This window comes from Dendropsophus ebraccatus, chromosome 5, assembly GCF_027789765.1.
Source record: "Dendropsophus ebraccatus isolate aDenEbr1 chromosome 5, aDenEbr1.pat, whole genome shotgun sequence".
In the NCBI taxonomy this organism is placed as follows: Eukaryota; Metazoa; Chordata; class Amphibia; order Anura; family Hylidae; genus Dendropsophus; species Dendropsophus ebraccatus.
In genome coordinates, this window is record NC_091458.1 from 135,668,255 (window position 1) to 135,740,343 (window position 72,089).

Consider the following 72,089-nt stretch of genomic DNA (forward strand, 5'->3'; position numbering starts at 1 on the left):
ACAAGTTCAGTGAAAGTTCCATGAGAAAAAGTCTTATTGTTTCTTTCAAACTTTGGATGGAAAAGGATTTATTTTTCTTTCAAACTTTGGATGGATTAACTCATTCCTCTCAACGTTTAACGGATAGGAAAAAATGCAGTGTGAACCCAGCCTTTCAAAACACAGCCCGATTCCCGCCGATTTATCCGCAGCAACATGCCCTCCATGACCCAGCAAGGCTTCATTCTAATGGAGGCGGGTCCTGAGTGGTTGGGGTGTTGTGACATGGAGGGGCTGAGCCTTTGTGAAATTTGCTTCACAAATTTACAAGATATTTCATGAATTTGTAAAATACTGACTATTGTGACAGGAATACACGGACTCAGATAAGAGGTGAAGCTTTTATAGCACTGGGAGGCAGCTGCTTATGAACTGTACTGTACAATGATACCAGGTCGCGTCCTCCCCGCTAGACAAAGGGCGGGAGTCTGATCTCGCGATACATTGGTAGTGCTCTCCATCAGGAAGAATCACCCAGGCACACGATAACCTGCCACAACCTAACATGACTCGAGATGGCGCCGAGGATCCGCCCGCATATTGTTCATCCTGACTGTTTATTGGATGTGGAGTTGTCCGTCTAAATGCCGACTCGAGATTCGCTGCTGGGATTGGCTAAGCGGCGTCATGTAGTTGTCTCCGCCTTCTTACTGTTCTTTCGTGGCTGATTGGTCGGTGATCTGTCCATCTCGCTCGGGCTTTGGACACAGTCCCGGGATTGGGTGAGCCGGTTTAGCACGTAGGCGGACGCTGGGTCGTAGGAACAGTAGTGGATCCGGAGCCCAGGAAGGAAAATGGCGTACACCCAGGGAACAAAGAAGAAAGTGTGCTATTATTATGATGGTAAGGCGGACGCTGGGGACAGGTAGTGAATGGAGGGAAGCGCGCTGTGATGGGAGAGGAGGGAGCGAGCTCCGTGCAGAGGATTGGCGTGGGCGGCCGGAGCTAGTGATGTGCGGAGGGCACGCGTACCGGGAGGGAGTGCACGAGCCCGGCAAGGCTTGTCTGATACCGGTTATACAGGTTAGGCTGCTCTGCGCGGCAGTCCACGGTCCTGGGCACGGTGAGCCGGGCAGGAAGCGCCTCCGGCCTGGACGTATCCTAATATACCGGGAATGGATGGGACAATGGCCGAGCTAGATCAAAACTGGGGCAGATAGTGTCACGTGTGCCCATAGCAGCCTATCACAGCTCAGCTTCTATTTCTCAAACTGCTCTGGTGCAATGAAAGCTGGCTTCTGATTGGTTTCTGTATGAGTCAGTAGGTCTGGCTATGGGGAAGGCTCTGCTTGCATTGTTACACATAGGGGGCTCACCAGCTGTTGCAAAACTACAATTCCCATCATGCCTGGACAGCCAAAGCGTTAGGAGGGCCGTAGAGTCCAGCAGATCTGAGTGGTCCTCCGCACAGGATATGGGCCCTTGTTTTACCATCCCTAATGTGACGTCATATAATCTATGGCTGCTCGCAATGTCATTTGTTTTCTTTCCTGCACCCTCTAAGCCGTTTGTAATGAAATCCTTCATTTTATTAATGTTATTAGGCTGTAAGGTGCACTGGGGGCCGTACTACAGTCCTTGGTGCACCAGTCCACCCGATTGTCCGCCCCTCTCCATGAATATTTATCCTGCGCGCTACATTGATGAGTGGGCAGGTAGATTGGTGCCCCAAGGGGGGGGTAATACTGCGCCCATTGTACTGAAACGTCTGATTGACGTATATTTTATCAGTATTAATCAATAGGGCAGCTTCTGTCTATTGTTGCTTATGTTAATGAAGTATTTCCATCATGGGTAGTTATACTATCCACAGTGTCAACAGGATATGGCCTATCTAAGAGGTCTGCCCACAGGGGCCCCATGAGCTCAACAACGTGGACTCCCCAGAATCCCTGTTGTATGGGGCAGTAGTGCAAGTGCGGCACATCTCCATTCATTCTCTGTGGAGGGGTCCAATGCAGCTTTCTCCATCAGAAGAATGTGGAGAGCTTCAGCAGTTGGACCTCCTGGGATCTTAGTTATGCCCAATCTTTTGAATACCGCAGGGTAAGGAATAATTTCCCCAGATGGGAAAACCCCTATTTAGCATACCTCTAAATGCTGTTTAAGGCCCTGTTCACACTTCACACCACTGAATCTTGCTTTTAATCTCTTTTTAAGGGACGTCTCGCACGCCTCCACTTAGTGACTGTACCACCAGGCCCAGGCTAAAGCACTGGAGGCGGTCCGACCCACCCTTAGTGGGAGGAAACCCTAGCCCCTCTATGATAGGGTTCCATTGATTCTAATGGAGTCACGTCATGGAGGGGCTAGGGTTTCTTCCCACTAGGGGTGGGTTGCCCGCCTGCCTCCAGTGCTTCAGCCTGGGCCTGGTGGTAAAGTCACTTTAAAGGAGACCTGTCACCCCCCCGTGCCGGGGTGACAGACGCCCGACCCCCCGTTAGAGCCCCCTATACTCACATGATCCCCCCCGGGTCCCGCTTCATGAGCTGTTCGAGTCACTGAGATATGAGCTCCCGAAGCCCGGCGCGTGCACTGACAGCAGAGTCAGACGCCCAAGGAGAATTAATGGGAAGTCCGATGCTCCATCATTCTCAATGGGCATCGGACTCTCCTGTCAGCGCGCGCACCGGGCTCAGGAAGCGGGACCAGGTGGGATCACGTGAGTATAAGGCAGACATGTCCAAAGTCCGGCCGGAGGGCCATTTGCGGCCCGCGTTCCGAACTTTTACGGCCCCCCAGGTATCCAGCTTGCTATTATCTGCCTGTGTTATAAAGCATGTAGCATGTAAAATGGTCGGCCCTCGCACATGTTCACTTCATCAAATTTGGCACTCTTCGAAAAAAGTTTGGACATGCCTGGTATAAGGGGATCTAACGGGGGGGTCGGGAGCCTGTCACCCCGGCACGGGGGGTGACAGGTCCTCTTTAAAGAATTGACATGTCGTTAAGAGATTGAATGCAGGATTCGGCGCAGAGTTCGCAAAGGGTGTATCAGCACAGAAACTCAGCGCCGATTCCGTAGTGTGAACAAGGCCAAAACAGCTCAGGCAAAATGGCTGCCACAATAATGAACAAAAAAGTAAATTAACATTTAGAAAATAATCAGAAACAAAAAACAACTAGGCCATGCACTCCTTTTAACTCTTAAGGGCCCGTTCACACTGGGCAAAACAGGCGGAAATTCAGAGTGGAATTTGCACCACGGACTCTGCTCGGAATCCCTCCTATCTCAGTGTGATGTCTCGCTTTCTGCTCAAAGAATTGACATGTCTAGCGGCGCCTCCGCTCAAAGAATTGACATCACAATGAGACAGTGAGGCAGGCGGGATTACGAGCAGAGTTTGCGGTGCGAGTTCCACTTGGAATTTCCACCTGTTTTGCTCAGTGTGAACAGGCCCAAACCCGTCCGATTTTAGTAGGCCAGCCGACCATGTGTCTTTCTTAGTATTTCAAGCCAAAACCAGGAATTGGTCCAAATCATTCCAAGGGAATGTGTCATCTGAAAATAACAGATTTTCATTTTAAATGTATATTTTGTAAGAATTGTTTTTTGTTTTGTTTTTTTGTTTGTTTTTTTTTACATTTTTCATTATACTATACACAATAGCTGTTGCTCACAACTCCTCTTCCCCCTCCCTGTAGAACGACCTCTGTAAAGGTCTCTGAGCACTCCCAGAAGCCTTTCTCATTCTTCTGAATGGGCCGATTCTTGTCTATTGTGTCTATGGTCCATGGGGCGGGCGTGGTGTAATGCATATAACTAAATGGTGGTGAAATATCCCAGACAAGAGGGCAGCCCCCAAAATGATATGCAAACAACTACAACTAGGAAACAGAAACCGATTGTAAAGAAAGATGTTTCTGGACCTGGCTCTATGTGATGCGTTACCTTTAAATGAGTTATCTATGGATAAATAAATAACCTGGATTATTAAAGAATCTTGATTTACAAACCCCCACCTTTTTATTTTTTTTTTAAGTTTATTATGGTGTCTCCACTGGGTGCAGAATGCAGTCTACTTCTAGAGCGAAAAAAAATTAATTGGCATTTGAAGGTCCTAGAGACAGGCACACTTCCTTATTCCCCCTCTTGTTCCTGATTCTGTTTGGGACTCCTGTCAGTCAAGCAGGGATGGGAGGGGGAGCGAGGAAATGTTCCAGCTTGCAGCTATTCAGTCATTTCTGCAGCAGCCTTGGTGTCTCACATTCATTATCCCCTGATAGGCATTGGGATAAGGCTGCAGCTAGCTGCACATCTTTGCCTGTGGTCATGCCCTGCTGAGAGACTTCTACATCCTGTCAGTGTGTGATGTAGAAGTCCTGTTACTCCTGCAGAACAGTAATGGGAAGAGAGAGGTGATCGCTGCAGCCTTATCCCATTGTCTACCTGGGGATAATGGACAGGAGACGTGCTGCTGCAGAAGGTACTTCTCAGATTTACAGTACTGGATTGGAAATCTGAATAGACACACAGGATGCTGGTTTTATTGGCCATAGTGTGGTCTGAGTAGTTTAATATGCTCATTTGGAAAGGTTGCAGGTGCCTCTGTAAATGGTCCCTTATTAGGCTCTATTCGCAGGTTAAGGGGTCCTTTAAACATTTTATACTATGCAGGGAACATGCCCCACAAAGTCCTTCACACTCATAGGTCAATCTGACCCAGAAATGAATACAGGCCTTCAGTCCCAATAATCAGGTGAATAGAGGTAGTAGTCAGTGATCATAACCATGGAAGCTCACAGGTAGTGTGGAAGAAGTAATGAGCTATACCAGTCATATGCTCAAACAGGTTAACTCAACAATAATGGTGTCAAACAGAAGGTGCGACTACACTGGTCTTAAATAAGGTCCGCCCCATTATCCTGGCCGGATTCACTAAGAGGTGCATGCCTCTATGTAAACCCAGCCATGTGCTTTCAGCATGTGTAGATTTGTATCATGCAGGCAGGCGTCAACCATGATAAATGAGGTGTGGTAGGAGGGCACGGCTCCTCCCCACCTTTGCTCTGCCACCCTGCCCGTCCATTAGGAGAGGGGTTAATCTGCACCTTCCCCCTGTTGTATGCCACGGGCGCAGCAATGATAAATCCCCCTCATAATGTCTATACCATCCCACCATGGTGAGGCGACCTGAAAGCGTGTGGTTTAGAAGTATACCTCTTTCAATACAGTTTTTGTCTGTGTAGGTTCCACTCCTGGTTATGGCTTACAAATTGTGGATAGATAGACTTAAGAATGTTTAACAATAATTTTGAGGTCAGCTCAGAAAATGCCATATTTTTCGTTTACATCAGAAGATAGTTCACCTTTAGGAGGCAATCAGTAGATTAGACGAATCTGACCTGCTGATAGCCCCTTTAGTGCCTGGGGCGCTGAGGAGGAAGGTATGTATGTATTTAGTAGTATGGTAGACAACGGCAACTCACCAATGTAGAGCGGAATAAGATGCTTTATTGCAGGGAAAGAGCAGTGTACAAGCAAATGGTGCGTTCCACAGATTAGAGCGGTGGCGTTTCGCGCTTGCGCACTTCAACTGGCTCAGCTGTATGTATTTCTTTTCTCCTCGACGACGATCCTGTGCTGTTAGTCGGGGTAAACTCTGCTCCGGAGCATGGAATGATGCAGTGGCAGTGTTCCAGGGTGGAGTTTACCCCAATTAACAGCGAGGGAATGGTGCTGAGGAGGAAGGTAATACACACGTACCTTCCTCCTCAGTGTCCCAGGCGCTATAGAGTTGTCTAAACTGCTAATAGTTCCCCTTTAAAGCGTAACTGTCATATTTTTTTATTACAGAAATCAGTAGTATAAGCGATTTTAAGAAACTCTGTAATAGGTTTTATCAGCCAAAAAAGCCTCCTTCTGTACTCAAGAAGCAATCTCCCAGCCTCCCCCCCTGACTTCTTATCTGTGCATTATCAGGCAAACACGTCTTCATTACAGAGAAGCCAGTGAAGACGGGCTCTGCTCTCTCCATTCTATCCTTATGGAGGGGGAGGGGCTGAGGGAGATGAGGGAGCAGGAAGAGGTGACATGAAGGTCAGCTGTTTGTAGACTCTCTGGGCACCTAAGACGCTGGATTCTGGGGTCAGAAAGGTCAGTGCTTATCTATGAACTTACTGAGAGAAGATTGCAGGGTGTTGTGCTGTGCAGGACTGCTCCGTGCTCAGTCACTCCTAACAGCCCCTCCCCTCTCCATAGCCACATAATGGACACAGAAATCCTGCTGCTTCTGATGTGAGGGGGGAGGCTGGGAGATTGCTTTTTCAGTCCAGAAGGAAACTCTTTTGGTTTATGAAACTTATTACAGAGTTTCTTAAAATCGCTTGTACTGTTGATATTTAATGTTTTCAGAAAAATGACCCTGAAATGACAGTTATGCTTTAAATTCAAACAATTTTTAACAATTTGTTTGCAAGATAATTGGCCTGTGAAAGGCCCTTTAGAAAGAGGACCAGTGTGCTCAGGATGTCCCAATGCCAGCAGCAGGTGTTGGGAGGAAAGAAGGATCAGACCTTTGGATTTCAGTATGCCCACTCCATTTTTGTCAAGCAGGATAAGCTGCTCCCTTAGTAAACACGTGACTGGAGGAAAAGATATCCATTTCCATTCCATCTACACTTTTCAAGGGGTTGGTTACTTTATAATTTTCATTGTACAGTATTAGTAAGTGTATTTGCTGCCCTTACTGACTATAGCTACATAGAGATGAGCAAATTGCTCATCTAAACAAAGCGATTCGCTCCGCTTATCACACCGCCTTTCAGTGCTGCTCCGCTCCCTGCCGCTCCACCCCAGGTGCCAGGGAAAAGCTGGATTTAATCCCGGGAAACTGGGAGAAGATTCCCAGGACATGATCCGGCTTTTCTTGGCATCCTGGTAGGAGTGGCAGGGAGCGGAGCAGCCCTGAAAGGCTAGCTGCTTGCTGATCAAACAAAGCACTAGCGCTGGTATCGGATCCTCAACCTCCAGGCTGTGCCCTCCTGCTATGTATGCTGGTGATCCCGGCCATAAGATGGGTAAGCATGGGACCACGCTCCTCCCTCAGCGTTCTCCGCTGAGCTTGTATATGCCTATGGAGGATGCTGAGGGAGGGTCACATGCTGCTCCATACTCAGCCACATTATGGACGGGATTGCCAGTAAGCATGTAGAGCAGGGTCGCCTGATATCACCCATAAAGGGCATGCAGGGAGGAAGTGCATAACCTTACCAATACTGTACACTAAGCAATTTTACTATAAAGTCTCCAACCCCTTTAACATTAAGAATAGCTCTGCAGCCATCTTATCGTGCTTAATCATTCTGTTTAACCATGTGTTTAATATAGTGTGTAAACAAATTTCATGACCTGTCTTTTTCTTTTTTCTTTTTTGATATAGGAGATGTTGGCAACTATTACTATGGGCAGGGACATCCCATGAAGCCTCACCGAATTCGCATGACACACAATCTGCTATTGAATTATGGACTGTATCGCAAAATGGAAATCTATGTAAGATTACAGTATAAACGTTAAGGGGATTAGATGGTGACATCTCTATAACATCAAGTATGGGATATTTAAAGGGAACCTGTCACCCCCCCGTGCCGGGGTGACAGGCTCCCGACCCCCCGCTACAGCCCCCTATACTCACCTGATCCCGACGGGTCCCGCTTCTGGATCCGGTCGGGTCATGGAGATCTCAGCCGCTGCAGCCCGGCGCACGCGCTGAGAGATGAGTCCAACGCTCATAGAGAATGACGGCGCGTTGGACTCATCTCTCAGCGCGTGCGCCGGGCTGTAGTGGCTGAGATCTCAGTGACCCGACCGGATCCAAAAGTGGGAGCCGTCGAGATCAGGTGAGTATAGGGGGCTGTAGCAGAGGGTCGGGAGCCTGTCACCCCGTCACGGGGGGTGATAGGTTCCCTTTAAACGGGTTATCCAGCGCTACAAAACCATGGCCACTTTTCCCCCTCTCTTGTCCAGATTGGGTGGGGTTTCAAACTCTGTTCCATTTATGTAAATGAAGCTTAATTGCAAACCACACCTGAACTGGAGACAAGAGGAGAAAAGTGGCCATGTTTTTGTAGCGCTGGATGACCCCTTTAATAGTGTCTGCATGAGCTTTCTAAATGTAGGCATTCAGTTGAGTGCAATAGAGTCCTTTAATATAGTATGTTGAACCAGTACACACAGTCTAGTATAAATCTGAACAGTGGTTGGCTTTGTGAATAACTGCTTAGTGGCTGCAACAGGATTCCTGTATTCCGTATTTAAAGGGGTTGTCACTGGAGGAGCAATTCCTTTCAGAATATAGTTAAGACTGGTAGGTGGTTGCCACCAGTCTGGCCTTCAGCACCACTTACAAATGGATGAATTACAGCTGACATACTAACGTAGGGTATGTGCACACTACGGAATAGGCAAGGAATTTCAAGTGGAGTCCGCACTGTTGATTCTGCTTGAAGTTGTGCCTATCCCATTGCTTCAATGGGCTTTGTCAAGCACAATCTGCCCAAAGAATTGACATGTCAATTTGGGCAGATCACGCTTGAGAAATCCTATTGAATCAATGAGACAGGCTGAACTTCAAGCGGAATCCACAGTGCTGATTCCACTTAAAATTTTTTGCCTAATCAGTAGTGTGTACATTCACCTAAAGCAAATCTAAGTCTTTGCTGTTGTATTAGTGAGTTTTCCATAATGGTTAAATGCACTGTTTATACCGCTTCATTACAAACACTGCAGGGTCTTTGATACCTTATATTGCCCTCTTGCCACTTTGCACTTTTACTTGTTTATATTAGATTGTGTGTAATATACTAATATACAAACTGTATTCCTACTCAGAATCTCTATTTATACTCTATCAAGATTATTGCCTTGTTTAGGCTCATTATCTGAGTTTTTGGTGTTTTTAATAGAGATAAAAAATGATGAACTGCACTTACTTTCCTGGCTCCTGCTCCACCAATGGTATCTCACTGCTCCATCCCAGCTATGTAGCCACTTATGGGTTCTGGGGTCATGGCGTTCCCAGCCCCCTTAGCCAATCGGGGTCTGCAGCTGTACAACCCTAGTACCAAGGCGGGAAAGGAGCAGTGAGGTATGGGAGGCAGTGTGGAAGCCAGGGAGGTAAGTGCAGTTTAAAGCAAATGCACAATCAGGACTACAGATGGGCTGGTGCACAAGAAGAAAATGGAGCAGGAACCTAGCAGTGCTTTGAAAAAAAGCAGCATGCAACCAGCTTCCCCCGCACCTGTGCCTATAAGGTACTGAAAAAAAATTCTGTTGTCGCTTTAATTTCAATCACTCCATCCCAGGCCATATATAAAAAAAAAATATATAATAAACAGGTCCTCTGATTGGACAACCTCTTTAGTGTAAGCACTAATACAATACATTGCTAATTACTGTAACAGTGTATATACTTTTGTGTCCGACTAGTAAGCTCTTTCTCTGTACATTAGAGAGCCTGTGGTATTTTACTAGACAACAAGGCAGGCAAACTAAACTAAAAATGAATTTTAAAACATAACTTTCTGTGTAGAGAACAAGTTACTAGTATTTTTTCTTCTACATCAGAGACCTCACAAGGCGAATGCAGAAGAGATGACAAAATATCACAGTGACGATTACATCAAATTCCTTCGTTCTATCAGGCCAGATAACATGTCAGAATACAGCAAGCAGATGCAGAGGTGTAAGTTCTTATCCTGAGCCCCCAAAGTAAACTAGATCTTTTTAGACTGTCTTCAAACGTTTTTTTTTCTCTTCTCTACAGTTAACGTTGGGGAGGACTGTCCAGTGTTCGATGGGCTGTTTGAATTCTGCCAGTTGTCAACAGGAGGCTCCGTAGGTAAGTATTTTAAAGAGAATCTGTCATCACCTTTCTGTACCTTACCATCTGACCATCAGCAGTAGGATTATAGCTGGCCTATAGTACTAAAAAAAACTACTCATGAAATTCCGTGAACCTTGTCCAATGCCCATTTATCTCCCCACCACCACTATTTGCATGCCGGCTAAGCAGGTTGTGTTCGCGGTCCGGGGAAGGTGGTCGTTGGGGCACAGAGTTGGGGAGCTTCGGCGGTTCTGTAATACACTGGGCGGAGGGGTGATCTTGCTGTGGGTGTGCAACATGGGATCCCTCTTTTCTCTGCTCGCCCTATGACTGCACCCCTGGAGAGGTCCACCACCTACTCCCATTGGACAGGAAACAGGATACAGGAAATCCCTGGATCTTTTAAAGAAGTAAATTTCCCTCCTCTCGTCAGTTTTCTGTTTCCTGTCCCCATGGGAGCAGGAGCTGGAAGGGCTTCTTTCTCCCTTCCCTACCCTGGATAAAGAAGGTGACTGGGGGTTACCGGGTAATACCTTACCGGCTTCCTGGCGGCATCAGACTCCGATGGTGGAGCAGCCCCCCCCCCGACACCTCCGGAAGACTGGTCCCGGGGGCTTCCCTGGCTCTCCTCGGTACGGCTGATGCTCTGGGTGCTTCGGCTGCTCTCTTCTACGAGTGGCTGCCTGGTCCCTCTTTTTCACGGATTCCATGAATCAGTGGAAAACACTGATCCCACATACTTCTATTTAGGGGATCCTTGTTGCAATCTGCCTCCACACTAGGACATATCCCATTTTTCGCAGAGAGGATCATGATATTGTGGCATATTGTCTGAATAGGATTTAATGTGCCGTAAAAGTGTCTTTGCTCACGGATCCACAGTCAGACCGTTTCACAGCCCTACATTTGTAACATTTCCAATCTGCTTGAAACTATAACTGTCTGGTTTTGAACTTGGCAACCAATCACAGCTTGGCTTTGTTATATGGAAAATTAGTTAATTACTTAATCTGGACCTACAGTGGAGCTTCCAGTCATCTATAGCCAAAGTAATAATCAACATAGGTCATTGTGTTATAAAAGAGAATTTTTTATTTATTTATTTTTTTACATTGAGATTTTTTTTCTTGGCAGCAAGTTCTGTGAAGTTAAACAAGCAGCAAACAGATATTGCTGTAAACTGGGCAGGTGGACTACATCACGCTAAGAAGTCTGAAGCCTCAGGATTTTGTTATGTCAATGATATCGTCCTTGCTATTTTGGAACTATTAAAGTATGTATGAGTTGTATTGTTTGCTTGATATAGACTGGTGGTCATTTGTTGTAGGGTTTTTTTCCCCTCCATGCTGACCTTTTTATTGCTGTTTACCTAATACAGATATCATCAGCGGGTACTGTACATCGATATTGATATTCACCATGGGGACGGTGTGGAAGAAGCCTTTTATACCACTGACAGAGTAATGACTGTTTCTTTCCATAAGTATGGAGAGTATTTTCCAGGCACTGGGGACTTAAGGGTAAGTATGTTAGCATGTAAGCTTTGTGTTTAAAACATTAGTCTTAAAAGCTATGGACACCTTTTCAGACACTTTATATTGCAATGTATGTATTCTGTAAAACTTTTCATGTCTACCATTGGGTTGGGAAATGTCTTAGAAATTTTACCTTTATAATTGTTATAATTAAACCTGATACAAGATTGCAAGTGTCTTAATGTAATCCGACACCCCAGGTATGCCAGGAAGATAACATTGGCTAAGGAGCAGTGTCGCAACTCTTGGCACTGGAGCTCTGATCCTGACAACCCTTTAGATGGTGCGGGTCAGTGCGACTGCAGCATCTAACAAGGTGAAATAGGGAGGGGATCCCTTTATGTCATTGGCATCCTAGGGTGAAAGGATATGCAAAATAGCTCTGACATGTGTTTCATTCCATCTACGAATGTCAGAACATAGACTGGGGTTAGATGTCAAGCATCTCTAATAAAGAAAAGACTTCCCAAAATTCCCAGTGGAGCAGGAATGGACTTAAAGCCTCAACACATCTTTTATGACACTCTCCTCATGGAGAACTAGTATTCCTTTGATCCCCAACAATAGACCTTTCACTAGCCAGCCAACACCCTGCTTTGCACTGAAGAGGGGCAACAACCCTGAAACAGCTGTCTACAGATAGGTATTCTTTACTTCAAAAGTAAAGAATACCTATCTTTACTTTTGAAGTGATGCTTGGAGTGTATCCCCAGTCAATATTCAGACTTGACTTGAAGGGACACCACTAAATGGTGGGAGAAGCTATTTTGCATATATTCCCAGAATTCATATATATATATATATATGTGTATAACTCACACAGTGGATACAATAAAAGATAAACAAAACAACTCACTGAAATAAGCCATTTTTTGTTAATCTTACCATCGTAAAAAATTAAAGTTCATAAAAAAAAAAAAAAAAAAAAGTACGCCTGATTCCAGAACTCTTAATTAAATTTCTGATAATGCCAGAAATTGATTCATGGATTAGTATATAGTTATGGTTTGGTTAGTAGAATGAATATTGCCTTTTTTTGTTTTGAAACCTTTTAATTTTTTTTGTTTTTTATATTAGGACATTGGAGCTGGCAAGGGTAAATACTATGCAGTCAATTACCCACTCCGAGATGGCATTGATGATGAATCGTATGAAGCAATCTTCAAACCTGTAAGCCTCTTTAACAGTAGCAGTAGAATTTTTACTAGGATTGTGATAATCTTTGTTACCATCCTGCATAACCAATGTCTGTCTATAACAGGTGATGTCTAAAGTTATGGAGATGTACCAGCCCAGCGCTGTGGTTCTGCAGTGTGGTGCGGACTCCCTATCAGGCGACAGACTTGGCTGCTTTAATCTAACAATTAAAGGTGAGCACTGGAAGGAAAGGCAAAATAATGTGTAATCACAATTGCCACTAAGTAGCATCTAATAGAGGGATACACCAGAGAGTCCCCTGACACACAAGTCCCCCTCATACCTCCACAAGACACTGCAGAATTCAAGGTGAAAAGACCCTTAGTGGCAAAATCATGTGACCGTTGTCAATCATATGCGGACATTGCCTTATCCACATACAGCAGTTGCATTGTAAGAATCCAGTGAAAATTTCTCAGTGATACAAAGCTGTATTGATTGAGCTTAAGTAGGGAGGAAACTGTGCACAAGTAGTTATTTCATTAGGGGTAACATTCCTTTTGTTGTTAATTTGTTTTTGGATGTTATTTGAGCATCTTTAGGTTTGGTTCCCGAAAAAAAAAAATCTAAATCTATCCAGTCTTTTGGTATTAAATATTGAGCAAATTGCTGTGTGTTAACCCAGCCTGAATCTGTCGTCTTGTTCCTGTAAAATAGCCTTTTCACGAAAGGGGATCTCCAGCGGAATTTTATTTATTTATTTTCAAATCCACTTGTATTAGAAAGTCATACAGATTTGTAATTATATTTAAAAGTCTGAAGTTTTCCAGTACTAATGAGCTGCTGTGTGTCCTGCAGGAAGTGGTGTATTCTTTTCAGTCTGTCACTGCGCTCTTTGCTGCCACCTCTGTCCATGTTGGGAACTGTCCAGAACAATAGCAGCAGCTCATAGAAAACTCTCCTGTCTGGACAGTTCCTGACATGGAGACAGGTGGCAGCAGAGAGCACTGTGTCAGAATGGAAATGATACACCTCCTGCAGGACATACAGCGGTTAATAAGTACTGGAAGACTAGAGATTTTTACATAGAAGTAAATTATAAATCTGTATAGCTTTTTGACACCAGTTGATTTGACGGGGGAAAAAACACCGGATTTCCCCTTTAATCTACTTTACAGGCTTCTCAGTTTTTACTGTGGTTTTACAAATGTTTTCAAACTTTAGGGACTTATCACCTGCCCGCTGAACCCTGTTAATGAGTGAGCGCTTATTTTTAGGACACGCGAAGTGTGTGGAGTTTATGAAGACGTTCAACCTTCCCTTGTTGATGCTGGGTGGTGGTGGCTACACAATCAGAAATGTGGCCCGCTGCTGGACATATGAAACTGCTGTTGCACTAGACACGGAGATTCCCAATGGTTTGTACACTTCTTTATTGAAAGATTATTGTACTTCAAGGGGACTGGTCATCACTTTCATGCTGCCCAGCCCACGGGTAGCATGAAGCCGGGAAAGGCTTCCATACTGTGATATGGTTATATGATACAATCACCATGTATAATATACAGTATATATGATTGGCTCTGAAATGCTGTAGTATTTGAAGATATAAAAGCAGCTGGGAACAGGGCTTTGAGTCTTTAACAAGCCTTTCTTATACCCAAACAGGGGGAGAGCTATCAATCATGCCCAGTAGGGTGGGGAGAAGCCCCCCTAATGTTATATCAACACTCCGATAACTGAGCTTTAATTGTAATATACCCTGTTTCTTGCTGCCTGTGGGTTGGGCAGCATGATTCCATTTATTGGGGTTTTCTCTAGGCCCCCTGATCCCTTACTTGGTGATTTAAATGTAACATTCAATTCGTACCAACTACCTGGGAAATGAAGAATATTTAACATGTTCCATCAACACCCACCTGTTAGTTACTCCTGGCATATGAATATAAACATATACCTTATAAGAAACTTGACATGTTAGCTTTCTTTTATTTCTTTACCCCTTAGTAGCCAAGAACATTTCAAATTTTTCTCCTCGCCATATGACTTTTAGTTTTTACATCTACAGGGCAAGTGAGGGGCCAAGTGTACTTGGTAGTGACACCCTTCATTTTACTGTAAAAGACACTGCTGAACAACAACAACAAAAAAAAAAAATTGTAATTTTGAAAGTTGTACTTTGTACTCTTTGAGGTTTTTTTTTTTTTTTTTTAACACTGTTAACCATGCTGTAAAACTAGCATGTTATCTTGAGAGTTCGGATCTTTATGATTACAATACAATTATGGGTATAGATGTAAGGATAGCTATCTATTTGTATAGCCCTATCTGACCCCCTATAACTATAGATGTGAAACTTAATGGTGCATTTACACAGGGATTTATCTGACAGATTTTGGAAACCAAAGCCAGGAGTGAATTTAAAAAGAGGAGAAATCTCTTTCCTTTATGACCTGTTCCCTGTTTATAGTCTGTTCCTGGCTTTGGCTTCAAAAATCTGTCAGTTAAATATCTGTGTAAACACACCATAAAGAAGCATTCCATAAAATTTCTTTATTTGTCCCCCCCCCCCCCCCCCCCCCCCCCCACTGTGCGCTAACTTGTATATTCACCAGTGGCAATTGATTTTCCCGCTGCGCAACTACATTCCAGTGCTGTGGCGCCGTTCACATCACCGCACTTCTGTCATCATATCATTTGAAGGCTGGAAGTCACGCTCTCCAATGCATTGTCTATGGGAGAGCGTGACTTCTGTCTCCATGTCAATTTAAAAGCTAGAAGAGAGGTCGGAAAAGCGGTAATGAGAACGCGTGCGGGATTTGAACAGTGCTGCAGGTCCAGAAGAAGCCATACCACGAGACACCGATCATCGCTGGTTAATTCACTTTTATGGACTGAAATTAGTCTGATAGCTGTTCTATACTTTATTTTGTGGACGCCATATTGTAGTGTAAAAAGAAAGGGGGCAAAACAATGAACAGAACACCCCCTTGTGAAAATGTGAATGGGGCCAAACAAAACCAGTATGAATGCCATGAATTTTCCTTTGTTATTAAATTTATGTGAACGATTTGGGAAGGTAGGTTTAACGTTAAGTGTTTAGTTCCAGCCTGTCATTGGTTAATGTACTATCACATTAAATATGTTTGTGTAACCTGTTGCCTTATCACTCTTCAGAGCTTCCTTACAATGACTATTTTGAATATTTTGGCCCTGACTTCAAACTTCACATCAGTCCTTCCAACATGACAAATCAGAACACAAATGAATATCTGGAGAAGATCAAGTGAGTAACTTTATTTATTATAAAAGTAAGGTTTTCCAGTTTTGGAATAGTAAATGACCTGGTTTTCATCACTTCTTATTTCAGGCAGCGACTTTTTGAGAACTTGCGTATGCTTCCACATGCTCCTGGAGTCCAGATTCAGCCGATCCCAGAAGACTCCGTCCAGGATGACAGTGGTGATGAGGATGAAGATGATCCAGACAAACGGATTTCCAGTAAGTAACCTTTAAGGTTATCCAACTTGTGCTTTCGATGTATCGCTGAAGTGCGGTGTGCATGAAGCCTAATTCAGGCAGTTAGTCAATGTGACATTACAATTGTGATTCTTTTGCAGTTCGATCTTCAGACAAGAGGATTGCATGTGATGAGGAGTTCTCCGATTCAGAAGATGAAGGGGAGGGAGGACGCAGGAATGTTGCAAGTTTTAAAAAGGCAAAACGTGCCAAAACTGAGGATGAAAAAGATGAAGATAAGAAAGGTGAAGTCCTCTACATTCCTTGGTCAACAATCTGTGAGGTTTCCAAAGGGAGCTCTGGATAGATATATAGAATGTAGTTTTATAGGGTTGATTTTTTTTTTTGTTTTTTTGTTTTTTTGTTTTTTTCCCCCGGTATCTAGGTTCCATTTTTGAATAACTGACTTTACATCTTCATAGTACTAACATTTGTGTAAGGGTCCTATTAGACGAATCGATTTTTATTGATTAGTGATAAACGATCGCAAACGAGGTTATAGTTAATGTGAAATCGTTCTCCATATTACACAGAACAATAGTCGTCAGTTACTACGATTTGTTTTCTCCATCTGATCCCAGCAAAAATAAAAAAATAAATCCACAAAGGGATCTCTAAAGAAATGCAGGACAGTCCAAGAAATATATAAATCAATTATACTTAATTAAATTCATAAAAAAATTCACATAAAAAAATGTCCATGAAACAGAACTGTTCTCACAAAATCAGTGAGGGGACAGATGTAAACAATTTATATGTTTATACACTCACCGGCCACTTTATTAGGTACACCATGCTAGTAACGGGTGGTCTTCTGCTGCTGTAGCCCATCTGCCTCAAAGTTGGACGTACTGTGCGTTCAGAGATGCTCTTCTGCCTACCTTGGTTGTAACGGTTGGCTATTTGAGTCACTGTTGCCTTTCGATCAGCTCGAACCAGTCTGCCCATTCTCCTCTGACCTCTGGCATCAACAAGGCATTTCCGCCCACAGAACTGCCGCTTACTGGATGTTTTTTCTTTTTCGGACCATTCTCTGTAAACCCTAGAGATGGTTGTGCGTGAAAAATCCCAGTAGATCAGCAGTTTCTGAAATACTCAGACCAGCCCTTCTGGCACCAACAACCATGCCATGTTCAAAGGCACTCAAATCACCTTTCTTCCCCATACTGATGCTCGGTTTGAACTGCAGGAGATTGTCTTGACCATGTCTACATGCCTAAATGCACTGAGTTGCCGCCATGTGATTAACTGATTAGAAATTAAGTGGTAACGTGCAGTTGGACAGGTGTACCTAATAAAGTGGCCGGTGAGTGTATATTGCACATGCTTAATGAATATATATGTATAGCAATACATGTATCCACCACAAGAAGGCACCAAATATCCACAGATAAATAATTACTATAAAAAAATTAGCTGGGGAGGCAAGATGAAAAGCTATGTGGAGTATAATGACCAAAGGTCTAAAGGGACTAATCAAATGCCCCCAATTATCATACAAATGTTTGAAGAAATTTAATAACAGCGGTGGAATTTCCCCATCCAAAAAAAACAAAAACTGTTTTCAATATTTGCTTTTAGGCTAGGTACACACCTGCGTCCGAAACTCCATTCAGGCCTCCATTGCAGATTTTGATGTTGGAGAAAGAAAGAAGCCAATAGTTTTGATCCATAACGAGCGAGAAGCAGCACCCAGATAAGCACTTCCCTCCCTGGTTTTCCCTTCGCTGCAGAAGACAGAACCTGAGTGCTTCTCCCTGATCGTTTCCGTTCTGTGGAGGTCTTGGCACCCAAACCCCAAATGACTAAATTGTTAGACTTCTAAACACACTGGAAAAAATAACAATCTCCAGTAATGCAGAATAAAACAGAAGCCTTTTGCTCTCGAGCTAAAACGATACTAATGCATGCACGTTATAGGGAACTGAAAATAACATTGTGCAACTGTGCCACCTATAGCAATCATCATTCCCATATTAGCCTATCTTGGCAAAATAGTTACCCTTTAACCCTAATCCACACCTGCAAAGGGTTCCTACACAGTCCGGTGACTATCCTACTAGGAAAACCAGGGGTGTCTGTCCACCTTCCCCAGACACATTCAAAATTTTCCACACACATTTAAAGCTTTGGCTGTCCGGGTATGATGGGAATTGTAGTTTTGCAACAGCTAAAGGGCCGAAGGTTCCCCATCCCTGCTGTAACCTGTGAACGCTGTTGTTGAATCCAGTGGGCAGCAATAACCTTCCTAGCTTGATATAACATCCTCTTTACTGCTTATTCTACTACATCTTCAGTATTCGAGAGATCTAATATATCCTATATTTGTGGGGGCTCAGGAGGAATGGTGACAACGTACGCTTTCTGTATGTCAAGAATCCCTTCCAGCATTCCCTGTCATATGCAGGAGATGTGCATCTGGTTCCCCACATCTGGGACATTCAGAGGTGTTTCATACTCCTATTGTATGCAGAAATAAAGGCGTCTTATATGGTGTGTGCAGGTGGCACAGCTGTGATAGTCTCTGCGCCTCGCATAGCGATACCCGAGGAGTTAGTGCAGGCAGGTCACGCCAATGGTCTTCAGTAATGTCACCTACAGCTCTTTCCCATTTACTCTTTGCATACTTAAGTAAAGTAGATGTTGACTGAATAATTCTGAATAGAGTTATCAGCCCCTTTGTCCAATCTACTGATGTAATGTGATCCATCAGCAATGTTTTCTATGGACGGCATATCCTTACAGTGAGTTATAAACCTCAGATTGCTGCCATCCCCGCAGCAAGTGCTGTGCCTTTTTCATTGCTTGGCTAGCACAGCTCCTGACACTTGCATGTGATCTGTTATATGTATCTGGCATTGCAGATGTTGGTTCCTGTTTCTGTTTTTATAGTATTATATTGCCAATGAATCCTTTTGTCTCTTGCAGATGTCAAAGAGGAGGACAAGCTAAAAGATGACAAGTCAGAAGCTAAACGGTAGGAGTCATGTTTTATTTAACATTGGCCCATGTACATGCTAAGGGCCCTATTACACAATGTGATCATCGGTTTCTTTTGGACCAGACCTAAAAGTCCTCAGCCGCTGACCGCGTATCACTATATGTCATAGCGATGCATGGCCAACAGCTGACGATTGTCCAAACAGTTAATACTTTACCTGTCCACGCTTCTGGTCTTATCCTCTGTACGCGCTGCAGCAGGAGCGGCCTGTCTGAGCTGATAGGCCGCTGAGCCAATCGCTGGCAGGGACCACCACAGCCAGTGATTGGCTGCTCAGATAGGCAGCACTAAAGCTGCAGCGCACTGTGCCGGGGAGCATACAGAGTGCAGAAGACCGGGAGCTTGGCATGTAAAGTATTAACAGTTTGGGCAAGGGCTGCACGGTCATCGTGAACGATGTCTGTGCAGCTCTTGCTAAACAATTATCGGCGCTCCTTTACACTATTGATCGGGCCCTTTTCAGGCCTTCTAATAGGACCCTAAAAGAACAGATTTTATGTTGGTGCTAATTCTCCTCCAATTTATTCACAGGGTAAAAGAGGAGACCAAAACAGCCTGATCATGACTGGTGAAAACATCATCTGAAGATCAAAAGATCCTTGCAGTCTTTAACTTTTTATATATGCCTTGTACAGTGACTCATGCAACATAGACCCACGTGGACTAAATTATTACTGTCCCTCTGGTTGGGGAAGGAGGGAGTCATACCAGCCGGAGCTTTTCCTTATTGATCATGTCTTTGTAGGCATTAAATCCTGTGCCCCTTCCTCCATTGGATGGTGACTTGGTGTACCCTAACCTTACCGCCTCCTTCATGCCAGAATCCTGATGAACTCCTTATGTTTTTACCCTGTGATTTAAAGTATTACTTCTAGCACTTTAGTGCTATATTCTGTGCCCACACCACAGCTCTTGAATGCTAAGGAAGCTGTGTTCTTATGCATTTGTTGAGCTTGTTCACTTCCCGATCAGGATCCACAGGGCGAGAGGAAGGGATGACCCAGTCGTCTTCCAGTTGGGGCTTATAATATCTTAATGGGAAAGGGTCTCCTTTCCCATAACTCTTCAGGGATTCCCTGTTGGGGTAATGCTGCTACATCATCCCATTTTAATGTTTTTGAAGCCAACATTTTAGAAAAGATGGGGAAACCTGGTCAGCAGTTACTTGTTACCTCAAAGGGGTTGCTATTTAGGTTTCTACGTGTAATCGTACTGTGGGACTTGAGGGATATAAGGACCGTTCAGGGGTTTATATGTCATTTATATGTGACTGGGTTTTGTTTTAAGATTTTTTTTTTTCTTTTTTATGGTTAAGTTGTGGAGAAACTTTGTAATAAAACATTATACAACAGACTAGCGTGCCGATGCATTCAAAGAAAGTATTCTGCATATCTACTTAGTAACAAGAGAAATCATTTTCAGATGATGCCTACATTTTTCTATGGTCTCTTTGCTGGTATAACTATACGCCGCCCTCACCCCCCAGGAGAGTCATAGGACGTTAACATATGCTGAATAATGGTCACAAGTTAATTTTGCTCAAAGCGTAGAATTTCAGACGAGAATTCTTGAAATACCCAGTTTAACTGGAAACATGCTTTGCATATTTGTAAGTTCTACCTTTTTTTTTTTCTTATATTATCAAGGACGTAACTGTACATCCTTTTTTGAAATGCATTGCCCCTCATGGACGTTCAGTTACGTCCTAAGTTTTAACAGACGCAGAAGCCGCTGTGGGCTACATCCACTGAACGTCCCGGTTGTCGTGATGGCTGGGCAGTTAACCCTATAGGAGCTCCGATCGCAGTGGAATAGAGGGAGAATTGTCCCTCTGTTTACATCGGAGATGTGCGGAGCGATCTCCCAGCCCCCGTGGTTGTTGTGACAACAGGAAGCTTCCCTGTGTCATAGCTACGGTGTCTGATCAGGCTTAGCCCTAAATGCAAATTTTTGTCATTTTTAAAGATTGAGGGCGTTTTTCAAAAGATAATTAATGTCATCTAAAGTTTACTACAAACCTAAAGTACAATATGTCACGAAGAAAACAGTCGCATGAATAAGTTATAGCATCACAGAGCTATAACCACAAAGTGGGACAGATCAGATTTCATAAGTGGGCTCTGGTCCTGGCACTATCTGGACTTGGCTGTATAGACTGTGGTTGCAGGATGCTGCTATTTTTTTTTTTTTATGTATAAATGACTATAGTGCATCAGGATCTAGGCATAGTTAGTACCAATCTAAAACCATGCTTATAGGAATTAAAGCAGTCCAAAGACATTACCCTCTTGGCAGTGTATCCACCAGCGATTTAACCTCTTAAGGACGGAGCCAATTTGCGTTTTTGTTTTTTCCACCATTTTTGTTTTTACCTCCATTTTTCCACCTAGAAACCCACATGAGCCCTTATTTTTTGCGTCACTAATTGTACTCTGCAATGACAGGCTGAATTTTTGCATGAAATACACTGCGAAACCAGGAAAAAATTCAATGTGTGGTGAAATTGAACAAAAAAAGCATTTCTTTTATTTGGGGGGTATTTGTTTTTACGCCATTCGCCCTGGGGTAAAACTGACTTGTTATATATGTTCCTCAAGTTACGATTACAACGATATGTAACATGTTTAACTTTTCTTTTATCTGATGGCTTGAAAAAAATTCAAACCCTTGTCAACAAATATACATTCCTTAAAATCGTTCCATTCCCAGGCTTATAGCGCTTTTATCCTTTGGTCTATGGGGCTGTATCAGGTGTCATTTTTTGTGCCATGATGTGTACTTTCTATCTGTGCCTTGACACGACTTTTTGATCGATTTTTATTACAATTTTTTTCTAGATTTGATGCAACCAAAAATGCGCAATTTTGCACTTTGGGATATTTTTGCGCTTACGCCATTTATCGTGCGAGATCAGGAATGTGATTAATTAATAGTTCGGGCGATTACGCACGCGGCGATACCAAACATGTTTATTTACTTTTATTTAAAACCTGGGAAAAGGGGGGTGATTCAAACTTTTATTAGGGGAGGGGGCTTTTTACTAATAACACAAACAAGTGCCAAGCCAGGATCAGCGCCATCTTGGCGGAGACCCCGGCTGGCACCAGACACGGAGATTGCTCCTCCAGGACAACCTCCGCCACTAGACACCAGGGAAGAGCTGCAGAAGGTAATCTGATGCAGCTGTCGACTTGACATTGCATCTGATAAGCGGGCACGGCGATCGGACCGTGCCTGCTAATAGCCGCTGTCCCGGGCTACACGCGGCACCCGGGATCGCAGCGGTTGTCAGCATTAGCAAATTTCCTTTACAGCTGCGGTCTTTTACAAAATAAACATCTGATGCTTACCTCTCTGCGCTCCCCTGGCCGTGTACTGGACTCTTCTCGGGAATGACAGTCCGCTGTCGCCCCTGAGACAAGTCCGTCTTAAAGGTGATGCATCTGCAGTCAGCTGAGGATGCCAGAGACCCCACCAGCAGGACACTTGGGGAGCCTGGACAGGTAGGCATAAAGGGGAAGATTTAATAAACATGGTGTAAAGTGAAACTGTCTCAGTTGCCCCTAGCAACCAATCAGATTTCACCTTTTCATTCCTTACAGACTCTGGAAAATGAAAGGTGGAATCTGATTGGTTGCTAGGGGCAACTGAGCCAGTTTCACTTCACACCATGTTTGATAAATCTCCCCCAAAATGCTTATTTTCTATAAGACCACAGCTATATAGGAAATATTTGTGAAAGCTGGACAACTCCTTTAATGTCTGTGGGACCCAGAAACAAAAGTGTATTATACTAGTTAAATGTTACCTGTGTAAGGCTGGCTTCACACTGCGTTTTCAGCATGCGTTTAACGGATCAGTTTTTTTTAACGGACAAAAAGTGTCTGCAATGTTTTTGTGTCCGTCAAAAAAAAAAAAATGGATCCGTTTTTTTTTTTTTTTTTATAATGGAAGTCAATGGAAAAATGTATGCACACAAATGCATCAGTTTTTTGCAAAACGATGTCCCTGCAGCCCTCGCTAAACGATTATCGGGCTGTGGAATAGGCCCAGTAAACGAGCGCCAATCTAGCAGATCTGGGCTCGTTTACACTGTTGATCGGGCCCGTGGAATAGGGCCCATAGCAGCTTAAAGAGCTGCAGGTGACTGTCCACAGGACTCAGGAGCGGCGCTACGGAGCACGGGAATATGTAAATATATTTATTTCCCCGTTCCCTCCTGGCTTTCTCACTTTTTTTTTTCAATTTCACTGGACTTTTCATTTAGGGTGCGTTCACATGTACAGGATCCGCAGCAGATTTGATGGCCCAGATTGGAAGGTACCACTTCCTGCAGGACATACAGCAGCTTATAAGTATTGGAAGACTTGAGATTTTTAAATAGAAGTAAATTACAAATCTATATAACTTTCTGAAACCGGTTGATTTAAAAGAAAAAGATTTTTGATGGAGTACCCCTTTAAGTACTACTTCTATAAGCCTGCATCATCCCAAAGCCAGGAATGAATCCTGTCACATTCCCTTTAAATGCACTTTTTGTCTTTGCTCAATGGTAGTTAAAAAAAAAAACCTGCCGGTGTGACTGCAGCCTGAAGCAAAGCTTTTCAGCAAGGATTTGCATCACTCTGATAAGTTTCCCAACACATGTAAATGCCGCCTCTCTCGTGACTCATGTAGGGACGAAAAAAAACCCTCATATACATCCTGTTACATTTCAAAGCACCAATGTCCACTTAGCACTCAGGCACCAAGAGGTAAATGCAGTGCTGACAGATCTGTGTCACAGCTAAAAGCACAGTAGTAGTCATTACCTATACAGACTGTAGCAGTGGGGGGCAATTACCCAGATTTGTGGTGTTAAACATCTATGAGCTATCAGAAAATGAGGGAACCTTGGCCCTCCAGCTGTTGCAAAACTACAACTCCCATCACGCCTGGACAGCCACAGGGTAGGGAACCTTGGCTCCTAAGCTCCAAAACTACAACTCTCATCATGCAAAAGCTTTGTCTGTCCAGGCATGATGGGAGTTGCAGTTTTGTAACAATTGGGGAGCCGAGGTTCCCTACCCCTGCTATAGATCTTCTAAACATTGGCAAGCACATTTTTTAAAGGGGTACCCCAGTGAAAATCTTTTTCTTTAAAATCAACTGGTGTCGGAAAGTTATATAGATTTGTAATTTACTTCTATTTAAAAATCTCAAGTCTTCCAGTACTTATCAGCTGCTGTATGTCCTGCAGGAAATGTTTTATTTTCAGTCTGACACAGTGCTCTCTGCTGACATCTCTGGCTGAGACAGGAACTGTCCAGAGCAGGAGTGTATCTATGGGGATTCATATAAAACCGAGACAGTCTGGGCCAGAGATGAGAGCAGTGTGTCTGGATGAAAATAAAACATTTCCTGCATGACATACAGCAGCTAATAAGTATGGGAAGACTTGAGAATTTTTAATAGAAGTAAATTACAATTAAAGGGGTTGTCCGGCGATAAAAAATTATTCACAGAATAACACACATTACAAAGTTATACAACTTTGTAATGTATGTTATGTCTGTGAATGGCCCCCCTTCCCCGTGTTTCCCCCCACCCACTCTAGACCCGGAAGTGTGGTGCATTAGACTCACCGCATCTCGTGTCGTCCACGGTCTCCGATCGTCAGCAGTGACGTCTTCTTCGGGAGGCCGGCGGATCTTCCCGAGTGCCGGCCACCCTCTGCAGCGTCATCCGAAGCTCAGCCGCGATTGGCTGAGCATAACTGTGCTCAGCCAATCGCGGCTGATGACGCGGCCACGTCATCAGCTGCTCAGCCGCGATTGGCTGAGCACAGTTATGCTCAGCCAATCGCGGCTGAGCTTCGGATGACGCTGCAGAGGGCGGCCGGCACTCGGGAAGATCCGCTGACCTCCCGAAGAAGACGTCACTGCTGAGGATCGGAGACCGTGGTCGGCACGTGACAGGTGATGTATAGCGCACCACACTTCCGGGTACACGGGTGGGGGTGGTGGGACACGGGGAAGGGGGCCATTCACAGACATAACATACATTACAAAGTTGTATAACTTTGTAATGTGTGTTATTCTGTGAATAATTTTTTATCGCCGGACAACCCCTTTAATATAACTTTCTGGCACCAGTTGATTTGAGAATAAAAAAAAAAAAAGAAAAAAAAACTTCACTGGACAACCCCTTTAATGGGGAAATTCCCAGCTCACAAAGCTTTCCCTTATCTGCAGGATAGGGAGCATTCAGATGGGAATACCCCTTGAAAACACAACTTTCATTTTAAGGCTGTGGTCTCACTATGTACAGGTGAGCAGAATTAACAGCCATAATTAATGTTAATCATTAATTCTGGACGTAGTTTAACGGTCACTAAAGAACAATTTAGTACGTAGTGGGAACAAAGCCCAACAGGAGTCTGTATATTTACGCTCCGCACAGCTAATGCAAGCTGTATACCGAGATGGTAGAAGCCCACAATGAGTCTATGAGTCCCTCCCTTTTAATCAACTAGAGTCAGAAAGTTTTGCAGATTTGTAATTGAATTTAAAAAAAAGTTACAAGTCTAGTACTTATCAGCTACTGCATGTCCTGCAGGAAGTATTCTTTCCAGCCTGACACAGTGCTCTCTGCTGCTACCTCTGTCTGATAGGAACTGTCCAGAGCAGATGTTTTCTATAGGGATTTGCTCCTGTTCTGAGCAGTACCTTACATGGACAGAAGTGGCAGCAGAGCACTGTCAGACTGGAAAGAATACTTTCTGCAAGACATACAGCTGATGAAGACTTGAGATTTTTAACAAAATCTCCAGTCTTCCAGTACTGCAATGGCACTGCATTTGTATAGGGGTATGTCAGATATAGAAAGTGTTTAAAGGGGGTTATCCAGCGCTACAAAAACATGCCCACTTTTCCCCCCCTCTCTTGGGTGGGGTTTCAAACTCACTTCCATTGAAGTAAATGGTGCTTTATTGCAAACCACATCGGAACTGGAGAATAGAGGGGGAAAAGTGGCCATATTTCTGTAGCGCTGTTAACCCCTTTAACTTGCCCATAGGCCAGGGGGTAGGGAACCTATTAGTTTAGTAACAGCTGGAGAGCCAACTCCCATCATGCCTGAACAGCCAAAGCTTTGGATGTCCAGGCATGATGGTAGATAAAGTTTTCCAACAGCTGGAGAGCCAAGGTTCCCTACCCCTGCCATAGGTTGTATCTTGTATTGCAATTGAATCCAAGCTGCAATGCCAGACTCTGCCCATATACAAGCATGGCGCTGTTTCAATGCCAAGGAAACTAAAATCAGGAGAGAACATGAGGATAGTTGTCTGTAGTCATTAACCCAAACCAAAATGGCTGATAACAGGGAAAATAGCAAGATCTATGGCAGGGATGGGGAACCTTGGCTCTTCAGCTGTTACAACACTACAACACCCATCATATGTGGGCAGGCAAAGCCGAGGCTGTCCATGCATGATGGGAGTTGTAGTTTTCCAACAGCTGGAGGGCCAAGGTTCCCTCCCCCTGATCTACGGGAAGGATAGACTCAGAAATAATGTGACCGACAACGATTTAAAGGGGGGATTAAAATTTATTCTTTTAAAATATCACAATGATTAAAAATAAACACAACTGAAGGAAATTTAGAAAAAAGTCACCACAGAACTAGACCATTAAAAAAAAGAAGTATTTACAGAAATGCACACATTCTCTCAAGTGACAGTCACAGCTCCCATCCTGAGGAAGAGTCCGCAACGCAGTGGGGTGACCCAGCTCAGTCCATGGATGATGCCCCCCTGGGATAGTCAGTGACTAGTGGGCACAGCAGTCTGTTACAGTCCACCTCGGCAGGACATGGAGTAAACACCTAATGAGGGCAGTGAATGTTATCATGGAGGGGTCTGTTCACACCCTGCGGCTGCTACACACGACCCGGGGCTGTGGTGAATGACAGGTGTAGAAAAGGGCTCAGCTCGGTACAGTCTGTGAGGGGAGCTCGGTGCTCGTTACTCCTCCTTCTGAGGCTCGGTGGGCGTCTCCGTACTGGGCACCGACTCGTCGCTCTGGGGGGTCTGCTCTGGAGGGGAGACCACCGGCTCAGGCTCGGGGGTGGGAGCGGCGGCGGCTTCCTCAGCCGGGGCAGCCGGCTCGGGGCTCTCGGCGGCGGCATTGTCACTGGTGCTGCTCTCCACAGGCTTGGCGGCGGCTTCCTCCTCCTCCGGCTTGGGGGCGGCAGCCGCCTCAGTAGTAGCAGCCGCAGCCTCTTCCCCGGCAGGGGGCGCCTCTGCAGCAGCTGCTGCGTCTTTTTTGGTCTTCCTGAAAGGCAGCTTGAGGTTTTTCTTGAAGGAGAATCGTTTCTTCTTCGCCTGCTTTCCCGGGGGCTCCTCGGGTTTCGCCTCCCCGTTAGCCGGTGGGGCTTGCTCGATCGTCTCGCCGGATCCCGCCTCCTCGGTGACCGGCTCTGCGGAGCCATTGGCGGCGGCTGTATCCCCATTGGTCTTTGGGACGGTATCGCCGTTGGCTTTCACGTGACCATTTTCCTGAAGAAAAAAAATAAAAAAAATTAGCGCTATTGATTAGCATAGAGCTCGCGTTATTATAGGACCCCCCCCCCCCTACGTATCCATGGAAACCAGCTGCGAAAATAACCACACCCCTCATAGATAACGGGGCTTAACGGGGCACCCCACCGAAAGCCGCTTCCATCGCCTCATACATAGATAAACCACTATTCACACACATTTATAACAGCACCAATCCCATTCATAGAGCTAAACAATGCAGCGTATGGTGCCCGGCATCCGCTTACCTGTTGTTCCGCGGTCTTACTAGCGGCGGTGTCCGCGCTCTGGTTCTTGGACTCGGTGCTGCCCATATCTGCCCGTTATTCACGTCTATACAACCGTAAGAAAATACCGCACGGCACCCGCCGGTCACATACACCCCACCGTATCCGCCTCTTGATTTGAGCCCTTAGCGCTCCTTTGTCTTTTATATAGCCGTGCAGGGGCACCGTCCAGCCAATCACAAGCCTCCTATCGGCAATGGAAGTGCGGGCGTAGCCAATCAGAAAGCAGAAGGGGGGCGAGGGCGAGGTCGTTGTGTAGCGGCAGGGAGCAGCGCTAACGTGATTTGGGGTAAATGGACCCTTGACTGGGATGGAGTGTCCCTTGTAAAAAAAAGAAAAAAAAAATCAGCGTGGAAAGGAGAAGACGGGATGTGGGGGAACGGAGAGTTTAGGACGGGAGTGTGGACGTGACGGGAGTGTGTGGAGACGGTGCGCACGGGGCTGCGAAGGGATTCAGAGAAAGGAGGGAGGGGGTAAATGGCGGCACGTATAGAGAGGATAGCGGCACAAGATGGTGACAGCTGAGGGGACACACTACACACCAATAGGTGCCGTGTGGTAAATTACTATGAGGGAGACGTCCCCAGCTGGTTATGTGCACAGTACATGGGTAATAATGTGGGGACACATGTCTATGGAGCTGGGGATCATAGGGAAGAGGAGGGGGTCACATCATAGGGAAGAGGAGGGGGGGTCATCATAGGGAAGAGGAGGGGGGGTCACATCATAGGGAAGAGGAGGGGGGGGGGTCATCATAGGGAAGAGGAGGGGGGGTCATCATAGGGAAGAGGAGGGGGGGTCACATCATAGGGAAGAGGAGGGGGGGGTCATCATAGGGAAGAGGAGGGGGGGTCATCATAGGGAAGAGAAGGGATTCACATCATAAGAAAGAGGAGGGGGCCACATCATAGGGAAGAGGAGGTCACATCATAAGGAGGGGGGGCATCATAGGGAAGAGGATGGAGGGGGGGCAACATCATAGGGAAGAGAAGGGATTCACATCATAAGGAAGAGGAGGGGGCCACATCATAGGGAAGAGAAGGGGGCCACATCATAGGGAAGAGGAGGGGGTCACATCATAGGGAAGAGGAGGTCACATCATGAGGAGGGGGGGGTCATAGGGAAGAGGATGGAGGGGGGGGCAACATCATAGGGAAGAGAAGGGATTCACATCACAAGGAAAAGGAGGGGGCCACATCATAGGGAAGAGAAGGGGGCCACATCATAGGGAAGAGGAGGGGGTCACATCATAGGGAAGAGGAGGGGGTCACATCATTGGGAAGAGGGGGTCACATCATAGGGAAGAGGAGGTCACATCATAGGGAAGAGGTGGGGGCCACATCATAGGGAAGATGATGGAGGGGGGGCAACATCATAAGGAAGAGGAGGGGGCCACATCATAGGGAAGAGGATGGGGGGGTCACATCATAGAGAAGAGGGGGTCACATCATAGGGATGAGGAGGGGGGTCACATCATAGGGAAGAGGAGGGGGCCACATCATAGGGAGGAGGAGAGGGCCACATCATAGGGATGAGGAGGGGGGTCACATCATAGGGAAGAGGAGGGGGCCACATCATAGGGAGGAGGAGGGGGGCACATCATAGGGAAGAATTGGGGGCCACATCATAGGGAGGAAGGGGCCACATCATAGGGAAGAGGAGGGGGCACATTCCAGGGGTCAGCATCTGAAGGGATGACAGGCATTCTTAGATAGTGGCCGCTTCCTGTCTCCGCTGTCTGTGGGACACATCATCTTCTCCATCCCGTCCGGCTCCCCGGGAAGAAGTTACCTGCTGGGAGACCACCGCCTTCTGTTATGCGGGACCACTGGTGCGGTGCTCAGGGGGACGCAATCACTCGGTCTACACGAAAAATCGTTAGATCGTTCGGAATGGAATGATAATTGTTTCGTGTAATGCTGTGTTTACACGAAGCGATAATTCGCCCAATCGATCGTTTAACGATTTCGAAGCAACTATTTGGTTTTTATAAAGATCAGTGTTTAGACGAATAAATCGTTAGAAAAATCATTATTGCGATAGTTTTTAAAATCGCTTAAGCCCATCTTTCACATAGGATGAATCAGTGAAACACGGTTTACACAAAGTGATGTGCGAATTTTTAACGAACGACGATTTGAGAACATGCTGAAAGATTAAAATGAACAATTTCTTGCTCGTCGCCTGATCGTTTGCTGTGTTTACACAGAACGATTATCGCTCAAATGCGATCGTTATAGCGAAAATTCGAACAATGATTCGGACAATGATTAAACGACCAACGAAAAATCATTGGTCGCTTGATAGAATTTTGACTTATTTCTAAATCATTGATCGTTTGCAAATTGTTCGCACGTCATGTAATGGTGCGTTTGCACAGAGCGATTTAGCTGACAGATTTTTGAAGCCAAAGCCAGGAATGGACTTGAAAAGAGGAAAAATCTCAGTCTTTCCTTTATGACCTGTTCTCTGTTTATAGTCTGGTCCTGGCTTTGGCTTCAAAAATCTGTTGATAAACCTCTCTGTGTAAACTCACCCTATGGCTATGTTCACATCACATTCTAAGCCCCACGTTAAGAATCAATGAAAAAAGCATGCTTACGTGGGGGCAGCCCCATTGACTTGAATGGGCAGGACGGAGTTATTTTGTAACTACGTTCTGTTCATTTGGCCGACATATGCTTCTGTTGTGCAGGACTCAAAAGTGTGGAAGTCATGCACCAAAGAAACATCCGTTGGGCAGATGGACAGAACGTAGTCACATAATGACTCAAGTCAATGGGGCCGTCGGCCGCACGCTGGGCTGCACATTAGCATCATTGTTTCATTGACTCCTGACGTGGTCATCGTCATCCTGTGCTATCCCCTGCACTATACTTTGGGTTTGTGGAATTTTTTTTATTTATTTATTTATTTTTTTCACAAAATGATATTCCATCAGGTGTTTTTCCTATAGGCTTCTCCATAGGAGCAATAATGCTTATAAAAAATTGGATAAAAATGCTTGAAATACAGAGTATTTGTACAGGTGTCTGCAAGAGCCATTCATGTAAATGGTGTTTGCAAAAATCTTTGCACATGCAACAAAAATATCCCTATTCAGACAAATAGAATTTTTTTTTTATGTAAAAAGAAAGACTTCGGGAATACACAGTACTATGCTGGAAAAGAGCATGGAGATCTGCCCCTGTTGTCCCATGGACTTTGTAATAGACTCTGCTATTATAGGGTTTGTAGATTCCCCTATGAATAAGTACAATGAGGAGCTCCAGTTTTCACAGAAGTTTAAGGGTACAAACACACACAGCAGATATGCAGCAGATTTGTTACTGTGTTCAGTTATTTAGATCTAATCTGCTGCGTATCTGCTGCGTATCGCAGCAGTAAATACGCAGCGTATAAGCCGTGTGTGTTTGTACCCTAAGGGTGCGTTCACACCTACAGGATCCGCAGCAGATCCGCAGCAGATTTGATCGTGCAGATTTGTTGCTGTGTTCAGTTATTTAAATGAAATCTGCTGCGGATCCGCAGCGGAAAATACGCTGCGGATCCAGTAAGTGTGAACGTACCCTTAAGGGAGTTTCTAATTTTATGTTAACGGGAATTGGTAGACATAACATCTGCGGGAGCCACACCTCTGATAAAGGAGCCTCAGAAATTAGGGGAAATTGAAAGGATTTTTCCATTTGGTCAGTCATTTCCCTAAATGAGAATATACTGGTGCACAGAGATACATGGCTACCCTTTTCCCGGGCTAATAGGGATTAGGGAATATGGGTGGATACGGTCACAATGCGACCTGACAGCTCGATAGGCAATGTGACATGGCGTTGTTGTGCAATTGGAAATTGCTGTCCAGCCTTAGACCTCCTGCACACACTCTTTGACAAATTCTTTTTTTTTTTTTTTTTTTTTTTTTTTAAGCAGGGAGAAAAAACCTATGGTGGTCTAATGACGAAAAATGCTACAAACTGGTGGAAAGAATATCACTACTACAGCATGCTGCTTTTTGTCTGAAAAAGAATTGCAGGTAAAGCATTTATTATTTTCTCTTAATGAATTCCAGCTAACATCTGGCGTGTAATTTTTTTCACTAAAAGCAATGCAATGCGTTTTCCAGAATGGCGCCATGTGTGAAATCGTCCTATCATGGTTTTGCGCTGTGGTAATTGGCCGCTCAGTTTTAACAGGTGAAACATGTGAAATAAAGGCTGCATTTACATGTTCCGTGTTCTCTCTGTAAAATGTGAGATGGGGACACTGCTTTAATGATCGTGCTATTTAAATGACACGGTCGCACATCAAATCTGCTGCAGATCCTGTACGTGTGAATGCACCCTCAGGGTAGCTTCACAGGTACCGTATCGCTGCGTATTTATTGCTGCGTGTTTGATGCGATTTTTACATGCGAGTTTTGATTTTCACATGATTTTACATGTAAAAATCGCACCAAACACTCAGCGATAAAAACGCAGCAAAAAATACGCAGCGATACGGTACGTGTGAAGGCACCCTCAAACAGTTTCCCCACTCCTGGCATGATATGAATATGCAGCCTTAAGATAGCTTAAAGGGAACCTGTCACCCCCCGTACCGGGGTGACAGGTTCCCGACCCCCCGTTAGAGACCCCTATACTTACCTCATCCCGCCGGGTCCCGCTTCTGGATTCGGTCGGGTCCCGGAGATCTCAGCCGCTGCAGCCCGGCGCGCGCGCTGAGAGATGAGTCCAACACCCATAGAGAATGACAGGAGAGTCCAGCGCTCCGTCATTCTCTATGAGCGTTGGACTCATCTGTCAGCGCGCGCGCCGGGCTGCAGCGGCTGAGATCTCCGAGACCCGACCGAATCCAGAAGCGGGACCCGGCGGGATGAGGTAAGTATAGGGGTCTCTAACGGTAGGTCGGGAGCCTGTCACCCCGGCACGGGGGGTGACAGGTTCCCTTTAACACGTACCGGATCGGCAGCAGATTTCATGCTGCGAATTTGCAGCGAAATCCGCTATGGATCCTGTAGTGTGAATGTAATGGGTCCCATACACGCAGCGGATATTGGACCCGGCCCCTTAACCCCTCCCCCCCGCCACCGGCCGCCCGCAGGCCCGAGCATTTATTACCTGCTTGGTGCCGCGGCTGTGTGTGACGCTCCCGACTCCCCATCAGACAATCAGGCAGCACTGATTGGCTGATGGGGAAGCCGGGAGCGTCACACACAGCCGCGGCACAGAGCAGGTAATGTATGCTCGGGACTGCGGCGGGGGGGGGGGGGGTGTTAAAGGGGCCGGTTCCCATACACGCAGTGGTTCGCTGTGTGTATGGGACCCATTCAGTTTCACACAACAGGATCCGCAGCGAATTTCGTTGCAAACTCGCAGCGTGAAATCCACTGTGGATCCGGTACGTGTGAAGCTACCCTTAGGATTCATTCACACATACAGGATCCGCAGCAGATTTGATGGTGAAGATTTGATACTGTGTTTAGTTATTTAGATCATATCCGCTGCGATATGGTGTGTGTGAAGCTACCCTAAATCAACCATCAGGGCCTTTTAATGCTGCGTTTACACAAAACGATAATTCGCCCAATCGATCGTTTAGCGATTTTGAAGCAACAGTTTGGTTTTTATAATGATGAGCGTTTAGACGAATAAATCGTTCGAAAATGTGTAAGAAAAATTGTTATTGTGATCGCTTAAGCCCATCTTTCACATAGGGTGAATCTTTGAAAGACCGTTTACACGAAGCGATCTGCGAATTTTAGCGAACTACGATTTGAGAACCTTTGTGAAAGATCAAAATGAACGATTTCTCGCTCGACGCTTGATTGTTCGCTGTGTTTACATCAGCCGATTATCACTCAAATGCGATCGTTATTGCAAAAATTTGAACGATAATCGCTCCGTGTAAACGCAACATTACACAGGCTGATTATCGACAACGAGCATTGCTAGAAAGGCTCATTTGGCTGATAATCCACCTGTGTAAAAGTGTCAGAAATCAGCTAAGGAGTAGGAAAACGCCCAATCTTCAGCTGATCACATCTTTTGAGCAGTCCTAAAAATATTTTTAGTGGCCGCACATCTCCCTATGTAAACATTAGACGTGCGTCCAATAGCAATGTGTTTAAATGGTCACACAAAAATACAGGAATCTTGTGCAGCCTAGTTGCTCAATTAATTGTGCTGTGTAAAGGCTCATTCACACGATCCGTGCCACGATCCGGATGAGGATCGCGGCCCTGATCCCCTAGCCGGAGCCCCCAATGCTGCCCGGCACGGATTCCCCCCCCTCCCAGCAGCAGAAATGACAGGAAAGCATGATGTGCTCTCCTGTCATCTCATCTACTACTGACCTATTCCCTGCACTGACCAGCTGCCCATGCACTCACCGGAAGTGGCCTGGACTACGCTGCCAGGAGAAAGCAGCGTAGTCCAGGCTTATTCTGGTAAACATGACGCCGGTCAGCGTGGGGAGTAGGTGAGTAGCAGATGAGATGACAGGAGAGCACTTCATGCTCTCCTGTCATCTATGCAGCCGGGCGGTGGGGGATGATCCGCACTAGGACATGTCCTATTTTTTCACGGTGCGGGTTGCTGCAACAGTGTGACTGTATGGTGATAATATGGTGGCAGTTCTATGATATGGTGGTAATATGGTGATAATATGGTAGGGGTAGATGTTTTTGTTCTATCCCTATTAGTGATGTTCTGGGGTCACTTCCCTACACTGAGCCCCCACAGATCTATGTACCGTATTTTTCGCTTTATAGGACGCGCCTTTTGATAAGACGCACCCCTGATTTTAGGGGGGAAAAATAGAAAGAAAAATATTTTGGTCATTTTGGTCACAGTTTGGAGATAGCAGCAGTGTGATTGGTGCCAATCCCCCCCATATAGTAGCCAGTGCCCCCATATAGTAGCCAATGCCCCCATATAGTGCCCCCATATAGTAGCCAATGCCCCCATACAGTGCCCCATATAGTAGCCAATGCCCCCATACAGTGCCCCCATATAGTAGCCAATGCCCCCATACAGTGCCCCCATATAGTAGCCAATGCCCCCATACAGTGCCCCCATATAGTAGCCGATGCCCCCATACAGTGCCCCCATATAGTAGCCGATGCCCCCATACAGTGCCCCCATATAGTAGCCAGTGCCCCCATATAGTAGCCAATGCCCCCATACAGTGCCCCCCATGGTAGCCAATGCCCCCATACAATGCCCGCCATGGTAGCCAATGCCCCCATATATTAGCCAATGCCCCCATACAGTGCCCCACATAGTAGCCAATCCCCCCTGCGACCAGAAAAACAACAAACAGGCTACTCACCTGTCCGTCGGCCCCAGCAGCTCCTCTCCCGACACTCTGGTCTCCCGTCATCCTCCGGCACAGGCAGCGGGGGACAGAGAGACTGCCGCTGCAGAACACTTCCGGGACACAGGCAGCTTCTCTGTACCCCACTGTCTGTACCCGGAGGATGACGGGAGACCGGAGTGTCGGGAGAGGAGCTGCTAGGGCCGGCGGAGAGGTGAGTAGGACAGCGATCCCTTCCGCCCGCCCAGCCGGCCCCCTCCATCGCCGCCTAGCCGATCAGGAGCCCAGGAGAGTGCTGCTCATTGCATTTTCCTGGGCTTCTGATCGGCTGTCAGCTGAGCTGGGATAGAAGGGGCGGGCTGGGCGGGCGGAGGGGGTCGCTCACTATGCATATGCATAGTGAGCGGCAAAAGAGGGGGCGGGCGGGACGGCTTCCTTGCGGTGCTCGATACTGCTGGGGAGCCGTCTTCGCTTTATAGGACGCACTTAGTTTTTCCTCCCACTTTGGGAGGAAAAAAAGTGCGTCTTATAAAGCGAAAAATACGGTATTCCTATATGCCACCATGCATCCAGTGTATAATGCACCTAGAACCCAACTACAACAGCTGCAAACACTACAACTCCCAGCATGTACTGACAGTCTGCAGCCCTCAGGATATGCTGGGAGTTGTAGTACAGTAAGGACCCAATCCTCTCATAACTTCCGCTATAGACAGATGTATTGCTGGACCTTCAGGGCCGATAGTTCTGACCCCCAGATTGCAGCCACCAGGAGCCTCTGCCCACAGGGTGTTCTAAGATTTGTCACAGATACAGATGAATCCAGGAAAGGACGGGGTCAGCATGTCGTGTCTCACTGGTTCTATATTGGTGGGCCCAAATGATCATTTCCTCTGGTGGGCTCCAGGTACCCCAGTCCGACACTGGCAGCATGGATCATGTGAATGGCCACATTCGCTTCAATGGGGCCTATAATTGTCCGTGGTTCAGGATCCGCGACCACAGACAATTTTTCGGGACATGTGAATAAGGCCTAAAGGTACTGCATTTGAGGCTACAGACGGCCAAAGATCAGATTGTGTAAAAGGAGCCTTAAACAACTTCCTGCAGGATCTACTGCTGGCTTTAGCTCAAAAATCTGCAGTGTGTAACCAGCTGAAACTGCCCCTCTGCTGCTGTATGTGAATACACCCTAAGGCTATGTTCACACAGTGTTGTTTTTTTAATCAAATACAGATGTAATTTAGCCTTCAAATGACAGACGTTTACAAATATGCCCCAAAACAACGTTGTGTGAACATAGCCTAAGGGCCCTGTTACATCAACAGATTATCTGACAGATTTTTGCAACCAAAGCCAGGAATGGACTATAAACAGAGAACAGGTAATAAAGGAAAGACTGAGATTTCTCCTCATTTCAAATCCATTCCTGGCTTTGGTTGTAAAAATCTGGCATATATCTGTTGGTGTAATAGGGCTCTAAAGCCGCCTTCACACAAACACACTGTGTCAAAGGCATTGCTCCGAGCCTCTGGTTTAGTTGCCAAATGGACCACAGCACAAAAGGAAAGGCCCCATTAACCTGGGGGGATCTGTTGGGTTTTCCGCGCATGCTTATGTACCGTACAGGAGTGTACTGGGACAAAAATAACGTTGCTTGCAGCATTTTTGTCTTGTAATTTCAAATGGACTCTGTGACCAAGGCTTCAAACACTGTGAACATAGCCTTAATGGTGTTTATCCAAAATAGCATCACATGCCTTCTACATGATTGTATTGCCTATAAATGAGAGCTGATTCCGTGTGCTTAGTGATTGGAATTACCCAGCGAAATTCCCAGAAATACCTTGTGCAGAAATCCTTTCAGTTTTACTTTCACATTGCAATTGGATAAGAGAGAACCAAAACCACGTGTTACAAACAACAGGGTGTGCAAATATTATTATACCAGCAGGTCATGCTCATGGCATCGTACATTACAGGGCATGCACAAGAGTTTGAGACAAATACTGTGACTCAGTATTTGCTCAGTAATTTGGTCAGCATTTTGCAACCAAAATCAGGAGTGGATTGAAAACAGAGAAAGGTTTATGTTCACACACAGTGTTGGAATTAAGTGGATGGCCGCCATTTAATGGCAAATAATTACCGTTGTTTTAAAATCGTTATTTGCCATGACATGGCGGCCATCCACTGAATTTCAGCAGTGTGCACACACACTGGTGGGTGGGGGTCCCATTGATCGTCCTCTCATCATTATCATTCTCTGTTTAGGGAATAAGCATGAATGGCTGGAATACCCCTTTAAGGCTAGGCCATCAACAATAAAGTCCTGGAAAAAACCTTTGAGCCTTTTTTGTACTTTCTTATGCCTCTGATTTCATACAAGGTAAAAAAAAAAAAACACCTAAAAAAACTTTGCAGCGTGTTACCTTATGCTTATTTTCCAACTGCTTAATAATATCGGGGGAGGTGGCTGTCTTGTAACAGAGATGGTCGCTAATAATGATCATTATTAGTGGCCTTCTATTTAAAGGCGTGCGGCAAAAACATTTTTTTTTCATATCAACTGGTTACAGATGATGTTATGTAGATTTGTTGTTTACTTAAATGAAAAAATCTTGTTTCCAGTACTTATCAGCTGCTGTATATCCTGCAGGAAGTGGTGTATTCTTTCCAGTCTGACACAGTGCTCTCTGCTGCCACCTCTGTCCGTGACAGGAGCTGTCCAAAGTAGAACAGGTTTTCTATTTGCATTTATTACTGCTCTAGACAGTTACTGACAGAGGTGGCAGCAGTAAGTACTCTGTCAGGATATATGCACACTGACCAATTCTCACGGATTCCGTGTCAAAATACACACGGAATCCCCTCAAACTTCCGCCCGCCTAAATGCAACATTGCTCCTTTTCATAGAGCAAAAAGGGCCTTCCGTCTGTCCGTGCACACTCTGTAAATTTTTCATCCGGAATCTGTGTTCCGCCCAAAGAATTGACATGTCAATTCTTTGGGCGGATTCCGCTAGAGGAATCCTATAGTAGTCAATGGGGTTTGAATTCTGTTAGAAATTCTGCTTGAAATCCGCTTACATTCTGCTCGATTTCCGCTCGGATTCTGCTCAAATTCAGCTCCTATTCTGCCAGAGCAGAATAGGCGAGGAATTTCAAGCAGAAAACCTTCTGCTTCAATTCCTCGAGAATTCCTCAGTGTGCATATAGGCCCCGTTCACACTGAGCAAGAACGGTAGAATTATATGGCGGAGCTGTCCGCCGGGGAATCTTACTGTGCTAAGTGTCCTGCTGTGAGTGAATGAGAGGGCGCGTGCACGTCTGCTTCCTCCCCTCTCCGCTCAAAGAAATGACATGTCACTTCTTTGAGCTGAGAGCAGAGGAGCGTGCGCCCTCTCATTCAGCTCCACCGCGGAATTCCGCCGTTCTTGCTCAGTGTGCTACAATGTACGAAGCCAAGGCTTCTGGCGTCCACACGTTGCTTACTTCCAGCACCGTAGCTTGTCCAAACAGCTGATCCGTGGGGGCGCTGGCTGCCGCAGATCAACTATTGATGGACAATCCACATGTCTTATTGTTTTTGTTTTGTATGTGTGAGTAAAGTCTGTTTTGCCAGGGTTTCTTTGAGATCCAAATGTATGCAAATATATGCCACCATTGACTTTTATTAGTAACTAATACCTCAGCTTTTTTTATTCATAGAGGTTTCCTGGTTAATAAAACCCTTATCTGACTGACCTTGCCCTATATTACCATCAAGAAATGTAGCCAGATGTTAAACCAAATTAAATGCCAAAAGCATGATATTGGCATACACTGTATCTGCCCCATAGAAGTCTATGGAGACCGTAGTAGATTGTAGTGTGAATAGTGCACAACGTTACACATCCGTCCATTGCTTGAACATACTTAAAATTTCCAATTGTCATTTTGACTTAGAAATAGTAATGTATTGCTCTTATTTTAACTTCCAAACATGTTTTTCTGTTTGAATATATATATATATATATATATATATATATATATATATATATATATATATATACAGTGGTGCCTTGGATTACGAGCATAATTGGTTCCAGGACTGTGCTTGTAATCCAAATCCACTCTTAAACCAAAGCAAATTTTCCCATAAGAAGTCATAGAGATGCAGACAATTGGTTCCACACCCCAAAAATAATGATTTATTATTCTGAATAACATGTAAAACAGATGAAACAAACATTCAGAAACAGCAGAATATGTAATATTATAAGTTACTGTACAGCAGGCATGTCCAAAGTCCGGCCGGAGGGCCATTTGCGGCCCGCGTTCCGAACTTTTACGGCCCCCCAGGTATCCAGCTTGCTATTATCTGCCTGTGTTATAAAGCATATAGCATGTAGCATGTAAAATGGTCGTCCCTCGCACATGTTCACTTCATCAAATTTGGCACTCTTCGAAAAAAGTTTGGACATGCCTGCTGTACAGTAATGGAGAGGATGGGAAACACAAGGGCGGACAGAGACTGCAGGGAGCATAAAGGAATGAGCAAGACAGATGTGGGCACATACATGCAGCACTCTGTCCGGGGAGAGAGGGGTTACATCTATGAAGAGATTACCCCCCCCAGTCCTGTCCCCTGATGTAAGCCCCAGCCTGAAGTGGATCTGCTATGATTTGGAAGGTGAGGGAGACTTCCTGGGTCAGAGTACAGTGCTATAGACCCCGCTATGCAGACCATGCCCCTCCTCCCCTCCCCCTCCCACCCAGTACAGGGAGCTCTTAAACCAAAGCAATGTTCTTAAACCAAGTCACAATTTTGAAAAACTGTGAGCTCTTAAACCAAAACGCTCTTAAACCAAGTTACTCTTAAACCAAGGTACCACTGTGTATATATATATATATATATATATATATATATATATACTGTATATATATATATATATATATACTGTATATATATATATATATACTATATATATATATATATATACTGTATGTGTATATATATATATATATATATATATACTGTATATATATATATATATAATTTATCTTTTACCTTACTTTACCTCCCTACTTTCACTTTGATGGTGATAAAATCCAGTGCTCCAGGGGTTTGTTTACCGTTAGCAGGGGTCTCGGGGAGGAACCATTTGCTCAGCATTACCATTTGACTAGATAGGGTCATTAGGTAAGTAACATCTGCCCAAAGGTATACCTACAATCTAATTATCACCTCTACCTTCCAGCTCAGGCTCGAAATTAGATTTAATGCTTATGTTAAACCTGATAATCTCTTAAACATGTTAGGTTGGGTCCACGCACTGTTTTTTTTCCCCATCTGATTAATTTTGGCCACTATGTAATGATAATGTCTGCATGGAAATGGCAAACCAGTTGTGTTCAATTGGCAATATTTGTTGCCTTTGTAATTGAAATTAGTGTGACTTGTTTAATTAGACTGTTTTAATTTTGATCCGTAATCTGTTCCGTGAAAAAAAAAAAAAAAGAGGACATATCCTAGTGCTGATTGTCATTGCGATACGGATTACCAATAGAAGTTTCTTGGATCTGTATTTTTTACTGACGTCACACCTGTGATGTCCATAACTTGGATCAAATCTAAGCAAACTAGTACTGTTCACATTTTACAGAAACAGAAATTTTACAAAAACACCTAAACCACAAAAAAAAAATTATTCACACATAAAGTCAAAAACACCAGAAAAAATGCAAACGCAGGAACAAAACACAATGCACCGCATTGGCGTTATTTTTTATTTACATATTTACCAAATATGTATGGTTATTTTTATATATTTATGTATAGTTATTTTTATATTTTAGTGGGGAGGGATCAGAATTTTTTCATTTAGGTTTTTTTTTTAGTATAAACAAAGCTTGTTTTTTTGTGGGATGAGCTGTAGTTTTTATTGGGGATTTTCTCAAGTAGATAAAATGCCTTTTTGGGGAGGGGGGGTAATGGAGAAAGAGCAATTCCAAGTTCACACTGCAAGGGGGGGATATTAACTTTTACAGAATAAAAAAAAAAAAAAAAAAATCCAAAATTATTTTTTTTGTAATTATTTTTTATCTTATTACTTTCTATTTCTATTTTTTTCCTAAACTTTTTTTAACGATTTTGATGCCTCAGGGCACCGATCTGCCTCACCCACCCACCCTTCCTAATGAATATTCCTTGGAACTCTGCAGTGATGAGCACCAGATTGACATAGCTGCCCCAATATATATAAGGGGGGGGGGGGAGAGGGCAGATCAGTGCACTGAGGGTTGTAGTCCCGCCCACAGTGCACCAAACCTCTTCATTTGCGCATTGAATAAAGTCTGAGGTTGAGGATCAAGGTAAGAAAATGAGAAATAAGGGAATTTACAGTAAGTTCGGGTTTGCACGAATCTGAACCTGATGCTTCTAACATCTAACATGTATGCAAGCCTCCCAACTCTGATGTCAGAAAAAGAATGATCAGGCATGTTAGATTACTAAATGCCCAATCATTCCGTTCTTGGGCAGAAAAGTGTTTGTACTTAAAGTTACAATACTATTAGTAGTGACAGTGTGAGATACCATACACTATGGTGACTGCAGTAACCGAGTGCCAAATTCAGAAGAGCACTGACACCCCCTCAATCAGGATATGCCATCAATTTTCAAAGCCCAGGAAACCCCTTTAAGGGTACATTCACATGTACCGTATCCACAGCGGATTTTACGGGGCAACGCACTTATTGGCTGAGTGCCAGGAGCCCCTGAAGCGATCCGGAGCAGGGACCCGGTAAAGTATGTACCCAGGGCCGCGGGGGCTGACTTTGACATCCCATTGAACTAAATGGGCAGGTATCCGCGGTCCGCTATGACCATCATTTAAAGACAAATGACTGCCCAATAAAAACGGCCGTCATTCTGTGTAAACATAGCCTATGTCACATTATTAACAGATTCAGACTATGTTCCCATGTACTAACAACGGATAACGATAAACCACGGTCTAAAACTACGGTCGGAATTAACGTTCATGAACATTATTTTAAATCATTATAATACGGCCGCTGTATGGGTGTGCCTGGAAATCAATTAACCATCGATTTCCGAACAAGCCACAGCCACCAGACAACCACACGCTGTGTGAACTTTCAAATATTTTCGGCCGCCGTTTGATAACAACGGCGGGAAACGATTGTCAGGTCAATTATTTCCACGTCCGTATTAAATAACAGCTGCCCTTCGATACATGTGTGAACAGCGGCCGTTGTTTCAACTGAAATAAATGACAAGACGAGAATGTCCGTTCTTGTCTTTAAAAAATACACTGTGTGAACATAGCCTTAAAGGGGTACTCTGGGTATTTTTACTGGATGGCTGGGGAGAGGTTGGATATAGCGCAGGGTCCCGGTTCTCTCATCCCACTGCTGCTTCCTGGTCTGAGCTGCGGCTTGAGACGTGACGTCTCAAGGCCGCTCAGCCGTTCAACGGTCGTAACGGGGTCCCACCCCAGGGCTAAGGTGGGATGGGAGAACAGGGTGGTGTGATCCGGAACTCGGCACTGGAACCGGGAAAGTTAGTGGACGATGGCGTCTATATCAAACACCTCCCCAGCCATACAGTAAAAATACCCCTAGCCCGGAGTACCCCTTTAAATGGATACATTGCGGGTTATCGCATTGTCTTTTGCCCAGGTTGGATATCCTGTAAAACCAGGACATAGAGAACCAGTCAGAAGGATCAAGCTACGTCTGTAAAAAAGCCCCACAGTCAGCATGTGAAATAGCTAGCAGATGGTAGTCTGAACTGTACCGTACAATACCGCAGCATGTTGAGGCTATAGCTATAAATGCAGCAGACAGGCTCCGGAGTGACTTGGAGAACTCAATCACAGAGGGGAAAATGGTTGGCTAGATTGGGAATCGGTTGGAATCGAAGCGTATTCTTCTGACATATGGGTTATGGAAATGTTTAGCTCGATCATTCATACAAGCACTGGCTCCATTTCAGCTTAGAGCCGAGGACAAATGAACAGACCGAGCCGTAAAAGGTTCCTTTAAGAATGGCAGATGACACATTCAACCACACTGTGATCTACCAGGTGCTTCCCGCTTTGTTAAATTCCCCCAGCTGTATTTTAAAAAAAACAAAAAAAAAACGTATTGGGTGTTTGCAACCTCTCTCGACTCATGCATCAGTATTATATGTCTCCGGCATTGGTACATTATAATGTAATGGCATTGTGCATTCTAGGTCAGCTAATGTTTGTGTAAGAGCAATATATATATACATATATATATATATATATATATCTATATGCAAAGCATACATGTAGACGTGGTCGCTATGGTAACAGCCATCCATGCTATATTACCCATGAGCATGCGCTAGTGGCAATCTCTATGAGCTGACAGAATTTCCATGACGACATTATAAAATCATAGCTGTATGTGTGTTGCCTTATGTCAGCCTATATATCCTTCCATATGTCCTCTTCTAGGCTGGTCTCTCAGCACTGCAGGGTACATGTCTGTCACCATGGTAACCACAGCACGGCTCCAACACGGAGATGCCCTGTCCTATCTTTATCACCCAATGGAAGGTTTATGAAAACTACCTTTAATATCATTAGCGTTCAAATTGGAATAAAACACAGCAATAAAGTAATTTTGCCATAGATTCCTATTACATCAGGGCTAGGGAAGCTTGGCTCTCCAGCTGTTGCAAAACTACAACTCCCATCATGCCTGGACAGCCGAAGGCTGTCCAGGCATGATGGGAGTTGTAGTTTTGCAACAGCTGGAGAGCCAAGCTTCCCTATCCTAGATAGACAACTGTCATCAGGATAATTGAAGAAAATCAGTGAGCGTCAGACGAGGACTGAACAACTGGATGGCATCTTGTTAATGTGTGCATTGCATGTGTGATTGTGCGCCTGTCTTTAGTGTGTTATCTGGGTGTGAGCCGCAAACTCATCACCTGAGCGTCTGAGACAAAGGCGGGAATAGTTACAATGTGCTAATTGGAAGCCGTGCCAGAATTCCGAAAAACCTTACTATGACTTGTATGTAGTCGTCTGCCGTCTGGAATGTCTATGGCACTTCTTATTTGTGTATTTGAATATGATAGGATATCAGGATTACCAATTTCTTATGACTATCCGCCTGCGTATTATATTATGTCTTGCAAAACGTGTCATGCAGTAACCAATGCAGTAACCAGTCGGTGTTAAGGCCCTATTACACATAACGATTATGGGACGTACTTGGATGATTACCATCCAATAATCATTTGGTGTAATAGGACATGTTAATTCTTCGTTTACGATTATCGTTCGAATTTTCGCAATAACGATCGCATTTGAGCGACAATTGTTCTGTGTAAACACCGCAAACGATCAAGCGACGAGTGAGAAATCGTTCATTTTGATCTTTCAACATGTCGTTTGTTGTTCGCTAAAAATTCGCAGATCGCTTTATGTAAACAGTAGAGATGAGCGAATCGGGTTCGAGTCCATCCGAACCCGAACGATCGGCATTTGATTAGTGGCGGCTGCTGAACAAGTTTAACAAGTTGAAACAGCACAATCATGTCAGCAATGGTGTGTTGCGCGTCACTCCATGTATTGGAGTGTCGTCAGCAGACCGCCGTTGACTTTAATGTACGACAATACACCTCCTCTCCAGGTATGGGTAAACATTTTTTCATTTCCATTGGACCTGCGCCCAGCTGACCCATACCTGGAGAGGAGGTGTATTGTCGGATGTTTGTTCCTGTGAGGATCATATGGGAGTGGCAGCGGTCCTGATTGCATGCTTATTCAAGAGTTGTGCCTTGCAGTTAGCATAACTCCACTAGGTGAGAACCTCTATTACTGACTCACCTTTGTTACCTGTCAGAATTATGCTATGGAGTGCTGTCTTTTATTCTGTTTGTTGACTTTAATGGGCAGCCTAAACGATGCACAGGCAGCAAGCGGGGAACGAGGGAGAAGGGAGCACTGACCTGACACATCGGCGCTCGCTTCCCCCTCGATCTAAGGCCTTATTCACACGTTCCGTGAAGTTGTCCGTGATCACAAACAATATCATAGCCAATTGCTTTCTATTTAGCTATTCACATGTTCCGTTTTTTTCACAGATCCGCAAATCATTCCGTGAAAAAATAGGACATGTCATAACACAGACGAGATGAAGGCACAGATACCCCCTTATAAGTCTATGAGATCCACGTTTTTCATGTATAGCACAGATCTGACATCCATGCAATGCGCGAAAAACATGGGTGTGACATAATCAGTGTAACTTAAAAATCTTTAAACGAATCCATGAAAAACACGGACAAGGATGCAATCACCGATGTTTTTTCACGGATTACTGTGGTAGATAGCGGACTTCATCCATGGACCTGTGAACGCGTGAATAAGGCCTAAGATTGTACAAATGACTATTACTAATAATGTTTAACCTTTGGAGAAAGACAGAAGGAAGAATATATTATAGATTTGCTTACACAGAAATATTATTCGTGGAATGCTGACTTTAATTCATGAGCCTAAAAACACACAGACTGCTGGGTAAATTTAAATGCCCTGCAGTTCCCCCATGTCATCAGACTACAGATTGCTTTCTCCAGGAATCTCTTGTCTCTGACTGGGATCCAGACTACAGACAGCTATAATTAGGCCAGTCCGTTGGGGGAGTTGTTCAATTTCCCCTGCAGGCAGCTCAATAGTATTGCAGCTCTGTAAGTAACTGCACTCCGTGACTGATTAAATCATTTTGTGCAGCTGGTAGAATCATTGTTATCTCGGTCTACACAGGAGATGTGCAGCCAATAACAGCGCATTTATTCACAGCGATTGTTCGTGTGGCCCAGCCGCTCGAATGATCGCACCGTGTTAGGATGCCTTTACACTGAGAGATTTTATCTGACAGATTTTTGAAGCCAAAGCCGGTAATGGATTTGAAAAGAGGAGAAATCTTAGGGCCCGATTCCACCGAAAGATTATCGTTCAGATTATCGTTAAATCGTTTGAATCTAAACGATAATCGTTCGGTTGAAATGCAGTTAACGATTAACGACCGAACGAGAAATCGTTGATCGCTTTATAAGACCTGGACCTATTTTTATCGTTGCTCGTTCGCAAAACGTTCGCAAATCGTTCGCATTGAATAAGACGTCGCCAAGTCGTTCGCAGTAGATACGAACGCAATAGCGCATAGATAGCGAAGTAAAAACTATCGCAAATATGATCATAAGTAACGATTATCGTTCCATGGAAATGAGTGAACGTTTCCAGGTCTTTCACAATAGTGGTCGTTTGAGATCATTAATCGTTAACGATTATGTGAAGGATAATCGTCTGGTGGAATACGGCCCTTTTCTCTGTTTATAGTCCGTTCCTGGCTTTGGCTTCAAAAATCTATCAGATAAATTTCTGTGTAACGGCACCCTAAGGGTGGTATTACATAGGCCGATTTTCTTGCAAATAACGATAAACGATCTCAGATGGCAATCTTAAATTGTTCACCCTAGAAATATGAAAGCTGTCTGTAAAAAGTCTGGTTTACAGTCAACGCTATTAGGGCCCGTTCACACAGACAAAATTCCACAGCGGAGCTCCCTGCCGCGGAATCCCGCCTGCCTTAGTTTCACACAGTGTCTCTATGGGAGGGCTTGTGTGCCTCCACTTCCGTCACTCTCTGCTCAAAGAATTGACAAGTCAATTCTTTGAGCGGAGGCGAGTGAGCCATCCTATAGAGACAATGAGGCCCGCTGGGGAATATCACTTGTTTTGCTCAGTGTGAACATATCCTTCAGCTGGGTTCACACTATGTTTTTGCAATCCGTTTTTTAATCCGTCTTTGCAAAAAACAGGGATGCTTTGGAGTGCATCCCTTTTGATCCGTTTTTCCACTGACTTCCATTATAAAAATTGCATTAATGCATACCAGTGATCAGTGTATGTAATCCAATGCATCGATGTAAAAGTCCCCTAAGGGGACTTCAAAAGTGTAAAAAAATAATAATAATAATAAATAAATGTTATTAAAAATGCCCCAAAGCCCCTCCCCCAATTAAAAGTTGAAACAACCCCCCCCTTCCTATTTTGTAAATAAAACACATAAAATTAATAAACATATTATATGTTGTAACATGCGTAATCGTCCGATCTATTAAATTCCCACACTGTGAATAAAAATTGATAAAAAAAAGCTAGGATTGCTGATTTTTTTAAAATAACATTTTATATATAAAAAATTATTAAAAATGATCAATACCTCTGATCTACACAAATATGGTATTAATAAAAACTAGAGAAATGATGCCCCATAGGTGAAAAAATGAACGCGCTATAAGAGTCACAATAGGGCCATTTTAAATATACCTATTTGCAAAAAAAAAGTTTTACTGTTCATAACAATAGTAAAACATTAGAAAAGCTATAAAAACTGCATAGCACTGTATTCAGACTGACCTATAGATTAAAGATATCATGCCAGTTTTACCATAAAGTACATTACGTAAACACAGAACCCCCCGCCCCCCCAAAAAATAAAATTGCGGAATTGAATTTCACCCCCCCCCCCCCAATTTCACCCCATAAATGATATTTTGGGGATTCTGACATTATTTTTATGGCAGATTAAAAGGCACCATTACAAAGTACAGTTGTTCCTGAAAAAAACACGACCTCACACGGCCCTGTAGGTGGAAAAATAAAAGAGTTCTAGCTCTTAGAAGGCGAGGAGGAAAAAAAGAAAATGCAAAAATGAAAATTGTCACGGTCCTTAAGGTCATTTTGGGCTCTGTCCTTAATATATTGTATATTTTTACATACAGAGTGTAAATTGACAGATCCTGGCACAGACCTAGGATAAACTTTATACATTGTGATTAGTTCAACCTCATTTTTTTCTATACTGAATTCCCAAATAACTATCTAATTATTAAAGGGCACCTACCTAACTTTTCTTTCGAAAAGATGAGTGCACAAATCTCATAAACTTTCACTGCGTCCATACTCCGCTGGAATGTACATAAGGCTTGAACGTAAGCTGAACAGTACTTTGCTATGTCTTTCAAACGTCCTACATTATATAGATGTCCAGTTTTTCTTTATAATATACATAAAGGGGGACATTATCACTCCCAGTGCTTTATGGAAGTTCACAAACTCTTTACTGTCGCTGATACATCACAAAAATATTGCACCTGCTCAACCACTAAGTAGCCTACTGGCACAAGTTATTTGTCTTCACCTTGTGTGTCATACTTCCTGTTACACAAATCTGCAGAGACATATATTATGAGAGCATGCAGTAATATTGTAACTATTGTAACTGGCAGCAGAGAGCACTATGTCAGACTGGAAAGAATATACCACTTCCTGCAGGACATACAGCAGCTGATAAGTGCTGGAAGGCTTGAGGTTTTTTTAATACTAAATTAAGAATCTCTGACCTTTTCTCGCACCAGTTGATTTGAAAGAAAAATGATAGGGTGAACAACCCCTTTAAAGGTGTACTCTGAAGAATGATGGTATTTTCATTTTTTTAATACTTTGCTTTAAGAAAAGTTCAATTATTTTTTTATATAACTTTGTTAAAATAAATGTTTATTTTTCCATGTATACATTATTTAATGTTGAGTGGCAGCAGTAAGGGGGGGAATTACAGGGCTGTCCAAGCCCTGGTCCCCATTCCCCTATCCTGATACTGTGCTGTAGCATCTACATCGCCATTAACACAAAGCAGGCCCCTCCCCCCTGTGGGGGTCTCACACTACAAAACTGAAAAGAGAGCTGGGTCTTAGTGAATATTTGTTTTTAATTTCTTGTAAATGGAGGCACAGGGGGCATAATTACTGAAGGGAGGTACAAGGGGCCATTATTACTGAAGGGAGGTACAGGGGGCATTATTACTGAAGGGAGGTACAGGGGGCATTATTACTGAATGGAGGTACAAGGGGCCATTATTACTGAAGGGAGGGAGGTACAGGGGGCATTATTACTGAAGGGAGGTACAGGGGGCATTATTACTGAAGGGAGGTACAGGGGGCATTATTACTGAATGGAGGTACAGGGGCCATTATTACTGAAGGGAGGGAGGTACAGGGGGCATTATTACTGAAGGGAGGTACAAGGGGCCATTATTACTGAAGGGAGGTACAGGGGGCATTATTACTGAATGGAGGTACAGGGGCCATTATTACTGAAGGGAGGGAGGTACAGGGGGCATTATTACTGAAGGGAGGTACAAGGGGCATTATTACTGAAGGGAGGTACAGGGGGCATTATTACTGAATGGAGGTACAAGGGGCCATTATTACTGAAGGGAGGTACAGGGGGCATTATTACTGAATGGAGGTACAGGGGCCATTATTACTGAAGGGAGGGAGGTACAGGGGGCATTATTACTGAAGGGAGGTACAGGGGGCATTATTACTGAAGGGAGGTACAGGGGGCATTATTACTGAATGGAGGTACAGGGGCCATTATTACTGAAGGGAGGGAGGTACAGGGGGCATTATTACTGAAGGGAGGTACAGGGGGCATTATTACTGAAGGGAGGTACAAGGGGCCATTATTACTGAAGGGAGGTACAGGGGGCATTATTACTGAATGGAGGTACAGGGGCCATTATTACTGAAGGGAGGGAGGTACAGGGGGCATTATTACTGAAGGGAGGTACAAGGGGCCATTATTACTGAAGGGAGGTACAGGGGGCATTATTACTGAATGGAGGTACAAGGGGCCATTGTTACTGAAGGGAGGTACAGGGGGCATTATTTCTGAAGGGAGGTACAGGGGGCATTATTACTGAAGGGAGGTACAGGGGGCATTATTACTGAATGGAGGTACAAGGGGCCATTATTACTGAAGGGAGGTACAGGGGGCATTATTACTGAATGGAGGTACAGGGAGCATTATTACTGAAGGGAGGTACAGGGGGCATTATTACTGAAGGGAGGTACAGGGGGCATTAATACCAAACAGAGGCACAGAGTGGCAATAATACAAAATGGAAGCACGGGACATTACTAAATTGAGAGGCATTATTACAATATGGAGGGCACAGGGAGCATTATTATTATATAGGGGGGCACAGCAGGGGCATTATTGCAATATGGAGGGCTCAGGGGGGCATTATTTCTATATGGGGACACAGGAGGCATTATTACTAGAGATGAGCGAGCCTTGAGCATGCTCGAGTCGATCCGAACCCGAACGTTCGGCATTTGATTAGCGGTGGCTGCTGAAGTTGGATAAAGCCCTAAGGCTATGTGGAAATCATGGATATAGTCATTGGCTGTATCCATGTTTTCCAGACAAGCTTAGAGCTTTATCTAAGTTCAGCAGCCCCCGCTTATCAAATACCGAACGTTCGGTTTCGGATCGACTCGAACCCGAACCCAGTTCGCTCATCTCTAATTATTACTGAATAGGAGCACAAGGTGCATTATTACTATTTGTGGCACAGGGATATTATTACTATATGAAAGAACAGGGGGCATTTGACTATTACTATATGGGGGGGGGGGGCAACTAATTGATTAACAATAATTTTGCATTGTTTGAGCCCATTAACTTCAATTTTTTTCTATTTGTATCCCATTTAACTGGCTGAGATCAAGACCCCTGATCCAAGCAGTGGACAGCAGCCTGTATGGAAGTGAGACACCTAGTGGACAAGACTTTAGGGCTTTCTTTCTGGTTGTTTGATGGTGATAATCTGAAAATCATTCTTATTATTGCCCTATTTGGCCATTCTTAGTAAAAAAAAATAAAAAAAATTCCCAAATAAAAATCCCGGTGGGACACTCGATTATAAATAATTAGAATTCAAATCTTTTTGCTGCCCTTTCTCTTAAACCCTGCGCACCGTTCCTGCTATTCTTTGTCTGACTTCTCCCACCAGTCCCTTTTCTTGATAACTGCTATCTCTTCATTTCCGTGTTATATTACTCCTTCATCCTGACTGTCTTTTCAACGAAACTCAGAGTTCAGAGTTTTGGATGTGTCAAAGATACAACAAGGCTGATGAGTCACACATTTATGATTCCTTTTGTCCCCTAGGTGCCACACGTCTGATTAGGAAACATACCTGTGTGACATCATATCCTGGGTCAGTTAAACACACTGTGTGACTCACTGGCTGGGACAGCTACTTCCATTAAGAAGTTTTGAATGTTCTCATTTAACATTTTTCACTGGCACTTCTTCACTATACTTCACTATTTTTCTAGTTTGCAACTTAATAAAGTTTCATGAAGATTAACGTGTCACAGGGATGTGCAAAAAGTTTAAATCGGTCAGGGTCCCACCAATCATTCTCCTGATCCGTGGGCAGGCTCGGACTGGCCCACAGGGGAATCCCTCAGTGGGCCCTACCCCTTGGTGGGCCCCTGGCAGGAGGTGGGCCTCCCAGTTTGACTACCAGAGAATAAAAACATTTTCTATGTTATAGAATCAAATACAAATATATGTAAGGTACTATGTGTCTTCTTGACCTAACAGCATCTAATAGTGTCAGCAGTTTGGAACACAAATTACAGCTGACAGAAATCTCGTAACAAATGATAGGCAGGCAGTGGAGTGTGGGAAGATAATAAAGAAACTATACTCACCAGTCCCCGTGCCTCTGGACCGCTCTCTCTTCCACAGCCGCTAGAAGTCATTTTCAGTCATTTTCAACCAGGTTCTGTGTATGTCACAGCCCCAGCTCAATGTCACATACTCAGCTGATGGATTGCCTGCTCAGCTAGTCATGACTGCAGCAGTGTCCACCCTCAGTCAGTGATTGGCTGAGCGGGCGATCCATAAGCCAAGTATGTGATGTTGTAGCTGGAGGAGCTGTAGGAGGCCGGTGGCTACTGGATATCATTAAGGAAGAGCTGCGGGGGCACAGGGATGGGTAGGTATATTTTCTTTATTATTTTCCTGCATCCCCCTGCCTACCTGAAATTTGTTCGTTTCATGGGATTTCTCCTTTCTCCTTCTCCGTTCCTGGCAGCAGCAGCGTCTGAGCCTCCTGTGGTCCCGTCCTGTGATTGGCTGAGTGGCCTGTCAGCTTACAGGCCGCTCAGGTGCTGCTGCCCCGGGACCAGGACGCTACGGCGCACAGAGAGAATAACGGAGTGGAGAGAGGTAAGGTATCAGGTGTCTGGGCAAGGGCTGCATGGACATCGCTAACAATGTCTATGCAGCCATTACTGCCCGATTATCAGGCTGTCTAATAGGTCCAGTAAACGGGCGCCGATCTGCTAGTTTACTAAAATGAGTGTAATAGGACCCTGACTGATCAAAACTTTTGACATGTCCCTATGAAGTATCAAAACTTTCAGTTAATGACAGTGCCCCTTTAATTGTCCTATATAACACACACTGATGGAAATGCTTATAGAACATACACCTTCCAGCCAGATGGATGGAAGACTCTGGAATAATGAAAGGAAACCCCATGAACATAAAGGGCCATTTCTTAATCTGTGATAAGTATTAAATATGTAAGTGAGTCAGGAAAGATGTCGCGTGTAACGTGTCTCACATTGATGAAATGGCTGCAATATTGAGACTGTTAACGCCTAAGGCAATTATGAATTCTTTCAAAAGAGGAATTACTGGAGTGTGATGGAAGCGTTGGTGTTTATTACAGCTGTGCCACTGATATGTGCCATGTCTAACACAGAATCTTGTCTTATAGAACTGACATTCTTAAAGGGCTATTCTCCTCTTAACTAATATACTTAATCTTGTAGGTCTCGTCATCTTAAATATTTTTGAAAAACAGTTTGTTGTTTAGATTACAGACCACCACTCTGCTCTAAAAGCAGTGGTCTGGCTGGTGTGTATATATAGGTATACAGTAGATGTAGAGAGCTATAGGGCGACATTTATTAACCCCTTCAAGACTGAGCCCTTTATTGCACAAAAGTCTGGGTCAAATTAACGCAATGTTCCTCCTCGCCTTCTAAGAGCCATAGCGCTTTTATTTCTCCACCTACAGGGCTGGTTGGGATGTCATTTTTTGCGCCATGATCTCTAGTTTTTAATAATATTAATATTGGTGTAACAGAAAAAAATTTAATTGCTCTTTTGTGATTATATAATTTAATAAAATCGGCAATCCTGGTACATTTTTTTTTGTTTCCGTTTACGCCGTTCACCGTGCGGAATCGATAATGTTCTATTTTAATAGATCGGACAATTCCAGATGCTACGATATGTAATATGTTTATTTATTTATTTTTATTTTTATTTTTATAATGGGCAAGTCTTTTAAACTTTTATTGGGAGGGGGTTTATAAGGTTTTTTTTTTTTTTAATACTTTTAAAAACTTTTTTATTACACACTTTTTTTTTTTTTTTTACACTTTTATTTACTGTAAAATATGCAATCATTAGATTGCATATACTGATCTATGCTATGCCATAGAATAGATCAGTGTTATCGGCGATCTATGTATAAAGCCTGCCTGAGAGCAGACTCTACACATAGATCAACGATCCGACAGGACGGAGGTAAGGAGCCGTGCTGCAGGGGTCCCAATCACTCAGTGACAGGTGCACCTTAAATGCCACGATCGCTGTAGATTGCGGCGTTTAAAGGGTTAATGAGAGTCGGCTGCGGGATCGCAGCTGACTCTCATTACCTCTGGCGCTGGGCACAGATGAGAGCGGGATAGCTCTCACTGCAGCGGTCCCACTCACATCACAAAGCCCCTGTCAGTGTAGGAACGTATATATACATTCTTACTGCACGGTGTATGTGCAGTAGGAACGTATATATGTACAGATTACTGACGTGAAGGGGTTAAGATGTACGCCAATCTTAAAGCCCCGTCCCCAAATACACTGCTGGATTTACTAAGTGCACGCCACTTAGTAAAGCAGGCGTGATCTGCACCTGTCACAGGGCTTACACAGACATCTTTTACTTGCTCGGGAGCAGGTATGGATGTCTGCTATGGTCTATGACTGTTTCAAAACTGTAATAAATTAGGTGCGAAAGGGGTATGCAAAAAAAAGCAATTTTACAAATCCATAACTTTAGCAAAATTGCTTTCTTTTGAAGTTTGACCCTCTTCTATTGCTGTCATGTTGACAGCTGTTGCCTTAGATCCCGACCACTGCTATTAGCTATTCGAAGGTGCGGAACTGGTGGTCGAGACCTGGTAACTATGTTTTTACTTATCTTATGTCTCCCTCTGACATCCCACATGTCTCCAGGGCTTGGATTGTCCCTGGAGACATGCGTAATGTCAGAGGGAGACACAGCGATGCTGAGCACAGTTCAGCATTGCTGCATCCTGTCCTCGCTCCCCCAAAAATCAAACCAGGAAGTGAGAGCAGGATATGGGGCTAAGCAGAATATGAGATGGGACAACTCCTTTCAAGAGACTCTGTCAGGTTTTTTATGCTGTCCTATCTCTGGGTAGCATAAACTAGTGACAAAGAAGCTGAACAGAATTACATTCACTTACATTGTTCTGTGCATCTAATTCAGAGATATCCCCTGAATAACATGGACAATAAGTAGTCATCTCCATTATGTGCATGAGCCCAGTAGTCCTTAATATTTATGAGAAGCAGAAAACTCTGCCCACCAGCTGCTGATTTGCAGTTATCTATCTATGCTGTGTATGGGCAGTCAACTGTCAATCAGCAGCTGGAGGGGTGTGGCAAGAATCCTATTCTCCTGCATATTAGGAGAATGGCCGAATGATGTAAGTATTTTTTGTCATTTTATGTCTTCATTACAGAGGAGCAAAGTGAAGACAGGTTTGCTGAGTCTATTATAATCTAAGGAGGGGTTTAAGGGGATGAGTTAGCAGTGAGAGAAGAGAAGCAGCCCAGCCGTTTGGAGACTGACATAAAACGCTAGAATCACCAATCAGAAAGATCAGTGCGTATCTGGGAGCTTGGGAGAGAAGATTGCAGGGTGATGTGTTTTGCAGGGCTGCCTTTTCTTCTCTGTGTGCTCACTCACCCCCTTGACCCCCTCCCCTTTCCATAGAGCATAATGGACACAGAAATCCTGTTTCTAATGAAGTGAGGGAGGTGGTAGGAAAACTGCTGTTTGAGTACAGAAGTAAATTCTTTTCCTTAATAAGACCTATTAGACCCTGTTCACATTACGGAATTTGTGTGGAATTTCAAGTGGGCCCATTGAATTTCCTCATGTTCCATTGATTGAATAGGATGTCTCACGTGCACTCCGTCATCCAACCAAATTTCGTAGTGTCAACGGGACTTTACAGAGTTTCTTAAAATTGCTTGTACTATTGATAGAGAAAAATGCCATTTAAACTACAGTTACCTTTTTAATAGTTCCCACAGGTCTGCATGCGGAATTGCAGAAGATGACAGGCTTCTTAGATAAGAGCATGAAGGATGAAGTGGGGAACATGTTCTTCAATGCCTCCTATGAGTGACAGAAGGTTATGGTCTTTTACTTCACTATTAAAGTGTCTATTTAAGTGACACTTTTGCCTATACAGTATATTTGGAATCCTACTTGAACAGGAGTGCCATAATATATACTAATAGCAACATAAGTAAGAGTCATTAAAGAGGGGCTACTGCATTCTCTATATTTTGGAAAATAGGGCATATGCAAGGGTGTACACATAGGGGCAGTGAGACAGCTTTAACCTCCCCCTTAAGCCCCATTCAATTGTATGGGCCTCCTCAAGACACCCATATGTTTGAAACTGTGTTGGACTGTGTGAGTAAGCGTTGCTTTTAAATGTATCCTAGCGGAACTCACCCCAGCACTTTTCCTCCTTCAGCATAGTGAGATGGCGGTGAAGAAATACAGACACACTCTTTTGTGCTTTCTGGTTATGGCAGCAAGGGGGTGTATACCGCTGTATTGGAAGCGCACAGTTCCTCCCCCTTTGTCCCTTTGGGTGAATAAAGTTAATGACCTTATGAGAACGGAAAACTTGACCTCTTCACTACAAAACTCTAACTCTCCATTCACCCAAACGTGGCTGGCGTGGATGGAGTCAAAGCCAACAAGCTGAATTGTGTGTGCCTTCTGACTGGCGACTGCTGCCTGTATTTTGGGTACATTACCCCCTTGCATCATCCCCAGCCCCCTTTTTTTCTTTTTCTCTCTTCTTCTCTCTTTCTTTCTTCTTTCTTCATTTCCCCCCGTCCCCATCCCTCTTCTCTCTACCTTTACTTTTCTCTATGTTCACTGTTGGTGGGCACCATTAGACCCCCACTGGGCTCTATTCTTCTTTTTTTCTGTAGTTTGGGTTTGTTTGGAAAAGCGTCTATGTCCTTTCTATGTATATGTTTAACTATTCTCTGTTATTTACATTTTTCCATAATGGCTACCTGCAGCTGTGTTTTATAACTTGTTTCACTTGCTCTTGGATTGCATTATTGGGGTTGCGTCTCCGTATCCTTTCTGTCTGCAGAAAATGTGGTTTTGGTAAATAAAGAATTTATAAAATAAAAAAAAGAATCCCAGCACATTCACAGTGAAATTAGTGCTCATCTTCCAGGCCACAGGCAGGTTCATCTCTGCAAGCACTAGAGGTGGGAGGTTTCTCCTTGTACAGTATGCGCATGTATATGATGATATCACTTATTCGGCATGCGTGTTTCCCGAAGGAAGAGATGCTCCCACCGTCTAGTGGCTGCTTTTTTTTGTCCTAAAAAAGGGCTAGGGTTTATATTTGGGGTAGGTCTTATTTTAGGAGAAACACAGTATGCCCCTATACTGTAGCCCCCACTCAATATAGATGGAACTGTATGACCCACTGTTGTAAGGCTCCTATAGTGTAGGTTCCCCTGTAGTTAAGCCTCCAAACTATATACATCCCTCCCCTTATGTAGTTCTTCTCCCATACTATATACATTCCCACTCCTGCATTGTGTATAGCTCCCCTTTCTGCAGGCAGACCCTATACTGAATACCTCCCTCTATATTTAGCCCCCCATCCTGTATACACCCCCCTTGCAGGTAGTCCCCATACTGTATACTTGGCCCACGTATCATACGCCACCGCCTACCCCCCATTCTTTAACAAGTCTGACACTGATTGGCTGATGCTCAGCCAAACAGTGTCAGGGATTTGGTCAGCTGACTGTATCTAGGGCAAATTTTTGAAGTAGGGCTTATATTTCAAGCCTACTGCAAAAAGCCTGCAAAATGAAGCTAGGTCTTATTTTCAGGAGACGTCTTATTTTGGAATTTTTTTAAATTTTTTTGGTAATGGGTCATGGTGGGAAACTATATACAGTTGCTATCTACAGGGGAAGACTGCCTACTGGGGGTCAATCTACGCAGGAGGACTACCTACTGGGGGCTAGCTACAAGGGGAAACTACATACAAGGGCCGTCTACAGGGGCAGGACACCTACTGGAGTTTATCTACAGGGGGGAACCACCTTCTAAAGGAGGAAGCTGCCAACTGGGGACTATTTACAGGGGGAAACTACCTACTGGGGGACATCTACAGGGGAACCTATCTCTTGCCTACTGGAGGCTAAAATGTTACAACTTGCAGCAGTCAAAGAAGTCGTCTGTGGCCAAAGTAAAATTTGTTACACAGCCCTAGGATACACATATCAGAGGATGAGAAGTTAGATGACAATGTTGGATAAGCGCAGGGACAGACATACCACCCGATCAGCTAGTTTAAGGGGAAAGAGTCTGATCAGATACGGCAAACAGTGTATGTGCCATCTCTCCCCAATACATGTCTCTCCTTGTACTGTGAACCAACTGATGACCTCTCAATGCACAGCGGGAGGGGAAACTGCTCTCTCTGCCAAAGTTGCTGGGAGCCAGTAAATGTCGCTCATCGCCTTACATTTACACAGCTGTAATCCCGGAGTATGAGCAAAGTGAGCTAAGAAGAGCAGAGAAGGTCCTTAGCTCTTATATGATATGAAGGGTGTAATTCTATGTATATAGTGTTATCTTGTTTGCACTGGACTAACTTAAAGAAGTTGGCGTACAATGTAAAAGTATCACATTACTCATGACGTTTTTAGTGTGCAATTGGTCACTGTAATGTTACCTATGTGTGACCCCCCCTAGGAAAAAAAACAAAAAACATTCCTGTAGATTGAAATCACATGTAGGGTCAAACTTTATTAACAATAGGCGCTCCTCTAGAATTTCAGAAATGAGCAGTTATGCAATCTGCATGGGTATGTGCAATTTTCAGTATCCTATCCTCCATTTTAATAGTAAAACTGTCCGACTGTACAACAGATAGATATCTAAACTTTAAGCAGAAGCAAAAATATGTAATAAACAAATATGTTTTCCACCTCAATAAATTGCTCTGACTTTGGATGTACTCAGCTTATTTGCATTGCAAACTCTATACAGCTAAATTACTACATTGTTATACAATCAGAAATCAAAAAAATATTATGTTTCCTCTATGGCCACAGCAGCTATAGATTAAAGGGAATGTGGCACTAGTACATCGCTTTTTTTTTTTTACATTAATGGACCAGTGCGGGGATGCTGATGCCGTGGTCCTTCTTTTGAAGTGTCGACCGGTTTCCGCGCTCAGTGCTGGTCTATTACCGAGCAGCGGCCAGGCATGAACCACTGGGGGGTAAGCCCACCGGCCCCAGCGTGACGATCTCCCCACCCCTCTGTGATGTGGCTCTATTGATTCTAATGGATACGCTTCACAGAAGAGAGGGCAGATCAGCACACTGGTGGCCGACGGGCCTGCCTACAGCGGTGTCGGTCTATTCATGTAAAAAAAAAAAGTGATGTACTAGTGGTACATTTGCTTTAAGGCTGGAAGCACACACAGCAGATTTTTGGAAAACTTACCACAGTTTTTGTTCCAAAGCCAGAAGTGGATACAACAGAAAAGAGAAGTACAAGTCCTCCCTTTATATTGCCCATCCCATTTGAATCCACTTCTGGTGATAGGGGGGCACAGGAAGCTGTGGGGGAGGGGCTGCCTAGATGACCTTTAAATCATCCGGGGAGCCTATAGACGATAGCAGCGGTCTGCTGCCAATGCTCCTATTGAACAGAGCAACGGCCAGTTGACCATCACTATCGTCATCGTTTTCATTCCGCATGTTGAAAGACAACGATCAGCCGACATCGTGCATATTGGATGATTGTTGCCTTTTAACACTACCTATTACACCAAGCAATTATTGCCCAATAATCGGACAAATACGCCCGATAATCGCTCAGTCTTCAGGCCACATGCATTCAACAATAGCTGTGTGATGTTGCCGATCAATTCAACTACTGGAGAAAGCATGGGGCCATGATTTTAGCCGCATACTTTCATCGCTATGTGGGAATAAGACCCAGACAGTTCGGAACTGGCAGTCAAGATTAGCTGATTCAGAGCGATAGATCAGCTGGGAGACACTTGACTAGCAACTGCCCTAAACAGACTAATAGAAAGGAAAAGATCTGATATAAGAAGGATTCCTGCAATTTGTAACAGGAGTGTTCATGTTCCCAATCACCGACCCATGTAGAAGTGCCTTAGGGCCCACTGTTATCATTAGCTGGATACACTACACATACTTTTAAAGTGTAGGTGAGATCATAGTCAACCTTGCTCCTTAATACTGTTAAAATACAGGTGTACCCAGATAGTACCATTTATTATCAGTTCTTTTTTACAGAACCCCTGATTCCAGAGCTCTGTATATATGATATGGGTCAAAACATACAGGATGTAACATGAAATAAAAAAAAATAATAATAATGTAAATGACAGACTGGCACATAGGGAGAGAGAACTTATAATCTTCAGCTGCTTTTTCTAAAGGAAACCTGTTATCATTACAAAGCTGGACATTGCATAGCATTGTTATTTACACATTGTATGGCATTGCTGTTAATTATTTATACACGGTCACTGTATGTCGGTATTATTTGAGCACCGTATGATGGTATTTTGTCAAATGATCTAAATAATGAGAGATGAGCGAATATTCATGAATCGCATACAAACTAATTTTTATTAAAACAGGCAAACTATAGTAGCTACAATAGTGGGACTATTACAGAGTAGCAATATTTTCAACAGCTGTTGCTGTGACTGCCAAATTGGAAAATGTTAATTTAAAAAAAAAAAATGTCAATCAGCCTGTCAGTCATTTAATTTCCGCCATGGACAGTAGGGGACATTGGTGGATCAGCAGCGTAATATCAATATTCTCCCAGGACAACAGTGGACATTGGTAAATGAGCACCCAGGGAGGTATTAAGATGGACACTGTGTTTACTGTGACTTCCTATAATGCACACCCAGCACCCAGTGACTTCCTATAATGCACACCCAGCACCCAGTGACTTCCTATAATGCACACCCAGCACCCAGTGACTTCCTATAATGCACACCCAGCACCCAGTGACTTCCTATAATGCACACCCAGCACCCAGTGACTTCCTATAATGCACACCCAACACCCAGTGACTTCCTATAATGTACACCCAACACCCAGTGACTTCCTATAATGTACACCCAGCACCCAGTGACTTCTTATAATGCACACCCAGCACCCAGTGACTTCCTATAATGTACACCCAGCACCCAGTGATTTCCTATAATGTACACCCAGCACCCAGTGACTTCCTATAATGCACACCCAGCACCCAGTGACTTCCTATAATGCACACCCAGCACCCAGTGACTTCCTATAATGTACACCCAGTACCCAGTGACTTCCTATAATGCACACCCAGCACCCAGTGACTTCCTATAATGTACACCCAGCACCCAGTGACTTCTTATAATGCACACCCAGCACCCAGTGACTTCCTATAATGCACACCCAGCACCCAGTGACTTAGTATATTGCACACCCAGCACCCAGTGACTTCCTATAATGTACACTCTGCACCCAGTGACTTCCTATAATATACACCCAGCACCCAGTGACTTCCTATAATGTACACCCAGCACCCAGTGACTTCCTATAATGCACACCCAGCACCCAGTGACTTCCTATAATGCACACCCAGCACCCAGTGACTTAGTATATTGCACACCCAGCACCCAGTGACTTCCTATAATGCACACCCAGCACCCAGTGACTTCCTATAATATACACCCAGCACCCAGTGACTTCCTATAATGTACACCCAGCACCCAGTGACTTCCTATAATGCACACCCAGCACCCAGTGACTTCCTATAATGTACACCCAGTACCCAGTGACTTCCTATAATGCACACCCAGCACCCAGTGACTTCCTATAATGCACACCCAGCACCCAGTGACTTCCTATAATGCACACCCAGCACCCAGTGACTTCCTATAATGCACACCCAGCACCCAGTGACTTCCTATAATGCACACCCAGCACCCAGTGACTTCCTATAATGCACACCCAGCACCCAGTGACTTCCTATAATGCACACCCAGCACCCAGTGACTTGGCAAAACGGAATTCATCATATTCACTTTGCTCATCTCTATAAATAATCATTGCAAACCAAACTCACCTGTCGTATGGTTTGCTCAGTTGCTGATCACTGTAAGATCACTGTAGACATTATGGGATTTATTATATTATTGTATTATTTCACTACACACAGAAGGCTATCTCTCATTTATGAAATTAACCAGTTTTATTCAGTTTGGAACAGAAACAGAATGTCCAGTGTCCAGGTTTGCTGGGAGAGGAGGAGAGGAGACGCTCATCTGATCGCCCTTTTATACGTTCACCAAAAATGCTTCCAATGCTTGGTTGTAGATTTGTCTCTGGTGTCATTTATAGATTATATACTTCTACATTCTCTACATCTACAAGATTCCAATCCCATGTGTGCAATGACAGTGGTTAACTCTGTTTCTTTATGGGGGTGGGAGCAGGAAACTTAAGGAATTCCAAGGTCAAAAGGAAGTAGAGAGAAGGGAATGATGTGGAAAAGGATGTGATTAATGAAAGGCCATGATATGTGGGTGACCATTATACATTAGGGGTATGGTATATAAGGACTGAGAAGAGAAGGAATGCGTCAGGGTGGAAGACAGAGGTAACGTAAATGATCAGACCAGTAAGTGTCATCTCATCCCATTGCTATATACTAATCGCTGTTCTTTCTAGTGAAGTTGTAGAGTTTCTGTTCAAGAAAAAATCATCTGGCAGGACTTTTTTCCTACTGTAGATGGCTACACTTATGTCTTCCTACTGTAGATGGCTACACTTATGTCTTAAAGGGGTACTCCGGTGAAAATGTTTTTCTTTAAAATCAACTGGTGTTAAAAATTATACAGATTTGTAATGTAGTTCTATTTAAAAATATCCAGTTTTCCAGTATTTATTAGCTGATGTATGTCCTGCAGAAAGAGGTGTTTTCTTTTCAGTCTGACACAGTGCCCTCTGCTGCTACCTCTGTCCAGGAACTGTCCAGATCAGTAGCATAGAGAACCTCTCCTGCTCTTCAGACTGGAAAGAATACACCACTTCTTGCAGGACATACAGCAGCTAATAAGTACTGGAAGACTGGAGATTTTTAAATAAACGAAAAATACAAATCTATCTATATTATAACTTAAACCAGTTAATTTAAAAGAAAACTATTTTTGTTTGAGTACCCCTTTTAGTTCCCCTTACACCTTAGGCCTCATTCACATGTCCAGTGTTTTTTAAGGAGCGTGATTTTGCCCGCTCTGTGAAAAATACTGGATTTCTGTTGATTGCATGGGAACGGGCCGTGCCGTGATCCAAATTATGATCTGTCCTATGTTTTGGGGCACGGATGCATGGATGGTGTGAATGCACACGTAGGATTTAATGGGCCCTAAAAGTGCCTGTGGTCGCGGAATCTGCAACCACGGACAATTTTAAAGGAGGTGTAAATAAGGCCTTATACTTTTGTCAGCTGTACTACAGGTTTGCTTGTCAGTATGAGGCTCTCCCAACCGTCCACCAAGGGATGATGCCGGTGGAGATAGGGGTCAGGTGCTTTTCTAGTAGAGATAAGCCGCAGCAAAAGCTCTCTACCTGCGGCTTAAAGGGGTGTTCCAGCTTTAGGAAAACATGGCCACTTTTTCCAGAGACAACATGGCTCTTGTCTCCAGCTCAGGTGTGGTTTGCAATTAAAGGTATAAACCCACACACCGTATATGCAGCGTATTTACTGCTGCGATACGCAGCAAAATCGCAGCAAAATCGCAGCAGATTAGATCTAAATAACTGAACACAGCATCAAATCTGTACCAACAAATCTGCTTGCATACCAACAAATTTGTTGCATATCTGCTGCATATACGGTGTGTGGGTTTATACCCTAAAGGACAACTCTGGCGGGATGGAAAAATAAAAACCACAGACACAAACACAGATCATACTCACCATCCCTCTGGTGACAATCGGCCCTTGAATCCCCCACCACCCACGACTCCAGCACCTCCGGCTCCGGCCTTCAGGACTCTCTCACTTCCGGGTCTGTGTGAAGTGAATGGGAGAGAAAAGGCTGCCGGTGCGCATCAGGGCTGAGCAAGCTGGGAGCAATGAGATGCGGTCCAGCCAATGAAAAGGCTGCTGGCGCGCAAGTGCACCAGCAGCCTTTTCATGTCCCATTCACTTCAGCAGAAGAGGATAAAGACCAGGCCCGCCCCCTGCTGTGACAACATCGTCACAAAATGGCGCCGGGACGGGGTCGACAGCAATTGTATATTTTATTTAACTTCTAAAAGGGAGGGATTGGAGCCACATAGGTTATTTAGACACATTACAAAGTTATATATTGTGTGTTAAATAAGCAAAAAAAAAAACGGAGTTGCCCTTTAAGCTCCATTCACTTCAGTGGAACTGAGTTGCAAAACCTGCACCCATACTGGAGTTTTGTCTCTGGAAGGAAGTGGCCATGTTTTACTTATGCTGGATAACCCCTTTAACCCTCCTCTTCCCATAGAGAACACAGGAACGCTTGGCGGTAGATTTATCTATATTGGTGGATCTATATGCCGGTGTTACCTAAATCCCTGCCTCCATGCTATACGCTGGATTTATGTGTCTCAGTGAATCCGGTGAGGCTGACGTTCTCTGGTGCTGGTGTAGATTTTCGCCATGACCTAGGGCCTTGTTACATGGAGTGATAATCTGCAGAATCAGGCCAATTTGGCAGATCACTGTTCATTGTAATAAAGACAATGATCAGCCAATGACAACGATCGTCGGGTTATTGTGTCTTTAGGTCCCGACCTAAAATCATCGTCCGTCGGGTTAACCTCACTACGTCTAATAGCGATGCACGGCCTACGGATGATAACAGTGTAAAGAAAATAATAAAGTATATACGTTACCTCTCCACATTTCTCACAGCCTCCCGTGCATCTTCAGAGCAGTCGCTGAATAGACAAGCCGCTCAGCCAATGACTGGCTGAGACGAGACCACCGTGGCTAGTGATTGGCTGAGTGGCCTGTCACTTCAGTGACCAGCTCTAAAGTTGCACTGGCAGCTGTGGGGAGCTTGAAGAAGACAGGAAGACATTGGGGAGCGTAGAGAGGTAATGTATATAACAGATCCACAGCAGATTTTACACTGCAGGTTCACAGCGAAAACCGCTGTGGATCCCAAACTGTCATTTTTAATGAGATTACATACAGCGGGATTGTCATGTAAGTAGTAAATGCCGGACCCCTTAACCCGCCACTGCCCAGAGCATACTGTACCTGTTCCACGGTCCGGCTGCATCTGAGGCTCCTGGCTCCCAGAGGTCCCGTCCAGCCAATCAGTGACTGCTGCGGGGCTGTGTACTGATTGGCTGAGCGGGACCTACGGGGACCGGGAGCCTCAGATGCAGCTGGAGCACGGACCAGGTAAAGTATGCTCCGGGTGGCGGCGGGTTGAGGGGGCCACCATTTACATACTCGCAGTATGTAATCTCATTGAAAATGACGGTTTGGTATTTTGCTGCGAACTTGCATCTTGAAATCCGCTGCGGATCCGTTCTGTGTGAAGCCTTAATAAAAAAAATATATATTAGTGTGTGTGTATATATATATATATATATATATATATATATATATATATATATATATATATATATTCAGCCCTTGCTACACAATAATCAGGCTCAGTAAACGAGTGTCGATCTAGCAGATCGACGCTCATTTACTATGATGATTGGTCCATGTAATACGGCCCTTACACAAGACCCCTTCCATGCTTTGCCACCCCTCCCACCTGTTATGTAATGAGGGTGTTCATCGGTAAGAAGTTGAGGATCTCTGCAAAATCTGTGACTTTTTCGCCTCCGTACACCATGCGCAGGGTTGATACCCACATTTATTAATCTGCCTGAAACCAAAACTGTCTGTTTTTTTTTTTTTTTTTTTTTTTAAATTCTTTATTTAAATTGACGTCAGGCAAAGAACATCGGAAACAGCTCCGACAGTAGACATGGGTGAGAGACAATACTGCAATAGAGCTATTACATCAACATGTGACAGAATAAAAAGCGCAGCAGAAAGTGAAACCTCAGTTCCACTGAAATAAGGCCGACTGAAGGAGAAGTTCCAACCTCCCCGTCCAACGAACAACATTTCTTAGTGTATTATAAACAACATGTACACCACAAGCTCCAGGATCAAGATCTAGAGCCGTAGTAACGAGAAAAGAGAAAGATGGTCCCGAAAAGGGGAAGTAAGATAGGACAAGGTAAAAAGAGCAGATTAGCAAAAGAAAAAGGAAAGAAGAAAAGAGAAAATAATTAAGTAAAGGCAAGGGAAGACTGAGAAACGAGGACGGGGATGGGGGGGGAAGGGGGGGGGGGATAGAGGACAGCCCGGGGCGGGGGGGGGGGGGGGTCCTAAACCCAGCGACCCAAGGGGCCTTCAGAGCCAACAGCGAGCAAGGCCTCAAGCTGGAGTGGAGTCTCTCAGTAGGTCTTTATAGGTCTCAGTATCTTGAAATTGCATCCACGTAAACCAAATGCGTTTGAAGCGATCTTCGTAGTGTAGAACACTGGAAGTCAGGTCCTCCATGTACATCAGGTCATTAACTTTGGACAGCCAGAGGGAGGGGGATGGGGGACCTTGCTTTTTCCATAACAAGGGAATACAAGAGCGCGCTGCCATCACCAGGAATTTAAGGAGGGAGCGCTTATACTCACGTAGAGGAATCTCGCAGTGATGGAGGAGAAAAAGCGCCGGGCCCATGGGCAGGGTGAGACCAGTCACTTCTCGTATCACCCTAATAACTGTGTTCCAGAATGGAGAGAGAACTGGGCAGTCCCAGAATATATGCATCAATGTACCCTCAGCAGTCCCACATCTCCAACACAACGGGTCTACTGACGGAATTAGGGCATGAAGCTTTGCAGGGACTCTGTACCAACGAGATAACAGTTTATAGCCAGCTTCCTGGAATCTGGAGCTGATTGACAACTTATGGGCCAAACAGAAAATACGCGTACGCTGTTCCGCAGTAAAGGTAATCTGCAAGTCCGCTTCCCATTTAGCCATAAAATCAGGGATGGGTTCTTCGGGCGAGGACAGTAAGAGCTGGTACGTGATTGAAAGGGTATGTCTAAGAGGCCTCTTTTCAAGACAAAGAGTCTCGAAAGAAGTGAGATCCCTAGTGACCTGCGGGGGTGTAGGGAGAGAGGAAAGATAGTGACGAAGTTGCGCGACCCGAAAATGACCCAAAGGACAAGGGTCATCCCATGTCAAGAGCGTGTTGGCATCAACCCATGAGTTCCCAGATAGGAAATCTGTAATCCTGCATTTCCCTGCCGCTACCCACCGTCTGAAAACCGGATCAGTAAAGCTCGGCGGAAAATTTGGATGGCCCAAGATGGGAGCCAAGGGGGAATGCACATCAAAGAAATACTGTCGTAACACCCTATCCGCACAAATTTTCAAGGTGGGTCCTATGGTCGGGTGTGTCTTCAGAGAGGAAATGGCCGGGCAAGTGATCCATGGGATCACCTGAAGGGGAACCTGAGAGGACGCCTGTTCTATCCAGATCCAGGGTTTCGTATTCGAGTTCCTACACCAGTCTAGCACATGTGTCAAGTGGGAAGCTAGGTAGTAGCGTCTAAGGTCTGGAAGTCCGATCCCTCCCTGCTCTTTGGGTCTAAATAATGTCTTCCTCTTAATTCTAGCAGGTTTATTTCCCCAGATAAACCGGGTTTGAATGGATGTGAGAGAGCGAAGGAAAGCAGTCGGGAGAAGCACTGGCACACATTGAAATAGAAAGAGCAACCGTGGCAGGATGTTCATTTTATATATTGCACATCGGCCAAACCAGGTGTGCAAGCCTTTTGACCACTTTGCACAATCAGCAGCAATCCTAGAGAGGAGTGGGGGATAATTGCGACGATATAAGTCTGCGACATTGGGGGTCAGGATAACCCCTAGGTATTTAATGGCATCGTCTGACCATTTAAAACTGAATTTAGGTCGAAGCTGAGTCACCATAGCATCCTCTAAAGTGATATTAAGGGCTTCCGATTTGGAAAAATTTATTTTAAAATTGGATAGTCTCGCGTATGTATCAAACTCCGTCATGAGATTAGGCAGGGATATCAAGGGGCTGGTAACAAAGAACAATAAATCGTCGGCGTAAGCCGCCACTTTGTAATGCTGACCTCGAATACACATACCCGAGACATTTGGATTCGATCTAATGTAGCACAAGAAAGGCTCCAGGGTCAAAATAAAGATCAGGGGAGAGAGGGGACATCCCTGCCGCGTGCCGTTGTGTATGGTCAAGTCACCAGAGAGAATGCCATTTGCCCTAACTTTAGCGGTGGGCGAGGCATATAGGGACAGTATCCAAGCCAGGAAAGATGGGCCCAGGCCCAGGTGTTTAAGGGTCTCTTCCATGAAGGTCCAATTAACTCGATCGAAGGCTTTTTCTGCATCGGTTGAGAGAAGCAGCAAGGGGGATTTGGAAATGGTCGCCTTGTGGATCAAGTTAATGGCCTTCATGGTATTGTCTCTGGCCTCACGACCAGGCATAAAGCCAGTTTGGTCAGGATGGACCACCCTAGAAAGAAGTGGTACAAGACGGGAGGCAAGAATTTTGGAAAATAATTTCAGATCTACATTGAGCAGAGAAATTGGCCTGTAATTGGCACATTCTGAGGTATCTTTCCCCGGCTTGGGTATGACTGCTATATGGGCTCTAGTGGCATCTAGCGGCAGGGAGGCCCCCTGAGTTAAAGAGTTAAATGCACTCAGAAAATGTGGGCTCAATTGTTCCAAGAAGATTTTGTAGTACAACAGACCGAATCCATCAGGACCCGGAGCTTTCCCGGTTTGTGTCTCTTTAATAGCTACCGCTAACTCACCAGCCGTGATAGGGGCTTCAAGTGCTTCAATGTCCTCATCTTTAAGTGGCTGCATACCAGATTGCGACACATACTGACGTATTTTATCACGGAATGCGGAGTCCACTGTGGCAGGGTTAGTGGCGTCAGTGGCGTATAGACGAGAATAGAATGATCTAAAGACCTCTGCTATGTCTAGGGAGGAATGCACCTTAGCACGAGAAAAACTGTCTGGTTTTGTCCATAGTAACAAATCACGAGTCCCACTTCCATTTTACCAGAGATCAATAAGAAATACTGAAGAACTAAGCTGTGATTGGTTGCTGTGAGCAAAACCAGACAGTTTTGTTTTCATGGAGATAGATAAATCTGAGCCAGTAAGTCCATGTCATTGTCATAGAACTGAACGCTCCAGTATGTCCAGAGCCATATTTACAGCTGGTGCTGCCCTAGGCCCTCGGACTAAATACACCACATTTGGGTGTTTCCAGAAGCCATAGAATTTTTTCATGCAGAACTGTCTCAGTAAAAGGCACCAAAACTACAAGTTACATGTGGATTTCCTTGCAGATTCAACATAAATCTCATTACTATACGCAACACTATGGTTCACACTATAAACAACATAATCAGAATGCTGCGGCTGCAAATGTGCAAGTAAATTTCACATCAGTTCTTATCCATGTGGAGTCAACCAGTCAACCAATAGGAGATCATATTAGCATGGAAGTATTTACATGAAAAGTATTTACAGTATCTTTTTTTTCTCTATGGGGAAGGGAGGGGTAAGCCACAGCCAGAAAGCTCTGGCGGCGGCTTATCTTTCTTAGAAATTTCACATCTGACACAATACACTTTATACTGACATGAATTTTAGATTAAGTTATGGGTTGCTTACATCTTACGTGTATTGTCAGCATTAAAAAAAGGAACTTTTAGTATAATGTTCACCATCCACTTGGTATCAGTTAAATGGTAAGCCATGTAATACATTCTTCCTAAAACATGGCACTGATCATCATGGTGACTGGATAACACTGCCATACCAGACGTGATTAATACCGCCATACTGTGACTGGATAACAACGCCACACTAGACCTGACCAATACCGCCATACCGTGACTGGATAACACCGCCACACTAGACCTGACCAATACTGCCATACCGTGACTGAATAACACCACCATACCAGAAAAAAAAAAAAAGACAACAGATTTACTGGCAAGTCTTAACGGGAGGAGGGCGACTAAAAAAATAAAAACAAAAATAAGTTGTTTCCTTCCTCCTGCTCCCTGGTGCTGCCCCTGCATAGTGCTGTCCTAGGCACCGGACCACAGGTGCCGAGCAGAGATGAGCGAACCGGGTTCGGGTTCAAGTCGATCCGAACCCGAACTTTCGGTATTTGATTAGCTGGGGATGCTGAACTTGGATAAAGCTCTAAGGTTGTCTGGAAAACATGGATACAGCCAATGACTATATCCATGTTTTCCACATAGCCTTAGGGCTCTATCCAAGTTCAGCAGCCACCGCTAATCAAATGCCGAAAGTTCGAGTTCGGCTCGACTCGAGCATGCTCGAGGTTTACTCATCTCTAGTGCCTAGTGGTAAATATGGCCCTGGCTGGGGGTGGATCAGCATACTGGGGGGTAGCCCAGTGAACATGGATACAGCCATGACAGGTTCGCCCAACACTAATCGGCAGGTTAGAAACCTGGTGATAGTTTCCCTTCAAAGGAATCAACTGGAAATATGCAAGCTATATGTATATGCCTAGCTTGTACATGGTCATCAACATGTTACATACACATGAATAAATATATATATATATATATATATATATATATATATATATATTTGTCATCAAACCAGAATGATTTCTTGATCTACAAATCCTACAGGAAATATCTTACGGCTTTCTCCGGAGCAGTGCCTACATCATCATGTATATGTCCAAATGTCACAGCTTGATTGACTTAATTTTGTAGCCGCATAAACAGTTTACACTCCCTAGACCGTGTGATGCCAATGGCTCACAACATCACGCCGCAGAAGTGTACAGCCAATTTCTAGACAAACACAGAGAGGCCGGGGTTAATACTGTCTGGTCTGTAATGATCCAAGCTAAATATACAATACACCGTCAAAATGAACTAACAGAGTCCTGGCCAAGTCGTAGGCACTGCAATCTTGGTTTAAAGCCCATATCACATTAGAAGGATGTAAGGACGGCTGCGTCAGTTCACGTTTTTTTGATATTTGATATATGTTTTATCGGTATGTTAAGGCTTTTATGATATCAATAATCCAGACTGTGTGATTTTTTTTTTTTTTTTAATTCCATACGAATCTCTTATTCTTTAATTTTTCCTAGCACCTTGCGATGGCGAGATATGCAAATGAACACACATTCCTAGATGTCTTGAGGTTCACGATATTATTAATATTCCGCTCATGTTATGGAGCCTAATGTAAACTTTATTTAACAGATTCGCGCAAAGAAAAAAAAAAAGAAGACGGTAAAGAGATGTGACATATGGTTTGTGTAATGTAATTATCATTGGTATGCGTACTGCTGTCATTGGTATGCATAGGACTATTTCCTTAACCCTTCGAAAGGCTGCGTATATATAGCTGCCCTCTGCAAATTGCAGTCATCGGTATTTAAAGGGAATTTAGCCGCAGAAAATTTCACCGATATCTTTATATATTTCTGGATGATACGGTAACTCTGCAAACAGATTATGGCCCCTGATATATAGCGAAGCTCTGCCGCTCCTCTAATACAGGAGTGAATTACATCAGAGACTGTCATGGCAACACAGATGCTGTTGCCATGGAGAAGCACTTTAAGGGGGAGAGCGAAGAGCCCCCCAATAACTGCATCATGTCTCCGTGATGGAAGAATTCTCAACACATGGATTGCAACGGGGAGGTGGGGAAGAGGATATGGAGAAGGAATGAAGGGAAGGGTAGGAAGTGGGGGTGGGGGAAAATGGGGAGGAGGGAGAGGGACATGGAATGCAGGACGGAGGACATGAATTTTACAGACAGGGAATCGAATGAGGGGGGAGGGTTGGAAAAAAAGACTTCTACAAAGAGACAGAGAGGTGTCCTATAGGGAGACAGGTAGGGGAGAGGACAGGGGGAATTACAGGCTAGAGAAGGAGGGAGGGGAGGAAGGGAAAAAACTGGAGGGATATGAAGAGATGTGTAGTGAGGATGCTCTGCTCCTGACCAGTCGCCATAGCAACAGTTTTCTCTCTACAGCTCAATGAAATCAACTGCAAAAATCCTAGTGGTGAGGCGCAAAGTCACCCTAGAAAATGCCACGTATAACGTATACATCTCCTGCACCCAACACATTACATGCATTATATATTACACAATGTATCAGGACACCATTATATTACACAGAGAAGGAAACCAATGGACGCCTCGCGAACATGGTGATACATATGGTAATAGACAAACATAAGTGTGTCCAGCTGATGTGTCAGAAGGCGGAAGGATTTCCCGAGGGATGTGTGCACAGCTGTATCCTGCCTGCTATGGGACAGGATATCCCTCTATCCAGCCTGGGACAGATCCAAGCTGCCCCTTCCCACCCGTAGCAGGTCACG

The 72,089-nt window shown here is 44.3% G+C and overlaps 2 protein-coding genes and 1 long non-coding RNA gene across 5 annotated transcripts; 2 read left to right on the top strand and 1 right to left on the bottom strand.

The window, feature by feature from the left end:
* Nucleotides 1–739: 739 nt before the first annotated feature.
* HDAC1 (histone deacetylase 1) lies at nucleotides 740–20,409 on the top strand. The gene is made up of 14 exons (XM_069971349.1): nucleotides 740–882; nucleotides 7,422–7,534; nucleotides 9,608–9,725; nucleotides 9,807–9,881; nucleotides 11,001–11,139; nucleotides 11,245–11,386; nucleotides 12,479–12,571; nucleotides 12,663–12,771; nucleotides 13,816–13,956; nucleotides 15,716–15,824; nucleotides 15,909–16,039; nucleotides 16,159–16,302; nucleotides 18,986–19,034; nucleotides 19,590–20,409. Exons 1-14 carry the CDS (start codon nucleotides 834–836, stop codon nucleotides 19,615–19,617), a joined length of 1,440 nt encoding a protein of 479 aa, XP_069827450.1. The 5' UTR covers nucleotides 740–833; the 3' UTR covers nucleotides 19,618–20,409.
* A 6,216-nt stretch (nucleotides 20,410–26,625) lies between these two features.
* On the bottom strand, nucleotides 26,626–28,069 carry MARCKSL1 (MARCKS like 1). Its single transcript, XM_069971350.1, has 2 exons — nucleotides 27,864–28,069; nucleotides 26,626–27,594 (listed from the first exon to the last, which is right to left on the bottom strand). Exons 1-2 carry the CDS (start codon nucleotides 27,927–27,929, stop codon nucleotides 27,061–27,063), a joined length of 600 nt encoding a protein of 199 aa, XP_069827451.1. The 5' UTR covers nucleotides 27,930–28,069; the 3' UTR covers nucleotides 26,626–27,060.
* LOC138793068 (uncharacterized) lies at nucleotides 27,668–56,232 on the top strand. Of its 3 annotated transcripts, none has more exons than XR_011363210.1 (3): nucleotides 27,668–28,191; nucleotides 31,827–31,932; nucleotides 55,543–56,232. It is a non-coding gene; the product is annotated as an uncharacterized lncRNA (long non-coding RNA). The 3 variants fall into 3 exon arrangements; XR_011363208.1 differs by having other exon boundaries at nucleotides 27,668–27,958; XR_011363209.1 differs by having other exon boundaries at nucleotides 27,668–27,958; nucleotides 31,830–31,932.
* Nucleotides 56,233–72,089: the final 15,857 nt, after the last annotated feature.

Coding starts and splice junctions, on each gene's coding strand:
- HDAC1 (XM_069971349.1), top strand. CDS start 834: ATGGCGTACACCCAGGGAACAAAGAAGAAAGTGTGCTATTATTATGAT. Junction 11,140..11,244: donor GCTATTTTGGAACTATTAAA/GTATGTATGAGT, acceptor TACCTAATACAG/ATATCATCAGCGGGTACTGT. Junction 19,035..19,589: donor GACAAGTCAGAAGCTAAACG/GTAGGAGTCATG, acceptor ATTTATTCACAG/GGTAAAAGAGGAGACCAAAA.
- MARCKSL1 (XM_069971350.1), bottom strand. CDS start 27,929: ATGGGCAGCACCGAGTCCAAGAACCAGAGCGCGGACACCGCCGCTAGT. Junction 27,595..27,863: donor GTAAGACCGCGGAACAACAG/GTAAGCGGATGC, acceptor TTTTTTCTTCAG/GAAAATGGTCACGTGAAAGC.